This window comes from Beta vulgaris, chromosome 9 (assembly GCF_026745355.1).
Source record: "Beta vulgaris subsp. vulgaris cultivar EL10 chromosome 9, EL10.2, whole genome shotgun sequence".
Lineage (NCBI taxonomy): Eukaryota > Viridiplantae > Streptophyta > Magnoliopsida > Caryophyllales > Amaranthaceae > Beta > Beta vulgaris.
In genome coordinates this window covers 28,446,343-28,518,431 of record NC_079210.1, presented here as the reverse complement: position 1 = coordinate 28,518,431, position 72,089 = coordinate 28,446,343, and the positions used below count along the sequence as shown (strand labels likewise).

At 35.8% G+C, this 72,089-nt stretch overlaps 3 protein-coding genes across 3 annotated transcripts; 2 read left to right on the top strand and 1 right to left on the bottom strand.

Moving 5' to 3' along the window:
• Nucleotides 1–7,769: 7,769 nt before the first annotated feature.
• LOC130590192 (clathrin heavy chain 1-like) lies at nt 7,770–8,700 on the top strand. The gene is made up of 5 exons (XM_057392224.1): nt 7,770–7,805; nt 7,885–8,016; nt 8,119–8,235; nt 8,416–8,475; nt 8,621–8,700. The coding sequence occupies exons 1-5, from the start codon at nt 7,770–7,772 to the stop codon at nt 8,687–8,689; spliced, it is 414 nt and encodes a 137-aa protein (XP_057248207.1). The 3' UTR covers nt 8,690–8,700.
• An 18,383-nt stretch (nt 8,701–27,083) lies between these two features.
• LOC104883191 (protein trichome birefringence-like 39) lies at nt 27,084–37,905 on the top strand. Its single transcript, XM_010667672.4, has 5 exons — nt 27,084–27,451; nt 27,646–27,817; nt 33,247–33,419; nt 34,575–34,733; nt 37,300–37,905. The coding sequence occupies exons 1-5, from the start codon at nt 27,141–27,143 to the stop codon at nt 37,583–37,585; spliced, it is 1,101 nt and encodes a 366-aa protein (XP_010665974.2). The 5' UTR covers nt 27,084–27,140; the 3' UTR covers nt 37,586–37,905.
• A 17,194-nt stretch (nt 37,906–55,099) lies between these two features.
• LOC125493568 (uncharacterized) lies at nt 55,100–55,993 on the bottom strand. Its single transcript, XM_048637033.1, has one exon. It carries the CDS (start codon nt 55,991–55,993, stop codon nt 55,100–55,102), a length of 894 nt encoding a protein of 297 aa, XP_048492990.1.
• Nucleotides 55,994–72,089: the final 16,096 nt, after the last annotated feature.

Here is a 72,089-nt window from a genome sequence, read left to right as displayed (position 1 = left end):
CTTCTTCGGAGTCAGAGTCTCCCCATGCAGCAACCATAGCTTTCTTCATATCAGATCGAGTATAGGACTTTTGTATTCCTTGTTCCTATCTTGCTTCTTCCCTTCCTTTGCCTTTTCTTGTTCCCATTGGGGACATCCTTGATAAAGTGTCGAACTGCCACACTTATGACAAACAAGTTTGTTAGATATTTCTTATTCTTACCTTTGTATCTCCATTCTTCATGTTCTAAACATCTTTTGAATTTTCGGACCATGAGAGCGGATTCTTCTTCGTTAGTTTCGAGTCATCACTTTCATCAGCTTTTAAGGAATCGATTTTTGCTTGGACATGTCTCCATTCTCATTGTCCAATTGCAACTCTGTAGTCATAAGGGAACCAACAAGTTGTTCCAAATTGAACTTCGTAAAGTCCTTAGTTTCTGTAAGGCAGTAACCTTACCATCCATCGATCCTAGGAAGCTCCTTAGGACCTTTCGTACCTGTTCCTCAGAATTAATCACTTTCCAAGAGATGTTAGCTCATTAATAATATTAGTAAAGCGTGTAAACATGTCTTGATAGATCTTTTGATTTCATTATGAAAAGTTCATATTGATTCATCAAAAGATCTATTTTTGATCTCTTAACTTCACTCGTACCTTCATGAGTGACTTCAAGGAGATCCCAAATTTGATTTGCGATTTTGCATCCCATGACATGATTGTGTTCATGAGGTCCAAGACCACAATGAAGCAGTTTTATAGCAAGAGCATTAATTTCCATTTTTTCGAAATCTTCTTTATCGAAATCAGCTACCTCTATGACTCTCCATACCTAGTACTTGTCGGCTTTGATGAAGATCTCCATTCTATTCTTCCAGTAGGTGTAGAACTTACCATTGAATATTGGTGGCCTCTGCGCAGAGTACCTTTCTTCCAGTTTCTCTCTAGTATTCATATTTTCTAAGATCTTGAACTCAACAGGGTTTCTTGAATTTTAGAGTTCCCACTCTGATACTAATCGTTGTATAATATGAGCACTATAAGAGGGAGGGTGAATTATAGTGAGAGAATAAGCTATACTTTTTGCGGAATTAAAAGTAAACTTGGGAGCAAACAATGGGAACATGAGAGATTTTAGCGAGTAAAAACTTCCTAGGCCTAGTAGGAAGAAACAACCTCGACTACAAGGGATTTCAACACAACTTTCCACTATAATAGGCCAAAATAACTCTGTTTACAATCCTATTACTTTTCTCTCAAGCCACAACTTAAGTTACTCAACTCAAGTTTCCAACGACAGTTCCCACAACTGTCGTTCCTCTCAAACTTCACTAGAAGTTACTTTCTCTTTCTCTTTCTCTTGCTTCACTCAAAGCTTCTCACACTTACAAGAGTTCACTCAAACCCTTAACTCAAAAATACAATTTATAAGACAATGGAAGAGTAATAACTCGAATAAAGTAAGTATGAATTCTCTTAGGAAAGGCACTGACTCTTAAGATAACTAAGGATATTTAGCTAAGTCAGACACAATTTGTTCTAAGGTTTTAGGCGCCTATTTATAGACAATTAAGACAAGACAAATTTACCCACTATTTAATCCATTATCCCATGATGTCCATGACTTTAATTTATTAGTTTATTTTAATTATTCCTTGAGAAGTAATTAATCCACTACTTAACTTAATAGGAGAAGCAGTAACGTATTACATGGTTTTAAATACTTGAGGAATAATTAAACTATTTAAATTAATTAATACTTGGGAAATAATTAACCAAGCCAACTAACCACTAACTACAAAATGTGTAGCAGTAGTTTAGGCGTGATAGCAGATTTTTAGGGAGTATTTAAAGTATTTACTTTAACTAGATTTTAGGAAGATATCTTTCAAAAATAAGTTGATTAAAAACAAAAATCGGTTTTATATTTAAAACGAAAATCTTTTAAAAACCGGAATGTATATTTTATTTTGAAAACAAAATCTTTTAGTTTAAATAAAATATAAAAGATAAGATTAAATTCGGTTAGATATTTATCTTAATAAAATCAGAAAATCAATTTAAATCTTTTCCTAACAAACTCCCTAAAATAGTGGATCTTAATCAAAACTACCCTAAAACATCTAACTAACTTATTAGGCGCACAACAAGTGTTAGGCGCACTAGTTATAAGTTATTTACACTAGTGGAAAAAACTCCATGTGCTACTTGTCAAGTGCTTGGGTTGAACAATCAACCCAAGCACTTGTGAAATTTTAATATTAAAAATTCACAAGTGCTTCGGTTGATAAGTCCACCGGAGCATTGTGAATAAGTGCTCCGGTTATTCAACCGGAGCACATGTTGGATCTCGCGCGCTACATTTTGTTTATTTTTTGAAGGACCCGCTAATAATTAACACGTTGGATCAATTAATTTTTTGAAGGACGCGGCCTCCTCCTGAGACTAACTCCTCTCTACTTTCCCCTCAAAAAAAAAAAAAAACTCCTCTCTACTTTTTCGTTCATCAGAACCCTCCTCCTTAACTCCTCTCTACTTCTTCGCCTCATCTCTGTACTTCGCTCATCAAATCTGCTGCCTCACTCGAAATTCTCTGCCGCACTGAAATCAATTCAATTGCACTCGATCGGGAAATCTGCTGCCTCGCACTGAAATCAGTTCAATTGCACTGAAATCTGCTGTCTCACTAGAAATTCTCTGCCGCCTTCATCAAATCTGCTGCCTCACTCGAAATCGGGAAATCTGCCGCCTCGCTGAAGTCGCTGCTGGTGCCCGTCAATCTGCCGCGCGCACTAAAATCTCGAGGTTTCTCTCTTTCCTTGTTGTAATTTGAGTCATCAATTTGCAAATTTTTCGGTGGTTCTAGTGGTTGTTTGAGCGCAAATTCTAGCAAATTTTTCGCCAAATTGTTTGAGTGACATGAATTATTGATGGAATTTTTTGTGTTTGATGTTGTTGGATTGATCGAGTTGATTATTGTGAGGTTTATGATGGAGTAATTCAAGTTTATACACTAAGTATTGTTAATCATGAAATAAATAACAATTAAGTACTAACAAATCCCTATGAAAGAAGTTTATTCACTATCAGGCACTTATCTGCAAGAAATTGGAATAAATATGAGCAAGTGCTATGGGCCTATGGCATGTCATGTGGTCCATTTTACTTGAAATATTTCATGCAAATACAAATATATGATTGTTGATGAACTATTCATTCGTAAGATTTTTATGTCAATCTGTGATGATATAATGATATCAGAACTATATGCTTAATTATTGGTTGCTTGCATAAGCAAATGTATTATTAAACTTTTTAATGTTTTCTTCACTAAAGATGTGCAAAATTATAATAGGGTTATTTTTGTATTGAAGAAAGAAAAAAGTGCCAATGACAGGATAGTGGTAAATGGTAATACTGAAATAATACTCTATTATTAGAAATAAGTTAGACTAGACATTTCATAATTGAAAGGAATCTGCTTATCTAGTGAAAGTTGGTTCTGTACTTCTAATATGTAATTACTTATCTAACATAAGCAGAAAGATGAGATGAGAATTATGAATTATCAAAGAATTTTTATTCGGAGATGAAGCTAGCAAGATGTAATATCTCCTTCTGGACCACTTTTTTTTAATTATTTGGGGATAAACTGGCCATATTTCAATTTTTAATCATTAAGAACGCTTTAAGAATAACGGATTGAATTTTATTCATTTGTTATGCAAAAAATTAACGTATCATCATAATCATATGCCTAGATACCCATCCAAGAATTACTCATTAGGAATAAGTCTTGGATAGTCCCCGTTTTGGGACTGTTTTTGGACGTTTGATCTCATTTAGGTGGTAAATGTATGTTTTCTTTTCGTTTATATGGAAATCACGGCTACTCATTTCCCTAATATGTTCTCCGGGTATATATGTAGATAAGTAACTACCTACATTGTATACTTGGAGAACTGTAGGGAAATGCTGCCGGAATTTCCATAGATCGAGAAGCTGACATACATTTACTAGTGGGATTAGACGTTCAAGGATGGGTTAGGTTGGAGTGATAAGGACCTCTGGAAGACATGCATATATTCATGCTATATTTTTTTTTTTGAATTTGTATGTTTAATGCTTAAATGGTTGACAATGTGCTATTGTATGTGATTAATTAGTCATAAGAGGTCTGTTTGGATGTCGAGAGATCGTTCGTGGATGTATGGTAACGTTGATTCGTCAGAATTTGTGGATGGGGTACTGGAATTTTGTGATTCTGCCTTAGAACATCAAGCTCGGACGGGAGATTTAGGATTTTATTGTCCTTGTGTCAAGTGTGGCAATGTGTCCAAAGTGAGCGATATTGATTTGCTTAGGGAGCATGTAATCGTCATGGGTTTAGGCCGGAATACCATGTATGGATTTGGCATGGTGAGGAGGGAGTATATGAAGGGAATTCTTGTGCAAATGATGTCCATGAACAAGAAGACATGATCATGCATGCGAGGAAATGGAGAATGATAATGAGCACGAGGATGATGAGGATCATGTGGATGAGATGATGGAGGGTGTCGAGGATGAGTTAGGGAAACATTCTCGTGTTTTTGAGTCTTTGACAGAGGCAGCTCAAAAGCCACTGTATCCTGGTTGTAAAAAGTTCACCAAACTGTCTGCCGTGTTGACACTTTTCAACATTAAATCCAAGGGAAATTGGACCGACATTAGTTTCACTTCCCTGTTAGAAGTGTTAAGTGATATGTTTCCCGATGGCAACGAACTTCCAAAGTCGACCTATTATGCTAGAAAGCTCATGTGTCCCTTTGGCTTAGAGTATAAGAAGATACATGCTTGTCCGAATGACTGCGTGCTATATAGGAATGAATATGACAATTTGGATAAGTGTCCACGGTGCGAGATGTCACGATATAAGCGTGAAGGAGATGGAGATAAGAAAGGGCCCCAGCTAAGGTATTGTGGTATCTTCCAATAATTCCTAGATTCAAGCGTTTTTTCCATAAAGAAAGATGCAAAAAATTTGAGATGGCATGCAGATAGAAGGAAGAAAGATGGTTTGTTTGAAACATCCGGCGGATTCTCCTGATGATATTTATTATAGTTTATTAGAAGATCGTAAATTTGAGCTTGGGCTATTCACAGATGGAATGAATCCGTTCGGAAGTTTGAGCTCTTTACATAGTACATGGCCAGTACTTTTAGTTTATATAACTTGCCTCCTTGGTTGTGCATGAAACGCAAGTACATGATGTTATCACTTTTAATCTCTGGTCCTAAACAACCTGGAAAACATAATTTACCGCTTGATCGATTGATTTGAGAAAGTATGGGATGAAGGGGTTTCTGTTTTTGATGCTCATACTAATGAGATGTTCACATTGCGTGCAATGCTTTTCTGCACCATTAACGATTTCCCTGCGTACGGCAACTTATCCGGATATAAGAATAAAGGAAAGAAAGCATGTCCAATATGTATCGATGACATGGAATCCACATGGATTCCTAAGTGCAAACATGTGTACATGCCCCATCGAAAGTTTCTACGACTGCACCACCCTTTTCGTAAGAAGAAGAATGCATTTGATGGGAAGGTTGAAGAGAGAGTAGCTCGTAGACGTTGACTGGTGAAGAGGTTTATGAGCAAGTGAAGGGTGTTGAAACGATTTTGAAAACAATGCAAAGGATACAGGGTTATGGAAAAAGGAGTCTGTCTTGTGACACTTCCATATTGGAAAGATCTCCGGGTCAGTTGTCTCGACGTCATGCATGTAAAAAAATGTATGTGATGCCATTCTTGCGACACTTATGAATATTCCTGGTAAGACGAAGGTACCAAGGCCTCACGGTTGTACTTAGAACAGATAGGAGTTCGGCCAGAACTGTGCCTCGAATAGGGAAGGTAGGAAGGAAGAAATCTGAAGAAATAAATCTTAATGAAGGTTTAAAGAAGAAAAAAACCTGAACAAGGTTAGATAAGAGAACAAAAATACGGTCGATAATAGGAATTATTTGCCTCCAGCTTGCTATACGTTATCCAAGGAAGAAAAGGATTTTTTGCGAGTCTTTGTATGACATCAAAGCTCCATCGGGATACTCATCTAACATGAAAAGATTTGTATCCTTAAATGGCGAGTTGAAGTTAGGGCTCATGAAATCTCATGATTGTCATGTCATGATGCAAGTATTTTTACCGATTGCCCTTCGTGGAATACTACCAAAACATGTGCGGTATGCTATAACTGAACTGTGCTCATTTTTCAACACTATATGTAGCAAAGTGCTTGATCCGACAAGACTTGATGCTCTTCAAGCTGATGTTGTAGAGACTCTTTGCAAGTTTGAAATGTATTTTCCACCTGCATTTTTTGACATAATGGTTCATCTTATCGTCCATCTAGTTCGCGAAATCAAGTTGTGTGGTCCTGTGTTTTTGAGGTGGTGTTATCCTTTTGAAAGACGAATGGGTAATTTACAAGACAAAGTAAGGAACCCTGCACAACCTGAAGCTAGTATCATTCAAGGCACCGTGGGCGACGAAGTTGGTAATTTTGTAGCTGAGTATTTGGCTAGTGCACAACCTATCGGACTTCCTACATCTGCCATGATGGAAGACTTGGAGGCCAGGGTACGATTGGCTCAAAATTAGTCACACCTCCTAGAGATAAGCGCTTACAAGCACACCTGTATGTGTTGCATCACATTGCAGAAGTACATCCGTATTTGGGTGAACATATGGAGGTGCTACGGGCTGAAAATCCTTCTAAAGGGGATAGAGCATTGATGCAATTGCACAATAAGACATTTATTGATTGGTTTCATGATCGAGTAATATGTCAACAACAAGATGATGTATCTGAAACTATTAAGTGGTTAGCATTTGGTCCTCATGAAGCTGTCAACAAATATGAGGGTTATGATGTAAATGGATTTACATTTTGGACTGAAGGTCGCGATCAAAAGTCCTCATCAGTGCAAAATAGTGGTGTTTCTGTTTTGGCATCATCTACATTTTATGCGAGCGCTAAGGATCAGAATCCGGTGGATGCCAAATTGTTATACTATGGGCGAATTCAAGAAATATGGGAGCTTAACTATTCTTGTTTCAAGGTTGGTCTCTTCTGTTGCAAGTGGTTGGGTAATAATCGGCGTTGCGTAAGAAATGATGACCCTTGTGGTTTCACTCTTGTTGACTTGGGTCATTTGCGTGAAAGTGACGAGCCATTTATACTTGCAATACATGCTAAGCAAGTATTTTATGTAACAGACCCTGCTGATCCTAAGTGGTCTATTGTTGTACCGGGAAAAAGAAGTATCCTTGGCATTGGTGATGTTGATGATGAGGAAGAGTATGATGCTTTTGAAGACACCCCACCCTTCATCAATCCCAAAATCGATATAACTCCAGACGTCGACACAAATTATATGCGCATAGATCACACGGAAGGGATACTTGTCGACCCTTCAGAATGATGTCTTAGAAGGTATATTTATACAAGTTCGTGAATACGTATTCTATTACTTGATACGAGACATATTATTGTGGTTCCTATTCTCAAATATCTATATATTTTCTATCTTGTAATCTCTCTACGTTAGTTTGCCGTTTTCATATGATATTTTATATAATGAGTAATGTGGAAATTTAATATACTTTGAATTTGAAAACTAACTAATGTAGCCTTCTCGATTTTGCATGACAATAAGTACATGGTTTTTGCTGAAATCAGAATGTCAATAAGTTTTCTCAAATAGATTCGTGACTGTTATGGATGTTGTCTATTAGTACATGGTTTTTGCTGAAATCAGAATGTCAATGCTGTTGGTTTGTCATTGCAGAGTGTTCCTGTTCAAGCAGGGCAAACACCACTGCTGTTGCAATACTTTGGGACACTTTTAACTAGAGGAAAGCTCAATGCTTTGAATCTTTAGAACTATCTCGCCTTGTTGTGAATCAGAACAAGAAAAATCTGCTGGAGAATTGGCTAGCAGAGGACAAATTGGAGTGCACAGAAGAACTTGGAGATCTCGTGAAGGTGTACTGGCAGTTTAATGGTTTTCCTTACTAGTCAAATCCGCTATTGTGATTGTCGATTGTTATCTTAATGTCGTGCCTGCTTTTTATTTTTATTTTGCAGACTGTTGACACTGACTTTGCCTTAAAGATATATATTAAAGCTAGAGCAACACCCAAGGTTGTTGCAGCCTTTGCCGAACGCAGGGAGTTTGACAAAATCCTCATTTACTCTAAGCAGGTAAGAGAGATCCTTCATTATGCAGACATAGTGTTGCTATTGTTGATCTCTCTTCTTATTACTCTTAAATCTTTATATTAGTTTCTTTTGGGTCCTTACTGATTCTTTCTGATATTATACAGTGTATGATTATATGTGCCATAGAACCTTCTTAATACTAAATTTCTTCTCTTGATATAGGTCGGTTATACACCAGATTACTTGTTCCTGCTCCAAACTGTTCTTCGAACAGATCCACAGGTGTATATCTGACTTCAACATTCCCATTCTGTCGGCAAAAAATAGAGAAAAGCCAATGTCTTTGTACCTTTATTCGATTAACCATTGAACGATTTATTGAACAATATGTTGTAATTTGTGCATATTTTTCTACTCTACATTATAGGCTGCTGCCAATTTTGCCTTGATGATGTCCCAAATGGAGGGTGGTGTCCCGTTGATTATAACACAATAACTGATCTTTTTCTTCAGGTGTGTATGTTTTTCTACCATATGCACCGCCTGTGATATGCCCACCTATACCCAAGCTGGTGCACAGTCCTGCAGTAAATCCGTGCACCTTACTCTGCTCTGATATCCTGTAGTAAAGTTCCCCTGTAGTTTACTAGGTGTATTCAGAAATCGTGAGAATTATTCGCAGACGAATAGAATTTCTATCTTGATTCTTTCTTGAAAAATTATGGTTCAAGTAGTTTACTAGGTGGGAAAGCCAAGCTCTTCTAAGAATATTCACTTGAAAAATTGTGACAGTAAATATGTATAATCTGAAAATGTATACTGTATAGGTAAGAATGGCTATAGACTTCACCTTCCTTAAACTTACAGTGCTCACTGTGAATGAGTTGCTTTACTTGTAGTAAGATAAAGTCGAGTGAGATTGAATTCTAAGATGACTCTCTTCGTCTCCGGGTTGGTATTGGTGATGGACCATTATTTAAGATCCTGCGGGACTTCCTATAAGATTAATAGCTCATGCTTAAGCTACTTTAAACTTGTAAGGTGAAGGACAGTTCAAAGTAAACTACTCTACTTCACTAACCAGCAGAGATGACAGAAAGTATAAGGCTTGTTTCTAGCCCCTTTTGCCGTTCACTTTATAGTTCTGACTTCTTATTCTATTTTGTTTTTCAAGTCACTCTTCTCAGTGCCTGGTTCGCTTTCTGCTCGAAATTTTATCTTGAGTCTTGACTGGTTTTCTTCGTTTTTCTTCTCTCCTATATTTTGGAGCTTTCTGTTTCGAGTGGATTGCTCAGTTCTTTGTCATTAATCTGAATGTCTATCAACTCTTTGTGCAGAAGCTACTCTTATTGTAGACATTCAAGATGGGAGATTATGAGAAATGTAGAGAAAAGAGGATAGCGGAAAATAAATTGAAAATGCAAAAATTGGGAATTAATTCTACGGCATATGAAACCCAATCAAAGAAGGGAACAAAACGCAAATGCAGGAGTAAGGAGCATGATAATGGTACCGGGATTGATGAAATAGAGCGTGATCTTAGTGATGATGATGATGTCGAGTATGATCCGGAGATGGAGGAGGATAAAGGTGAGATGGAGGAGGATAAAGGTGATATGGAGGAGGATAAATGTGAGATGGAGGAGGATAAAGGTGAGATGGAGGATAAAGGTGAGAAACAAACCGATAATGCAGCCCCTATGCAAGAGGAGGATGAGATGGTGTCAGCTCCTCAAACTCAAGGCGGCTTACAAGTCCGTACCACAACAAGTGAAATTGTGAGTCACGTTCCAAAAAAGAGACGGGACGAGGTCCGACAAAAGGAATGTGAGTAACATGAAGGATCCCATGCACCTTGAATACAATCAGTTTGGTCAACCATGTGGTAAGTGGCGTATGAAGTATGGGACACAAGTTGGCATTTGCATGCGCAAACTCTCCATTTTGGCTAAATGGAGTGAGGTGTCAGAGGGTTTGAAGAAGGCGTTGTGGGAAGATACAGTGGTAAGTGTAGAAGCTTACCCAAATATTTGGCTGCATATTATGTATAACATACTTGTTAAGTAACTATTATGTTTTCCCTTTTTTTAGAATCTATTTCATATTCAACCCGATGAAGCGAAGAAGGAAGTGTTTCTTTCGGCTGTTGCGGAAAGATTTAGAGACTTCAAGACAAAGTTAGTGAGTGGATGGATCACGTTAAGAAGAAAAAAAACTACGTCTAAGAAGTTGACAAAAGGAAAGGAAAAGGAGAATGAAGGAGGAGAGGAAGCGGGAAATGAGGCGGGAAGGGAAAATAAAAAGGCTTCTGAAAAGACGGAAGTACGGACATTGTTGCCTTATCAAATATGGGATCACATCACAAAAGAGGATTGGGAAGCATTTGTTGCCCAAAAAACTACTCCGAAAGAAGTTGTAAGTTTTCATCCTTTTTTTGTTTTCATTTAAGAGAATAAAAATTGAATGGAAGTCAGACATTCTAGAGGACTGAAACTGACCATACATAGAACCAGCTATATATCCATAAAGCCAGGTTTGATATATCTAGAAACGTGCAGCATGCAGCCTCAGCTTTATATCTAGCTCTAAGATATTATTAAGGTTGTCAATTAACCAGCCACAGGGCTACATACTCTTTCTTCTCTTTCTAAAAGAGTCTACAGAAGCATAGACATTTTTTAGAAATAACAGGAGAAGTTGGATGACATGTAGGGTCATGTACAGTTTTTCAAGACTTGGAAATTCAATCATAAATCTGACCAAAAAATTAGTTACAAAATAAATTTCTTATCAGGTACGGTGATTCTATTAAAGCATCAGTGCCTTATAAGGGTATTCATGTACCTAAATCTCCCTTTCTGATCACCTTAGAATGCTATATAGATATTATTTTCCTTATGCTTTGCAACTATTTTCATAAGTTCAAAAACACCTTTAAAAAGTTCAAACAGAAAAAAAGTTGGATACAGGTACTTAATGTGGATGCTCAATTCGGGGTAGTGGATGTTATCTAATATCTCCAATTTTCAGTATCACGTTAATAGATTCTTTTAGTAGGTTGATGAGTTTTATGTCGAGATTATCATCCTAGATATTCTTCCATAAATATGAAAAATCAATTTAGGTGCTAGGTAGGCCATACCTGAAGGCTATGCAATAGATACATCAAGAACAGATGTAGAGTGAATTCTAGTGGACAGAGGTATGCAGTTGCTGCTACACTTGAGGGAGAAGTGCTTCTGTCTTGTATGAAAATTAGCTGCATAAATGTGTATTTAGTCCGTCACGTAAAGCTCCTAATAAGAGAGTGAGTATTGACTCTTGTTTGTTAACGTTGCATGCAGCCCTGGATAAGTTGGATTTTTAAGTTGGATAAGTTGTATGAAGAAACAGAAAAATTAGTTTCAGAACTAAAGAACATGATAGTTTGTCCTGGAATTCAGTGAAAAGTATCAGGAATATCAACAGAAAGATAACAGCAGCAGCAGGAGCATGAAAGAAGAATTAAAATAGTAGCTAAAAACTGGAATATTGAATAAGAAATCAGAGGTTTCAAAGCTGTAACTGAAGGCAGCAACATTGTTACAATACTTTTAATAAATTTACTTTTTAATTGTATTATATGCATTTATTGACTTAAACTTACCTTTTATTTTATTTTTAAATCTACAGGAAAGGCGTGCTAAAGCTTACGAAAGTTCAAAGCAGAAAAAGTTCTATCATCATATGGGTCCTAAAACTTATGAAGAGAAAAGAAAGGAGTGGATGCAAGAAAAAGATTTTTACCCAAGCATGACCTCATCATCAGGGGCAACTTCTGGCTCTACACTTACGACAAAGAACATTGATCGAGTTGCTGATTGGTATTGTTCACTTCATACTCGAGATGCAAGTGGGAGAAGAACCATTTCTGATCCGGGAACAAAGAAGATAGCCGAAGCAGTGGTTAGTATTTATGGTCATTTCACTTAAATTTAGCTTTTTCAGTTTCCAACTAACCGTTTTCTTATGTGTTCTTTCTTTCACTAGCTTGGGTGGAGGAACAAAGAGAGTACAGGCGAGTTTGTTCCGCAAGCGAACAAGGATGCCTTATATATGGTACTAGGTAAGGACCATGATGGATGTGTGAAAGGCAAAGGAGGGGTACGACTAGGCTTGAGAAAAGTTTATGGTGCAGAGTACTCCGCAACAAGATCAAGCTCAGTGTCTAATGCATCACAAGATATGGAAAGCAAAATGAAATCTGCAATAGAGGAGCTTAAGAAAAGGATGAAGAATCAATTCAGCGCCATCTTGGAGCACATGGGATTACCTAGTCTTGACGAGCTCGAGCTCAATGTCACTCCTGGGGACAAATTAAGCCAGCAAGATCCCGAGACACCTAGAGAGGTACTTGGTTCGATACCTAAACCTCTGCTACTTGACCCCCAGTGCCTGATATAGAGGTAAATGAAGAATTAGTTTTTTAGTTGCTTTTCCAACAAACTATATGATATATATTGTTAATGTGTGACTTAGCCAATTATGTTTTAAATAGGAGGAGACCCCTTGCAATCTTTTACTTCCCAAATCAGCAGATGGTGAGTTGGTTGTGGTTGCTTATGGTCGGGCACAACCACCGAGAGAGGGCAGACATCACATTTGCTGCCGGTAGCAGGTTCTTATTTTAGTGTGTCCGTAGACACCATTATATGTGGATTTGAAGATTTCTCATTGCCGGTCCCTAGGCCAGAGTGGAGCGTCACTGTTCTGAACGACGCGCAAGGTAGTTTTGTGATATGGCCATGTGCTTGGGTGCGATTTTCAGATAAGGTAAAATATGTGCTATATACTCCTAATGATTATTTCAACTATGTTCTTTTTGTGTAATGGTGTCTTTTCTTAAACAGGCTTTGAAGAAAAAAACAGAATCGGCCAAAAAAGTGAAGAATTTGGATGCGGACAAAGAGAGTTCGCAAGACAACCGATCAAGAGAGAATGAGGTGGACTCAAAAGCTAACAATAACAAGGCGGATTCACAACCTAAGAGTGTAGTTGTAGGTAAGATTTCATCTAAGGGCTCATCTCCTGATGTGAATCCAAAAGGAACTCCACTTGTGTGTGAAAAAGTGCTCCAGTCCCTTAGCAAGTCATGTTCTTGGCTACATGCCCGTGTTACCAACTTGTCTGATTCCTCCCCAATAAAGGTTGATTTGGATAAATCTCAATTCCACTACTTAGATGACGATTCAGCTACTTGGGTATATAAAGAGGATATTCGTGAGTTCCTATCCGGCGCGATGTTAAATGTATCTATATTACAAGTCTTCATGATGTGATCTAATAAAAATAACTACTTTTATATTTTGTTGGTTGTTGACGATTTTCAATCTAAATTAATTAAATCTTCTTTTAGTGCACTTTATGAAGATTTACTTGGATGTGATTCTGTTTCAAAAGTTAGGTGGTTATGTCCACAAGAGATTCGTGGTGACAATTGCTTGAAGAACCATGCTGAAGCGAATGAGTACGTTGAAAGGAGTATTACCGCATGTGTTCGATCTAAAGATAACTATATTATTGCCCCATATCTTGAAGAGTATGTTTTAGTTTCTAGTTGATAATGTCTTTTCATAATACTATTTTGGATAACTATTGTTGGTATACATATGATTGTCGAACTTAATTTTTTGTTGTAGTCACCATTGGATGCTCTTGGTAATATCTCCTTCAACTCACACAATATACCATTTTGATTCTATGCGTCAAGAACCACCCCGAGGCTTACTAATCAAAAGCATATTGAATAGGTATTGTTTTATTTTCATTTCCTTTTTGTTCTTTATTAACATCATAACATTGTAACTATTATAAAATGTGGTATTGTAGTGTGATGAAAAGATTACGTGAATGTGGTCCAAGAAGAGCCACACTTCCTCAATGGAAATCAGTGAAGGTAAAGGATTTTGATTGTCCTATCTTTAAGTTATTATTTTCCCTAATTTTATTGATCGTCATGTTGAGAATTATTTTTTTGAAAATAATTTTGAATTTAGTGCGCACAACAACAAGACGGAGTTGCTTGCGGCTATTACGTGATGAGGTTTATGTTCGATATACTTACTTGTTGCACAGAAGTCGATGATCTTGAGAAGGTTCGTAACATTCCGTACCCATATAAACTATGACTTAGTTTCATCCTAATTAGTCCTTAAACAACTTATTAGACTAGAATGTATTACATGCTATGGTAGAAATAGATGAATTTGACCTAAAACCACCTTTACTTGCACAAACTTGACTAGGATGACCAAATTAGACTAGTAATCGTCCTAATAGTCCTTAAACAACATATGAGACCAGAATGTAACCTAAAATTACTTGCTATGGTATGAAATGGATGAATTTGACCCAAAATAGCCGAAAACGGCCTTGAAACGGCCTTTGGTTGGACAAACTTGACTAGGATGATCAAATTAGACTAGTAATCGTCCTAATAGTCCTTAAACAACATATGAGACCAGAATGCAACCTAAAATTACATGATATAGTACGAAATGGATGAATTTGACCCAAAATAGCCGAAAACGGCCTTGAATCGGCCTTTAGTTGGACAAACTTGACTAGGATGATCAAATTAGACTACTAATCGTCCTAATAGTCCTTAAACAACATATGAGACCATAATGCAACCTAAAATTACATGATATAGTACGAATGGATGAATTTGACCCAAAATAGCCGAAAACGGCCTTGAATCGGCCTTTAGTTGGACAAACTTGACTAGGATGATCAAATTAGACTACTAATCGTCCTAATAGTCCTTAAACAACATATGAGACCATAATGCAACCTAAAATTACATGATATAGTACGAAATGGATGAATTTGACCCAAAATAGCCTAAAACGGCCTTGAAACGACCTTTACTTGCACAAACTTGACTAGGATGATCAAATTAGACTACTAATCGTCCTAATAGTCCTTAAACAACATATGAGACCATAATGCAACCTAAAATTACATGATATAGTACGAAATGGTGAATTTGACCCAAAATAGCCGAAAACGGCCTTGAATCGGCCTTTAGTTGGACAAACTTGACTAGGATGATCAAATTAGACTACTAATCGTCCTAATAGTCCTTAAACAACATATGAGACCATAATGCAACCTAAAATTACATGGCATAGAACGAAATGGATGAATTTGACCCAAAATAGCCTAAAACGGCCTTGAAACGACCTTTACTTGCACAAACTTGACTAGGATGATCAAATTAGACTACTAATCGTCCTAATAGTCCTTAAACAACATATGAGACCATAATGCAACCTAAAATTACATGATATAGTACGAAATGGATGAATTTGACCCAAAATAGCCTAAAACGGCCTTGAAACGACCTTTACTTGCACAAACTTGACTAGGATGATCAAATTAGACTACTAATCGTCCTAATAGTCCTTAAACAACATATGAGACCATAATGCAACCTAAAATTACATGATATAGTACGAAATGGATGAATTTGACCCAAAACAGTCGAAAACGGCCTTGAAACGGCCATTACTTGCACAAACTTGACTAGGATGATCAAATTAGACTAGTAATCGTCCTAATAGTCCTTAAACAACATATGAGACCATAATGCAACCTAAAATTACATGATATAGTACGAAATGGATGAATTTGACCCAAAATAGCCTAAAACGGCCTTGAAACGACCTTTACTTGCACAAACTTGACTAGGATGATCAAATTAGACTAGTAATCGTCCTAATAGTCCTTAAACAACATATGAGACCAGAATGCAACCTAAAATTACATGATATAGTAAGAAATGGATGAATTTGACCCAAAATAGCCTAAAACGGCCTTGAAACGATCTTTACTTGCACAAACTTGACTAGGATGATCAAATTAGACTACTAATCGTCCTAATAGTCCTTAAACAACATATAAGACCATAATGCAACCTAAAATTACATGGTATAGTACGAAATGGATGAATTTGACCCAAAACAGTCGAAAACGGTCTTGAAACGGCCTTTACTTGCACAAACTTGACTAGGATGATCAAATTAGACTAGTAATCGTCCTAATAGTCCTTAAACAACATATGAGACCAGAATGTAACCTAAAATTACTTGCTATGGTACGAAATGGATGAATTTGACCCAAAACAGCCTAAAACGCCCTTGAAACGGCCTTTACTTGCACAAACTTGACTAGGATGATCAAAATAGACTAGTAATCGTCCTAATAGTCCTTAAACAACATATGAGACCAGAATGCAACCTAAAATTACATGATATAGTACGAAATGGATGAATTTGACCCAAAATAGCCTACAACGGCCTTGAAACGATCTTTACTTGCACAAACTTGACTAGGATGATCAAATTAGACTACTAATCGTCCTAATAGTCCTTAAACAACATATGAGACCATAATGCAACCTAAAATTACATGATATAGTACGAAATGGATGAATTTGACCCAAAACAGTCGAAAACGGCCTTGAAACGGCCTTTACTTGCACAAACTTGACTAGGATGATCAAATTAGACTAGTAATCGTCCTAATAGTCCTTAAACAACATATGAGACCAGAATGTAACCTAAAATTACTTGCTATGATACGAAATGGATGAATTTTGACCCAAAACAGCCTAAAACGCCCTTGAAACGGCCTTTACTTGCACAAACTTGACTAGGATGATCAAATTAGACTAGTAATCGTCCTAATAGTCCTTAAACAACATATGAGACCAGAATGCAACCTAAAATTACATGATATAGTACGAAATGGATGAATTTGACCCAAAATAGCCTAATACGGCCTTGAAACGATCTTTACTTGCACAAACTTGACTAGGATGATCAAATTAGACTACTAATCATCCTAATAGTCCTTAAACAATATATGAGACCATAATGCAACCTAAAATTACCTGATATAGTACGAAATGGATGAATTTGACCCAAAACAGTCGAAAACAGCCTTGAAACGGCCTTTACTTGCACAAACTTGACTAGGATGATCAAATTAGACTAGTAATCGTCCTAATAGTCCTTAAACAACATATGAGACCAGAATGTAACCTAAAATTACTTGCTATGGTACGAAATGGATGAATTTGACCCAAAACAGCCTAAAACGCCCTTGAAACGGCCTTTACTTGCACAAACTTGACTAGGATGATCAAATTAGACTAGTAATCGTCCTAATAGTCCTTAAACAACATATGAGACCAGAATGCAACCTAAAATTACATGATATAGTACGAAATGGATGAATTTGACCCAAAATAGCCGAAAACGGCCTTGAAACGGCCTTTAGTTGCACAAACTTGACTAGGATGATCAAATTTCAGGATTAGATACTTCACAAGCCAAGCCACACTTGGATCCACATGAGACCAGGAAACTCTACCAGTTCGATGTTCACAAAAGTAATCCACGTCAATAACCTATAGCCTTCAATCTTCACATAAGACAACCAGCAAAAAGAAAAAGTTCAAACTTGTAACAGCAAATAAAGAATACCTGGGTAAACTCATGAAGTATGTCTCTGTGTCTTGCCAGTTTTTGAGTAACTGATGTAGCCGGAGTAGCAGATGCAGCGAATCTGCTCATTGAATCATTTATGTCTACTAGCTTCTCAAGTAAAGACTGTATTTCCATTTTCATAGACTTCCATGACCTGCTCGAGCTCACTGTTGGGATCCAGTATCCATGTAACCTAATTCCATGACACTATGCTCAGAAAACAGAGGAGCCCCCATGAATTCTACATTAGAGTTGATCTAAAAACACGAATAAACAGCATGCACATGTGCATCTTAATCCTTAGTCCTAACATAGCAGCAGTAAAACCATAAGGAAGTCGAATATCAGAAAAGATTCTGATCCCAACACCCCCGCCCCCATAGAAAAGAGAAAAGGAAAAACATCTTGTGAATCTTTCACAAACAGCCATTGTAATCGTCTTTGACTACTTAGGGGTAAAATTGCATCCTTTGCGCCTCCTAAACCCTGGCAACAAGGTCAATGGGTTGCTATTTTCTTATGAAACCCTGGATCATCCCTGTATTCCCAAGCTCCAACAAGTTGTCCTTTCCACTATTTGGAGTAAGCCCTCCATCAAGCATATCTATTTCATACTGATTTGGTAGATCTAAATATGTTAATGTTTTACCATATGCAACTTGACTAGAATGTGACCAAAAATTTCATGCTATTGTTTATATTATATATATGTATATATATAATTGTATTTATTTGATCTTATTAATTATTAGGTTTACAATACACCAAGGGAGGAGTCATTTACTGTTGAGGAAATCAATGAAGTTCGAGACAAGTTTGCTTCCTTCATTACCGATTGTTGTCTATGAATTTAATTTCTAAATACGTTGTAAACGCGTACTTTAAATCTATGGTAATGTTGTGTAACTCAATTATACACTTTATATATATATAATAATAGTACGTATTTTAATTTTGAATGTTTCTTTGTTGGATTTTGAATTTCATGTGCACTTTTTTGTATCATTTGTACATATAATGTTGGTGATATAAGAAGGGCAAGAGGAGGTTAAGTATGGTGGTGAAAATGAGGCTGCAGGCGCTCTATTGTAAATTGTAATACTTTTAGGAAGCTAATAATACTAGCGCTGGTTTTTTTTTTTAAAAAAAATTACAACAAGTGCTTCGGTTGATTCAAAACAATCGGAGCACATGAAGCACAAGTGCTTCGGTTGTCTCTTATCAACCGGAGCACTTGCTCAAGTCTAAGCAATAAAACAGCATCATGTGCTCCGGTTGTTAGTGCAACCGGAGCACTTGTAAACTTAAGTGCTCCGGTTTTTAACCGGAGCACTTGAAAAATGCTCAAGTGCTCGTATGGGGTCTGCTATGGGTGAAATACGGAGCACTTGTAGCGTTTTTAACCGGAGCACTTGATGTTTTTTCCACTAGTGTTAGGTGTTCCTAAAGTAGTTTATAAGTCTTGTTCCTAAACCTTGTTCCTAACAGTGTCGGGGATGTTCCTTTCATGGGAACAGAACCAAGTTCCCTTGAGAATTCACCGGAAACTAAATTGAGCTTTCACTCAACCTTAACTTGAAGATAATAAATACACCCTAATGTATTCTAATCTTCACTCCATGCTTGATACTTCATCACTCGAACATCTTCACTTTGATCTTTGATTAATTCTCCGTTTTAATCTTCATTCAAGTATTCTCTTTGTTCGAGAATGAATTACCTAGCAACAACATAAAATAAAATACACTATGTCTTTTGTGGTTAAGTCATCTTCAAAACTCAAGGGTCAACATTTATCATGATCTTCCGTTTTCTTAAAATTCAATCTTTCTAAGGAGCAAGTTTTTCTTCTCACACTCAACATTTCGGCTGAAAGACACCACAGACTTTCCATATTCAATTTTTATCCTGAAGCAGCATCATTGATAGAAATAACATCTAGCTCATTATCCACTTTCTCCTGAGTTGCTCTTGCGTCACACTTTCTTTGAACTGATTTAATCGTAGTAAAGGACGATCCTACATTTAGTCCTATGTTTATATGTCCGCATTCGTGTAGTGCACGGTCTAATCAAAGGTATCACTTAATTCAAAAAAAAAAGCAATAAGTCTACATGCAAGGTTGAGTTTCTCCTAAAAAGTGCATCTAAAGTGGTCATTGTAGAGTTAGAGTTGCCATGCATGTCTACCTCTTCCCACCTTCATCCATGTTGTTCAACTAATCTTTTCTATCAATCTTACCTTACCATATTCAATCAATTTCAAAAACATACTTTTTCAAAATTAATCTACACCCTTTTCTATTTTACTCTTTTTCAAAAATATTTACTAATCATCATCATACAACGACATTTCAATAAAAAATATTTCAAAATTAATCCATCATCTTTTCCTAAATAAAAGATAAAAAAGGGGTTCCTTTCAAAAACGAATTTCGAAGATTCTAAACTCGGTCTTAACACCTTCAATCCAATCCAATCGATCCAATTCACTTGCATGCATTTTATGCCCATATGCATTAAAATCCATTTTACATTCATTTAGGCCCATGTGCATTTCGGTCCATACATTCGCTGTGCATTAAAATCCATTTTGCATTCATTTATTCCCATATGCATTAAAATCTAGGCTCATTTGCATCTATGCATGAAACCTAGTCTATGTCAAGCCCAGTCCAAGTCTAATCTAACTCTTGTCCAATCCAATGTCAAGCCCATGTGCACTTTCAAGTCTAAATTCAAACCAGTATAGGACTAAGTCCAAAATTAGGTCCATATATATAAGGCCCAACTCATTTCGAGAGTCAATCCAATCCAATTCCAAACCCACATAAGACGAAGTCCAAACCATTAAGCATAGTGAAATTAGGTCCATATATATAAGGCCCAACTCATTTCCAAAGTCAATCCAATCCAATTCTAAACCCACATAAGACGAAGTCCAAACCATTAAGCCTAGTGAAGCTAGCATCCCCTTTAGATCATAATGGCACCCTTTGACTTAGCTAAGCTAGTCACCCTTAAGACCATAACGGCACCCCTTGACTTAGCTTAGCTAGTCACCCTATAAAACCATAACGGCACCCTTTAAGTCCATTGCAACACCTTGACTTAGCGAAGCTAGTCACTGTTAAGACCATACCATCAACCTTTTAAGTCCATACTAACACCCTATAAGACCACAACGATACCCTTTAAGTCCATAACGGCACCTTGACCTAGCAAAGCTAGTCATCCGTTTAAGTCCATAACGACACCATGTAAGACTATAATGAGACCCTTTACGTCCATAACGGCACCCTGTAAGTCCATAACGACACCTTCACCTAGCGAAGCTAGTCATTCCTAAGACCATAAAGGCACCCTCCGAGTTTATAGAAGCTACTCCTACCTTACATCTATAACAGCCCAAATCCTTGAGTCTAGCGAAGCTAGTCTACCCTAAGTCAATAATGGCCAAAAATCATCAAGTATGGTGAAGCCAATCACCCATAAGTCCATAAAAGCAATCCCTTAAGTCTAGGAAACTAGCATAAAAGTCCAGTTGTTAAGTCCATTTTGCTTGCATAGTCCAGTCTTCTTTACATATGTATATGCTTATAGTTAGGCCCATGTCGCCATCATAACCATAATCATACCCATTTCTGATCATGTCCCATGTCCACTTGCATCCTTTTTTTTTCATCTCTCATTTTTCATTTCTCATTTCCCATTTCCATTCCCATCTCTCCATCCCTCATTTCTATGTATCATTTCGAAAGCATCATTTCTTAAAATTTATGAGGTCCATTCGATTTCTGCTTAGGACGGATCGTGAGATTATAACTTGGGAACGCCTGACAAAGAGGATACAAGGTCAACCTACTCCCAGACTCGTTAAACGCATTCTCACATTTTCAGACGAACCTATGACTCGTCTGAATCATCAACTAAAATGGGAGACGTTAATGAACAACTCAGTGCCATTATAGCCCAACATCAACTGATGAACTCTCGTCATGCGAAACAAGACAAAGAGATTAAATCATTAAGAGAGAAACTGACTGAGGAAGATGACACTCCTCCGCCACCACCACCTCTTGATAAGACCGAGACCAAACTAAGGTTTGAGAAACTCGAGCAATTGATCCAGTTAGTTCCTGCACTTGAGAGTCAGGCTCATGGCCATGACATCATTGATCCTGAACTGAGGGATAAGCTCCCTAAAAAGGTAAAATTGGGTGACCTCCCAAAATTCAAGGGGGTCAAAGACCCAAATGAACATCTGAGCGCTTTTAACATTTCTATGGCTCTCAAAGGCATGAGCAAGGACCTGTTTGCTTATGTCTTTCCTTTAACCTTGGATGCACATCCATCCAAGTGGTTGAGATCACTAAATAAAATTAAGCTGAATGTATAGGACTATAGCAGAGAAGAGTTCCACAACCAATACATATACAATACTCAGCTTCCCATTGGCCTTCGCAAGCGGAAATTAACTAAACATAATTCCAATAAAGAGTGTGTCACCATCCTTAACAGATGGAGGAAAAAAGCTGCACAAATGACAAATAGGCCATCCCAGGAGAATAAAGTCCGACTTGTGATTCGTAACCTGCAGCCTAAGTATGGGGATCATATCAAGTTCCAACCCATAGAGTCTTTCACAAAGCTCTATAAGGTAGGCATGTTGATTGAAGAAGAGATACATGCCAACAAGAACAAGGGTTCCAACAACAAGTCTTTCAAGGAGAGTAACAATAGCAACCCTTCTAGCTCTAATGTCAAATCCCTAACTAAGGACAAAAGAGTTTATCAAGGACATTCATTCCATTGGGCATAACTATAGAAGAAGCCTTCACCAGTCCTCATGCAAAAGGAGCGCTTTAGCCTATTGGACATGCTACGGACCCTCCTTCTGAGAAAAGGTCTAGCAAATGGACTCCTAATGCCTACTGTAAGTACCATTAAGGGAATGGGCATACGACATCACAATGCTGGACTTTGAAGTATTATCTGCAGGATATGGTTGAAGATGGTAGATTACCAGTTCCGCCTGCAACAAAAGTCAGCAATTGCGGCAACCCGTTGGAAAGTGCCTAAATAAGGTCGGGCTATAGTCATTTAACGATAGTTTTCTAGGGTGAGTCGGAGAGTCCCTCCCCTAGCTCTTTCATTTCCTTTCCTGTCAAGTCTATGTCATTTACGATTTTATTTTTAATAAGACTTGTTTTCTTTATTTTTAATTAATAAAATAACTGCATTTTCATTTTCATTGGTCTTTTCCATCATTTTATTTATGCTTCTATTTCAATGATGAAACTTAAATCACGTAATGAACTTGATTAATAATAATAAAAAGAGATATGAAAAAAAAATTATAAAAAATAAAAAATGGACATACATTAGATCAGGAATTATTCCTCTCTCCCTTCCATTAACCTTCATAGGTTATCCACATACAACCAAGGGAAGGCAAAAAACCTTTAAACCATCATCTCCATGAGCCTAACAATCCCTTCAACATCAAAGCTTCAAAAATATCCTTCAAGCATTCCAAAACCCTAAAACAAACTTGTCTGCAAGCCTCACTACATTACAAAAGTATCACAGGCAGAAACAAAAAGAGTGAAAAATATCAAAGTGCGAAAAAAGCAAAATGTAAAAAAAAAAACGCACAAAATAAAAAGAAAATGACAAAAATAAAGAGCCAAAGGCAAATAATCAGTCAAGCTAGGCATCTTGCACACAACCTCACCCCTCATTCAAATCCTTCAAATCCAAATCCATGATCCTCCATTCGCCAAATCAACTAAACCTTCATCTAAGCCTCAAGCCTTAAAACTTTCAACCTTTCATCAACCCTACCATCTTCTTCAAGGTATGTCCAAGCCCGCTAGGCTAAAACCTGAAAGGGCAGTCTAGGCAAAAGTTAAGGCACAAAAAATAATATAACAAAAAAAATCAGATCAAGAACTACGAATGGTCTGAGTCCTCAAGGATACGTATGAATTCTCATCTCGAGGTCCGACCGTTTCAATAAAATAAAATAAATCAATTTCTAATGATTTGATTTTCTAAAGTTACTGAGCATAATCTCTTTCTAGATCCCGATATAGATTCGAGTCTGCACCTAGCCTCGTCAAAGCCTTTTCCCACCTTCATTCATTTAAGTCACAAATTTAAACTTTTTATTCTTTAATCCAAACCCCCCTTTTCCTTGAAGGACTCTCCGATAATTTCATGGTCTCTGGCGATATCTGACTTTGCCTATATCAACTCCCCAAAGAAGAATCCCCAACGAACAACTTTCAATGTTCGAGACGGATTAACTACATTTCAGTATCAGATTAACTGCATTTCAATCAAGGCTCATAATGCCTAATTCAAGACAAGCTCACCTAAAGTGGGGGCTTCCTATGTGTGGTGGTGCCTCCAAGTCGAATTAAACTCCCAAAGAGTTGTAATCTGCAGATCTCGTTTACAGACCCTGGTCATTTACTAACAACGATTTTAAAAAATCATTCTATCAATTTCTGATCATTCTATCATTCAACATATCTTCTAACCTTGCAAAATCCTAACCTTGCAAAATGCTGACATTGCATTACATCCTTGCAAAATTCTGACCTTGCATTGCATTACATACATTCTAGTCTTGCATAACTCTAACCTTGCATGACGTATCAACACTTGCAAAATCCTAACCTTGCAATGCATCCTTGCAAAATCCTGACCTTGCATTGCATTCTTGCAAAATCCTGACCTTGCATTGCATTACATACATTCTAGTCTTGCATAACTCTAACCTTGCATGACATATCAACACTTAGCTTTGCATAACATTAATCCTTGCATTGTGTCTCATGCATTCTTAGAGAGTCTAAGTTTGCATCTTTGCATCATTATGTGCTTATCTGAGTTGTTTGCACCTATCTGCTAACATTTTTTTCTACAGGTAATCAGATTGCTTATAGTTAATGTCCTGCATACTAACTTTGTTTTGCAGAGACATGTGTGTAAAGATCAGTTCTAAAGTGCAGAGCATTTAGTATCGTTCTTCGTTCCGACATCGTATACTTTGAGTTTTGATTTCCTAAAAATCAGTCAAAGTGGGGGCTTTTGTAGACACATAATCGTGTCTCCCCATTTAAGGATCCAATGATGAAACATACAACGATATTAGTTGGCGCGACTCAACGGAAGAGCAATATAAAGAACCACTCCAAAATTGTGTTTCGAAATGATATTCTAAAACTCAATTAATTATTCATGATAATTAATTCTATTTTAGCCCAATTCCTTAAAAAGCCAAATTAATTGATTTATTTAAATAAATAAATATTTTCAAAAGATATTTTTTTATAATATTTTATCCCGTAAAATCAGATATCCCTAGTCAAAAGATAAAAGAAATCTTTTAAATCGTGTTTCAAATAAAGTTGACAAAGGCTCGTCAGGAACCAGGCTGGTGTACCAAGCGCACCAACATGCGCCTGGCGCACGGCTGTGCGTCACGTGCAGGTCTTCGCACCTGTGTCAAGTGCACTAATCCGCACTTGACACGTGGATTCCCGACTCATTCAGAGCTTTGTGTCAAGCACAGTTCTCTACACGAGACGTGGAGTTTCTTCTTATCTTTTGAAAACGCGTGCCACGTGTACGCTTTTTACTGGGCATGCTGTGTCATGCGCTTGATACGTCAAAATCACACTAGGCGCGTGAGGCGCAATGTCGTTCTGCCTATAAATACTCCGTGATTTCTTGAATCAAGGACGACTTTTCATTATTATTTTACAAAATAAAAAAATCCTTACAAATACACATCGACTCTCAAATACTCTCAATAGTTTCAATCAATTCTTAATCACAGCGCATTCTTGGGTCCATGATTGCTCCGCCCAAAGATCGTTCCTCTCTAAACCGCATATATATAAACCTGAGGATCCTTAAATAAATTCTCTATTTTTATATTGAAGTTACTAGATGGGGGTCTCAGTGAAATATAAATACTAGTTGCCTCATCAATGAGCAGGTATTGAATTCTTACCTAACAAATCAGAGCATCTCTCTCTAGACTTTCTCACTCTACCTTGATCATCAACTGACTTAAGCGTTGGAGAGGCGATCCCGGAACCACCTCTGGGACAGTCTAACCTTGTCTTTTGCAGGATTTCGGTGTACGGACAATTGACTCAGGACAACGATATATGACTCGATACCTAGTCAGCAAACCTTGACATACTTAATTTCTGGACAAAAACAGTTTACAAAAACCATTTCAAAATCTAAATTGAAATTGATCATACCTCTCTGATCTAGTAGTGAATGTACAATAACTCGATCTTGATACTATTTGAGAGTTTCTTGTTAGAAATTGCCTATTTCCAAATTAAAATTAGGCAATGGTAAGTCCAATATTTAAAACAGAATTAGTCCAATAGTGATTAGGTTAATTTCTTTAGGTGACTAGTTTAATCCATTTAGTGACCAGGTCTACTTTTACATTAAAATTAGACCATCTCTCTTTTAATAATTTTTGACTATTTGATAAGTGATAACTAGTTGATAAAGAAGATAACAACATGATACTTCCTCTATTTTCTTTTAGAAGTTACACTTTTCAAATCACGGACTCCTAGGTAATTTTTGGAGAGGAGAGAGATAGAGAGAATGAAAGACAAAAGGGTCCTATGTGAACATGTGATAGGAGAGAGATAGAGGGAAGTTATTATCCAAAATAAAAGTGTAACATCTAATTTAAAACTTCTTAAAATAGAAAGTGTAACATCTAAAAAAAACGGAGGAAGTATAAAAAAATGACCCAACCCGAAGTTTAACCAAAGTCGAAATTGACGCTCAACAACGAATGAACCTCATGCTTCAAAATGATCAAATCAAGGTCATAAGCGATTCAATCGGAGAGAACTAACTTGACCCAAGTGTGCACGAAACCTAATCTGACTACTGCAAACCCGACTAAAACATGTTCACAAGCACTCAAACCCAAGAAATGGATCGACTTGTAAATGGGCCAACTTAGACTTGTTTATCACCCGACAATTTGGTGATTTAAGTGTGACTGGAGCTAGATGAACCAAACCTGTCTAGCACTTGACCCAGCAGAAACATGATCCGTCCGGGTCGGACCTGGTGGGTCAATCCAAAATCCCTTGGATAACCCGTTTTGACACCATTACAAGGGAGTACTATTAAATCAATCGAAATTAGAAATAAAAACTTTTTCATGTCCCCACCTTTTTTGTTTCTGTAGTCGTACTAAGGTAGTGACTAAGATTGGTCACTCTACACTTATACAGTCCACACTCCACGGACCACAATAGTACATCTCCATCCCTATATAAACCAAACCGGTACTCCTACAAACAATTATCATACCTATATCTTGCTTTTTTATTAGGACATAGTCTTCAAGATGGATTCTATGTTAAATTTCCTGTTTTTACCCTCTCTGTTTCTGCTACTTCTTCTACTTCCACATCAACCAACTCAAGCACAAAATTTTTTCTACCAATCAACCAATAATCTCACTTTTTCTGCAACTGAATCTTCAGCAGTTCAGAGAAAATGCAACATTTTTCAAGGAAAATGGGTGTTTGATACTTCTTCTCCACATTATGATGCTTCACACTGCCCGTTTATTGACCTTGAATTCAACTGCGATAGTAGACCTGACAAGTTGTTTCAAAAGTATAGGTGGCAACCCTTTAATTGTAATTTACCAAGGTACCGTTGTTTAATTTCTCCCCTCTTCTCTCGTATCATAAGCAATTTTTTTTGTCAGAAATATGCAAATAGTGCATTTATCGATCGATGATATGTTTTGTAGTCTTGGAGGAATTAATGCGCAAATGTGTATCAGTTTCTCAATTCGGATTTACCTAAAGCTTATTTCGCTGAAAAATGTGATTCATTTGCAGGTTTAATGGGCTATATTTTTTAAAGAAATGGAGGGGAAAGAAGATAATGTTTGTGGGTGACTCACTGAGTTTGAACCAGTTTGAATCGTTGGCTTGTATGATCCATTCTTGGGTTCCCAACGCTAAGACTGCATTCTATAGGGACGATGTTTTACGTTCCCTGACTTTTCAGGTACTTGTTCTTTACCCATTTTCCCCCTTATTTATTACCTCTGCAATATGGTTATCAACTGTTAAGTGTTAAGGTAAATTGATTCAATACTTTTGTACGTTGAAATATCTACTGTTGAGATTGATTTATGTACTGACTACTACTGCCATAAAAGAAAATCGCTTGAAATAAATCAAAAGGTATTTAGGCTATCCTCATTCCACAGTCCACACCTTACTTTTACGGAATTGAAATTATTTGTACAGTTATAAATTGAGTTATACATTTTATTTTTCAGCTCTTTAGTGCATTTCTTTGTTTATACTGTTTTTTGGGGTGGGGGTCATAGAAGAAAACTTTAGGTCTGCACTTTTGATATGCATATCACTTTTACCAAACTTTTTCGTATTTGCATCTCTAAATTCGTGAAAGTGATACAAGAAGATCAATTTAACAATCTTTAGGCTTGATATAAGATGATGATTTCAATGTGTCTCTTATTACATGCATATGTGCATTTGTCATTGCCCTTTCGTTTCTTCCCCTTCCAACTTTTGCAAACAAAGTGTGCATAACTTTAATCCTTGCCAGTTTGATTTTTGACATTTTAATGTGTATATGTGTTATTCTTGCATTATTGATACAAGCATCCTCATTGCCAAAAAATGAAGAAGATACAATTATTAGCAAGCACCCCACGCCTCGCATTTTTTTATATTATTTTCTTTTGACGATGCCTGTCTTAACTTGTCTTTATAATTTTAATTTTATCCATATAACAAGGAAATTCATAACATGAACTATGAAGTATATAAAGTCCTAGATCATATACTCTATTATACTCTCTCTATGCCCACATATAACATCCCAGTAGTTTATATCTCTATTACAATCAATTAACTAGTCTAAATCTTATTACAATCAAAACGCAATTTAACAATTGTAAGCACGACACGAAGATTGAGCAAGAAAACAATGCAAAGTGTCGAAGTAAGAAACCTAGCTAAACATTCCACAACTCTTCCCGTATTTTACGATACCCTTACAAAATGAACTTTTGTTTTGTTTTGTTTTTGGTGACTGGTGGGAAAGAACTAAGGAACAATTTTTTCCTTCAATAGTGGAGAGGGGGGCCTGCAACGCTGGTCTTACTTTAAGGAATTCACTTTATATTTCTAATAATGTGGTTTTCCCCTCCACGTTTTTCTGGGTGAGCTTTTGCTTTCATACTTGTACGACAAAATGTGAGTATCTATCTTTGCCACCGAATTTGCATTATTAAATAATTTTGCGGATTAATTTGAGAGGAGAAACTTCAGTCTTAACTTCAAAATCGAAGTTAGAGATAAGCTCAATTGTGTTAAGGTGTTTATCAATTTTGCTGGTGCTGGGCTGCTGGCCAGTTTTGTGTATTAATGGCAATTATCTATAGTTTAGAGCACTAATTCTCTCATGCTTAAGCATTGTGCAATGTGTACAGTGACGGACTCAACATAATTTAGGAAAATGAGCTATAGGGTATTAGGTAGGGCCGTAGGGGTGTTCATAAAAAAGGGAAACCGAAATACTGTACCGAAATACCGAAAAACCGGTCTAAATGGGTGGTTATCGTACCGACAAAAAAAGTTTGAACGGTACGGTTACCGAACCGAAAAAATTAGCTGTTAAACGGTATGGTTACAGTTTTGATTTTTGAGTAAACGGTTAACCGAAATACCGAAATCTTTTTTTCTCTATTTAATTGTTGTGAAACATTTTCAAACAATTACATTAATTCTAATATTTGTTGCTAAGTTACAACAATTAGAGGAAGTATATAATTATTTAGAAACTCTAGTACTAATATAAACATTGTAATTAGGAAATGAAGTAAATTCTTAATGTTAGTTATGTTTTCCAATTGATCTATTATCCACTTTATAATACATTTTACATAAGAGTATATATAATATTAAAATATATGCACAAAAAAATTGAAAATATATATGTCGGTTACGGTTCGCAAAAAGAGCGTATCGAAACTTCCGGTTACCGAACGGTTAACCACCCATGAACACCCTACTATTAGGACTTGTAAACTCGTAATGTCAGATTGTTGAATCGACAATCAACAACTTTTCAAATGGCCGTTTTTGGACTGCCTATCTCATGCCTAAATTATGGCCTTATGGTTCGACCTAATTAGTATATTTTACAATTATGTTTTAGGCCATATTGGCTTAATCTAGCCGCACATTTTCGACTTTTTTTTTTTTAATCTTGTGTTGGCCCAATGGAGACTGTTGTGTCATTTTTCCAGAATTATATTTCGATCAGAAATCACAATGGACAAATTCAACTACTGGCAATGAAGACAATGTGGAAGAAAGTGAGAGTGTCAAATACTCAGACTTTAAAATGAATGCTTGACTTTAGGTCAATGGACCACACAATATAGGAGTACACGTTGCTAGTATAGGTGTTTAGAGCTTTAGAAATGATGGCATAAATCCAATCGAAGAACTAAGAACTTTCACGTATAAAATCTCAACAAAATTGTTCTATACGTGCACGGCAAAATTGTTGTCAAATAAATGACCACTCAAATAAATGACCATCAATCATTCACCGCATTTGTTTTGATCTCCATCGTTAAAACTTGAAGGCAACAGGTCTGAAAGGAAATTGATTTGTCAACAAGTTCTATTTACCTTTCAAGCAAATATGGTCTACCATGCTTTGTATGTATTGTAGTCTTTCATTATTGTGCAAAAAAAAAAGAGTTAAGGGTCTACCACTCGTCAAGTGTAACTTGCCATGCTCGGGCGGGTTGGGCTGCCTATATTGGGTCTAAATTATGACCATATGGTTCGATCTAAATAGTATATTTTGCAATTATGTTTTTAGGCCGTGTTGACTTGATTTAGCCTCACCCAATTCTTAAAGTTTTAAATATTTTTTGATTGAAATTTTGTATCGAGAAATGTCCCTCTATTCTAAGCCAATGTATTATTGCCGCTTAGCTTATCAATCCCGAATATGATTGGCTCTGTGTGACGTTCTTTTAATTAAGCCGGTTAAAAGATTGTTTTATATAAGTTTGGTTATGCATAATTTGAATTGGGGCATATCGAGTATTGAATTATTTTGTTTGTTCTAAGATTCATTCATGTCAAATTCGAGTATGGTCAATTTACTCTTAATTTGTTCATGGTATCTCAGTTTTAGCTATAGTGCTATATTACTATTAATTATGTGGCTCAATCTGATCCTAGTAGGATTCTTAATTCAGATTTAATTCGAGATTGAGATAACACTTAGCGGGTTTGTATGAGTTTTGCTCATAAGTCATGATATGTCATGAACCTAATAACTTGTTTTGTCACATTTGAAAGATTATCTTTTTTTTTTTGGCTTTTTTCGTGGTGTGGGAGAAATGGAAGAGACCAAACCCAATTATTGAAGATAAATTGTTGTGGCATTGTTAGACATGTCATATAGGGGGACTGTGATTGCGTTGGTGATCATACAATTCCCAATAGTAATGATTTTCTTAGAAAAAAAACCGCATTTGACTTCCAAGATGTATAACTAACCAATCCATACAATTAAATTTAGTAATGATATTCCAAAAAACATAGTACTACTTGATTTTATCAAAGATTAAATTTGGTAAGGAGTTGAAGACTTGGAAGTGTGAGGGCATCTCCAGTGAAACGTATATAAAAGTACCTCATTACGAGAAGCAATGCTCAAAACTCAATAGTCAAAAAGAAAGTGAAGATTTTCTAAAGTCTGTTTTTAATGAGTGCTTACAATATTCTAGATTGTCTGGAGCAATTAGCGGTGGAATATCTTTTGGCTGCTAAATATGTTAAAAATCAACTATGCCAATGAGCCTTCTTTTTGTTCAAGGAAACAACATATACTAAACGAAGTGAGGTATAACTTGAAATGTCGTTTAAGGCGTTATAACTTGAAATAATAACTTGAAATAAAGCAGCTCAATCCACACTAGGGATGGCAAATGGGCGGGGCGGATGCGGATACCCCTAAATCCACACCCACCTCCACCTAAAATTTCCATACCCATTACCTACCCGCCAACCATGGCGGGTACAAGTTTCCATATCCACCTCCGCCCACGTGGGTATAAGGTTATACCCACACCCGCTCCACCACCCAAGTGGATATCCATTACCCACTTATACCCGCCATCACCTAGGTGGATTTTCCACCCGCCCACCTGATTTATTTTCTATATATAATCTATATATAAATTAGTTATTACAAACATCCATTTCAAAGAAAACAAAATACACATTCTTAGTATTCATATTTCTTAATTATTTTTTACAATTTTTTAGATTTATGAACATAATTCTTTATTTTATAAAGGGTAAATTAGTAAATATTATACGGGGCGGATGGATATGGGGCAGGGCGGGCGGATATTGGGCGGGGCGGGTGGATTTGGGACGGATGTGACCTCATATCCACCACCTACCCACCACCCATGGCGGATTTGACTTTTCGTATCCATACCCACCCACTACCTACCAAAGTCATATCCATACCCGCCCCAACTGGGGCGGATGCGGTGCGAAACCCGTCAAATTATACCCACCTGCCATCCCTAATCCACACACTAACAATTTTATTCGACTTTTATTAGTTATGTGAATTTATTTAAATGTCGTTTAAGGCGTTATAACTTGAAATAGTTATGTGAATTTATTTAAATGTCGTTTAAGGCGTTATAACTTGAAATAAAGCAGCTTTGAAATAATACAATCATAGGATGGTCACTCAACATAGCTTTTAGCTAACAAGAATTTCGGCAATAAGACTCTTTCAAAGAACATATCCTTCCTGCTCATGACTCATGAGTCAGAAATAAATATCTGTGACCTCATAGGTCAGATAGGAATGGGATAGATTAGTCGGGGCCTCAAAGACAGACAAACTACAATGATTTACTTTTCCAATATATATAATATATATGATATGTGTACTATATATTTCATCAGTTCATTCGTTTCAAAATAGATCACACGTTTTGATTTTTACACTATTCACACATTTTTTTGTATTATGATTTTAGATACTGAAAAATATAATCATGTGGAATATCGTTAGATTCATTTCGATATATACTTTTATAATATCAACTTTTTATAATTTTTATACGTAACAAATTAGAGATATTGATAGTTAAAGTTGAGCATTGATAAAACATCTCAGTAGCTTTATTAATCATTGGATAAGCAACTTCATCCACTCGGTATAATATTACCCAAATAACCCTTTTATTTTGTTGGTTATATCTCCTTAATTTTTGGATTTGTGATCTTTTCCCTTGAACTCTTAATTAAGCATGTAATTATGCAATGCTATGCTTTATAAGTTTATGTTGACCAAAAAAACAAACAAAAGTTAGAAAATCTAACTTTGATCAATATGATGGACAGGAATTCGGAGTGACTCTAATGTTGTATCGTACACCATTTTTAGTAGACCTTGTTAGTGAGAAAGTTGGGCGTGTGTTGAAGCTTGATTCCATCAATGGTAACGTGTGGAAAGGAATGGACATGCTCATTTTCAATACATGGCACTGGTGGACTCACACCGGCCGAGCTCAGCCGTATGTTTTTCCTCCCCACTACAATGTTTAACATTATTATTTATTTTTATTGAAAATTACTCTCTGAGTATTACTTTTGTCATCCATATGTCACTTTTGTTGGAGATCATTTTTGGCAAACTTACAGTAATTTCTTGTAAAATGTTGACAATTATGTCAACAAAGTATCTCATCCTCTTTAAAATAGAATAGATATGACAATAATAACACTCGAGTGCATATATCATACACTCAGGGTGTATCATGTAATTATACATAGTACATCCAATGCTATTTTTTGCTCTTTTGAAATTTCAAATGAGCACTGAGAAAAAAGAAGCATTGGGTGTAAGATAAGTCTATACATATGGTACACCGAGTGAATGATAAAAATTTTGCTCATGACAATGTTATCAGGATCGAAATTCTACTTTGCATCGTAGGTGTTAGTAAGATCGAATCAGTGGGATCAAATTGTAGTATCGTAAGATCCTATAAATTGAGTAAAATATAAATAATTATACTAGAATATGGTGATAACCTCATGTTAAAAATTTACACATATTAATAATGACCTGTTTCATTAGCATATTGTGATAGTTTTTCAATACTACAAAATTGAAGTAATATGCAACCAAAATATAATAGCATAAAGGTAATAAGTGAAATTAATTTATGATTTTTTAACGGTTGGATCAGATCGTAGAGTTGTAGGATCGTACCATCGTATTAAAATCCTACAATGTTATTTTGTGGTTGGGTAGAATTGAAAGATTCTGCAAAATTAAGATCCTACGTAGGATCGGGATGGGTGAGGTCATTCCGTATTGTATAATAGTAAAATCGTAAGATATGGATCGGGTATCAAAAAAATTATGTATTTTGAAATTTTAAAGTATCAGTATATAATGATATAATATATGCCATCGTTGTAATTGACGATTTGACGTTAGTAGTATTTTTTAATTGAAGTAATTGAACATTCATGTGAATATAATTCGTAGGTTATATCATACTTTTTGTAAGAAAAGGCGGGTTACCATCATCATTGCGCTTTCCAATTTCTTTAATAAAGCATGTTTTGCAATGATGACTTTGAAGTGAGCACCGGACAAAATTGATTTAATTTGATTGAAAAGACAAAATATGTTTATCTAACTGAAGGTTATGGCGCAGGTGGGACTATATACAAGATGGGAACAAATTATATAGAGATATGAATCGTGTGATGGCATATTATAAAGGCCTAACAACTTGGGCCAGATGGGTTGATCTCAATGTCAATCCTGCCAAGACTAAAGTCTACTTCGTTGGCATTTCTCCTTCCCATGATTTGTAAGTTTCTCCCACATTAATTTCTTCCGTTTTCACCATAATCCAACTTTTTCCTCTACTAAATGTTATAATATTTGATTGAACCATAGATTAAAGCAGGCTTCTAACCACTTCGATTCATAATTTCGTTATATTGGTTCGTAACAACATTTGACGCACCCATAGTAAATAAATATAAAAAAAAGGTCATATGGCACATTGGTTCGTAACAATATTTTCTTGAATGGAGTACATTATAAGAGATTTCGGTATGAAATTATTTGTTGTACAGCCTATATCTATATCTAACTAGTCAAAGTTAAAGAAGCTTTTCCCCAAATAGTTCAATGTACACCCTATATCTCATAATAAGTACTCCCTCCGTCCCAAAATATAGTTTCCATTTCTATTTTGGGAGTCAAAATTTAAAATCTTTGACCAAATATTCTCATTAATGTATACAAGAAAACATATTCATGTGGGGTCTTGTTGGATTCGTCTCAACGTGTACATTGATAATATCAATTGTTTATATTTTTTTACTAATATGAAATAGAAGATATAATAGGTCAAAGATACGTCTCGGAGACTGTGCAAAAAAAATGGGAACTATATTTTGGGACGGAGGGAGTAATTTATTCTACTATTTTAAAAGTTTTAAGATACTTTATTTTTTTGCATTTCATTCGTAACCATATACGTTTGATAATTTTTTTTATTCACCATTCAGCCTCGTATTTTTCAAAATTCACGATAAATCCCTCGATTTCTTCAAAAATTCACCATATATCCTTAATGACTAATGATTATTAACTTTTTAGTCATTAAACCCTAATTGAGGGATATATGTACACATGTGAATTATCAAAAATTTGAGGTATATATGGTGAATTTTGAAAAAAATTGAGGATATATAATGAATAAAAAAAAATTATTGGGGATATATGGTGAAAGTTCTTTTTTACTAAAGTCTGAACCACATCTCAATTACACTACAATACTCAATATCCTCTATGATACTATGACCTCTAATTGTTTCGTCTTTTCTCAATCTAAAGTTGTTTATTCAAATTAATTTAAATGCTTTCATTTTTGGCATGTTCACACTGTTACTATATTATCTCTTTTATATTTTTTATCGCACACTTTTATCTTTATGAATAAAAAGTTACCTAACTTTATCTCTCTCGTGATAAAAGATAACCCACCAACTCTTATTACATCTATTTTTTAATAAAATAAAATTTTATAATTACAAAACAACATATTACCTTAAACTACGTGTATCAAAAAGTGTTCAAATTTTTGTGGGAGAGATGATTTTTTTATTTTAAGAAATTAAGTTACTATTTATAATCCATTCAAATTCTGTCTTAAAAACTAATATGAACCCGATGCACACTAAATTAGTGTGCACCCGATCCATATCACGTGAGTTTATGATATAGTGTATGTTAAAATGATATAGTGTATGTTAAAATGATATAGTGTATATTAAAATGATATAGTGTATATGTTAAAATGATGTAGTGTATGTTAAAATGATATAGTGTATGTTACAGTGATATAGTGTATGTTACAGTGATATAGTGTATATTACAGTGACATAGTGTATGTTAAAGTGATATAATGTATGTTATAATGATATAGTGTATGTTAAAATGATATAGTGTATGTTAAAGTGATATAGTGTATGTTAAAATGATATAGTGTGTGTTACAATAATATAGTGTATGTTAAAGTGATTTAGTGTGTGTTAAAATGATATATTGTATGTTACAATGATATAGTGTATGTTACAATGATATAGTGTATGTTAAAGTGATATAATTTATGTTAAAGTGATATAGGGTCACGTGCCTGGATCTGGTCCACACTATTTTTAGTGTGAACCGGGTCCACGCAAGTCAAATTGTTTCTCCATATATTATAGATAGTCCAAATGCCCCATCTTATACTCTCCTCAGTCTTGTCCCAAATACAAGTGATTAATATATTTTGAGATGATTAGTATATACTTTTAATATGAATGATTTCTTCAACATCTAAACACCTACCCACCTCGGCTCTTATAGAGTTGTACTGTTATAGGTAGGTAACTATAGTCTATCTTGTATAACGGATGCGTTATAAAATCATTTGCTAATCTTTACTTCTATATTAGAAGGTGCTCCTAGATAAGAAACGATGTCATATGACGGTTTTCTTAAATAAATTTTACTCATTATAATTCACATACAATAAAAAAAATTAGAAAGTGCATAGTATATATAGGTTTTAATTTGATCCCATAAACATAAGTTATATTAAAGTCTTGACCACTCGATCAAGTAATATTGAGTGTTATCATCTCAAACTATAATATTAATAAATAAAAATTTTCCTTACCCAAAACATAATCCGTAGCTAATAACTAGTTTTGATTTTTACAAGCCGTGTATCAAAATTGTAGGTGAATCAATCATCAGCAAATCAACAGATCAATTATCCTGATATCCTTTAATCATTAAAATCATCTTTTCCCTTACTAAAAGAAACAAACTGATAATGACGATTTTTGGCGGTAATTCTTGTGATGGTAATGCAGTGGAAGTGATTGGAATGAACCAAAAAGATCATGTTCAAGGGAGACACAGCCACTTTCCGGCACAAGATATCCGGCTGGTTTACCAGAAGCATGGGCTGTGCTAGAGAAAGTAATAAGTAGAATAAGGAAGCCAGTGTATTGGCTTGATATTACAATGCTCTCACAATACAGAATTGATGGCCACCCTTGGATATATGGCGGCCATGGTAAGGATTGTAGTCATTGGTGTTTGCCTGGATTGCCTGATACTTGGAACCAACTTGTGTATGCTTCTCTCTTCCAATGAGTTTTTCACTTTAAAGAGTAAAATTAGCAAGAAATTAATTCCATTAAAGATAGAACATGCACTACTAATTAAAGATAGTGCTATAATTAGTGGAGTTAGGTAGGGTTTGTGTGATTTATTTTCTTTCGTTTTTCGCTTTAGTATTTGGATTTTGATCTTATGATTCTTTTCTTGTAAGAAGTGGGGTGCATAAGATGGACTTTTGCTTCAAGTGTAAATGTGTCCATCTTTGGTGGAAGAGGTGCACTATTTTTTAAGTGATTGCTAGTTACATGGATTATAAAAATATGAAATTATATTATATTTCTTAATTTTGCAAACAGCCGCGCAGTTAATTTCTTCACAATGTGAAGGTCTTAAAGTGTGTTTTCTTTACTTTAAAACAATGAGATTAGCTTTCTACAAGTTCATTTATATTTAGATAAGCAGTCAAGTTCATATAAGTTCATATAGTTCAGATAAGGTCCAATCAACTCTAATAATAGTTTCTGTCATATTCAATAATCTATTCATCTATATAATATTAAACGTGCCAAATGTAAACAAATAACTTTCGCGAGCATGTGTTTGTATCCGACTAGTTATTAGCATGTCTAACCAGTGTTATAGAACAAAGCCCCTTATATCTTGTATGTAAAAGGTAAGTTAAGTTCTTGTTTCATTATATATATCTTTATTGTCGAGTTAATAAAGCACATTATGTTTACAGTTTTTAAAGTTCACTAACTCTGGGTCACCATCTTTTCCTGATTTTGAGTATGTGAAGATTATTACCCAATTTCATAGGAAATATATTTCACCTTTTACATACTTTTCCTAGATTTTGTAGTTATAGGAACTCATGTCTAAAACTACTTTCTAGAAACAACTAACATCTACATCAAGAGATCTCAGTTCCTTTCACATTACCTGCAAAATAAGCAAGTTCTTGGTTTTTGGTACCCAAATATATGTTGGGTCTTTTCTTATTAGTAGGAGCAACATAAAATATCCATATTCATGATGCACGCACATATCTACCACTACTAACAAAGAACATCATGTACCGACATAAGAAATATTTCAAATATTCATGATGCATAATAAAACTATCATTTGGCAAATGAATGATAATATGAGCGCGATATAACATGCCGAAAAATAATGGATTATCCTTAAGATGAGAAACCAAGTTCCAGAGACACAAATATGCATTGCTCCATATAACTTGTTCCTTCAACTATTTCTAGTATATGATTCTTTGATATTTTAGATAAATTGGAAATCTGAATTTTGTCTTTAGAAAACAATGTTAAAGCTATCCTAAATTTCTATAAAAACATCAAAGCCAAATAAAACAAGCTTACTAAGAATACTATAAGGAACAAGTTCCAATGTAATATATGCGTATAAAGAATATCTCAAGGAAGAGATACTTACATCAAAGGGGTTGTTCATAATCCTTGAGTGACTTTTAATTGTGTATGAAAAGTCAGCCTTCAGTTGTTCCTTTGAATGACATCGGGTGTAGTTCCTTTCTCGTACGTGTTCTTTCTTCTTGTAGGAACTTAACTCAGCAGGGTTTCCTGCTTATCAATGAGTTCCGACTCTGATACCAATTGTTATTTCACTAGGAACACTACAAGAGGGGGGAGGGGTGAATTGTAGTGTGGAACTTATTGCCCAAATAATACAGAATTTAAAATATAAGCAATAAGGAACTGAAAATGCAAGAGAGATTTTTACGTGGAAACTTCTTGTCTCAACACAAGAAGAAAAACTACGACCTACTCAGGATTTGAACTCTTCACTATAATAGGAAATCTCCTATGATTCAACCTATTACATACTCAAGTTGCACTCGGAACTCCAACTCTCTCACAATCTCCACTCTATACTCTAGACTTAACTCTAAGTCTTTCAAGAGCTCCCACAACTTTATTCAAACCCTTTACCCCTAGATAGAGTTCACCTTAAGCCTACCCATACTCAAGTTCCTAACTTGAACTTACTCAAGTTCCTAACTCGACTTGATACAAGAATTTACTCAAACCCTTTACCAAGTTCCCATTACAAGAGTTCACTCAAACTCTTTAACCCCGAACTCAAATACAGACACTTGATAATTTGGTTTAACTCTAGTATATAGAAACTGAATAACTGTAAAGGAACATGACACTCGTAGGAACTTGGAACTCACAAGAACTGACTCAAACAAGGAATAGAAAATATATTTCTTTTGTAACCCTATTCCTTAAGCCAGACTTATGGAATAACATAAGTCTAACACTATGGAAAGACACTAGTCAGACAATTTGAAACTCAATTGAACTTGTATATTTATAGCAGTCTTTTAGAATGAATGTGGGATTAATCATTAATCATGTTTTAGTGGTTAAACCATTATCCCATGATGTTCCTTACCCAGAGGAACACGTTCCACAACTAATGCATATTATTTAAGAAATCTAGGCTTTTTATTTTCCAAAAACTGAAAAAATAAAATAAAATTAATTAAATTAGATTCCTACAGAAACCGATTTTATTAAAAACTTATCTTTTATTTTAAAACTAAAACTTATCTTTTATTTTAAAACTAAAACTTATCTTTTATTTCAAAACTAAAACTTATCCTAAAACAACTAATGCATATTATTTATAAATAATTAACCAAGTAGAGATTTATTTAAGAAACAAACTCTAAATTAATTCTTATAGATAATATGCATCGGATTTACTGACTCTTAAATACTTTTGACTCTAAGTTCCACAAGTTCCTTTGCCCTTACAAGTTCCTTTAGACCTTGTTCCATTACCTTTCACGTTTCCACATACTTACATGAATCCTAGAAAATAAACACATATTTTCTGCCTTCATGCTCCACGCTGCTCCAACTCAAGCACCGCATGTTGATAGCTCCACCTTTGGAACTTCAGTGTGCTAGTTCCTTTAAGAAACTTCACACTCATAGTTCATGCTCAGGAACTTCTTGTTTCAACTCTGAAACATTATATTGCTGCTCCCACTCAGGAACTGCTCCATAACTTCATATTCAATGTTCCTCATAGGATGTACCTAGGAACCGCTCTAGTTGTGTTCCTTATAAGAACTCTTTTAGGAACTTCACTTGTTGGAAAACCATCATGATGTGATATATTCAACCTTTTATGACTTATTTCATGTTAATGTAATATGCACATCTCAAACACACATGCTAGTTAGATAATCATCATTTGTTTACAATCATCAAAATGCTACATGACTTAACAAATGCGTTTTCAATTATTTGGAAAAATTGATGTTGAATTGCATATATTCTTAATGATGTTATTAAGCCTGTTGATGAATCTGATTTGGATGCTTTTGAGTCAAAGTTTGCTAAGGATGATAGAACTTGTAAGGGTATGCTGCTGCACCATTTGTCGAATGATTTGCTGGATATTTTTATGTTGTTTGATCATGTAAAGAGCATTTGGCATTCATTAGAAAAGAAATATGGAACTGATGATGCTGGAACCAAACATTATCGTGTTAGTAAGTGGTTATGATTCCAAGTTGATGATGAAAAACCTATAATTGATCAAATCCATGCATATGAGAATATATGTCTTGCTATGGTTGTCGAGTGGACTGTGAATTTATGATATTATCCTTGCTATTGTGCTGATTGAAAAAGTGCCTCCTTCTTGGACAAACTTTCGTAACCAGCTAATGCATAATAAGACAGACCTAACCTTACAGGAACTGATAGGTCATCTTAAGACCGAGGAGAGAATCGAATGAAGGACAAAGGTTAATCTGTTGTTTGTGATTAATCTGTTTTTCCTGTTTCCTCTAAGACAAATATGGTACTCCCTCAGTCTCATAATACTCTTTACACTTTCCTTTTTTATTCTGTCCCAAAATACTATTTACACTTCTATGTTGGGATATGACCCACCATCATTTTAATCATTCTACCTTTTAACTATTGACTCACACTCTCTCTTTTCCAAATAAAATAATAATACCACTCTTATTACCTACCAACTCTAACCATGGCTCACATTCTCTCTCCTTAAAATAAAATAATACTACTTTTACTAACTACTAACTCCTATCACATCTACTTTTCAATAAGATAACAATTGATAACCAAACAACAACTTATCATCTAAAACTATGTGCCTTGATAAGTGTCAAGAGTATTTTGGGACGGAGGGAGTGGAACCTAATATTTCATTGAAAAATAAGGGCACTCTAACAATTTTCATAGACCTCAAGGAGATGTTCAAAATTACATATTTAAGGAAAATTGTAACAACTGTGGGAAACCTGGTCATAAGGCTAAGTTCTGCAGAAGCAAGAAGCAGAATCAAGCCAACCTTACCGAAGCTACTAATAGCATTGTTGTTATCGTGTCAGAAGCAAATTTAAATAATAATGTTGTTGAGTGAATTTTTGATACTGGGCAACTAGGCACATCTGCACCAACAAAGACATGTTCACAAGCTATGGTAAGATTGATGGTGAAAATGTCTTCATAGGTAACTCGGCATCTTCCATTGTTCAAGGCAAATGGAAGATTGTTCCAACTCTTTCTTCTGGAAAATTGCTTACTTTTACTAATGTTTTGCATGTTCTTGAAATGCATATAAACTTAATTTTCGGAAGCCTACTCATGAATGTTGGACTACTCAAACTCTCTTTTGATTATGATAGACTTGTTCTTACTCGTAATGGGGAGTTTGTAGGGAAGGGATTTTGTAATGGGGGCTATTTACTCTTGATACAAAAGTTGAAATTATGAATAAAAGTGCTAGTACTTCTTCCGCTTATATTGTTGTGTCTATTAATTTATGGCATGCTAGATTGGCTCATGTTAACATTGCTTCAATCAAAAGACTTAAACATTTGAATTTGATTCCAAGTTTTTCTAAAACTGAATTTCAAAATGTAAAGTGTGTGTTGAAGCCAAGTTTGCAAAGAAACCATTTAAATCAATAGATAGGCAAACCGAAGTACTATAACTTGTTCATAGTGATTTACAAGATTTTAAAAATCATGAGAGCAGGGGTGGGAAAAGATATTACATTACTTTTGTTGGTGACTATTCTCGTTTCACAATGGTTTATCTTCTCAGATCAAAAGATGAAGCAGAAGTAATTTTTCTCAAATATAAAGCAGAGGTAGAAATCAATTGGAAAAGACGATCAAGAGACTTATGAGTGATAGGGGTGGTGAGTATGACCTTAACACTCTTAAGGCCTTCTGTGAGCAAAATGGAATAGTCCATGAAGTAACTACCCCGTACACTCCCGAACAAAACGGTATTGCTGAAAAGAAGAACATAACTCTAAAGAATATGATGAACTCTATGCTTATTAGCTTTGGAATTCCTGATAACACGTGGGGCAAGCTATTCATTCTGCTTATCATGTTCTAAATAGAGTACCTCATAAGAAACTTGATAAGACCCCTTATGAACTGTGGAAAGGTCGAACACGAAACCTAAAATACTTGAAAGTGTGGGGGTGCTTAGCAAAAGTTGGAATACCCAGTTTTAAGAGAGATAAGATAGGCCTAAGACTGTTGATTATGTCTACATGTTATGCCTATCAGTGCTGCTTATCGGTTTCTACTTAAAGGTGCTAGCAATTCTTATGCAGGTGACACTATTGTTGAATCAAGGAATGTTGAATTTTTTTGAAAATATATTTTCCTTGAATTCATCTCGTTGTTGAAATGATTTACCATCCTCTAGTATTGCATCTGTTTTTGTTTGTTACTTCTTCTTTAACTAATGATGACTCTATTTGGGGACCAAGGAGAAGCAAAACGGCACGAAAGGAAAATAGTTTTGGATCTGACTTCAAAACTGCTTTCTTGTCTGAACCACTCTTTATTGACGATAATTTTGTAAGTGTGTTCATTTTGGAAAATAATTCCAAATCCTATGATGAGGCCATGAGGTCAATTGATGCAATTTTTTTGGAAAGAGGCAATCAATAGTGAACTGGAAACAATTCTCAACAATAATACTTGGGAATCGGTTGATTTGCCTAGAGGTTGCAAGCCCATTATTTGTAAATGGGTCTTTAAGAAGACATTAAAACCCGATGGATCCATTGACAAGTATAAGGCCAGAATAGTAGTGAGGAGTTTTACTCAAAAATAGGGAATTGACTATTTTGATACTTACTCCCTCGTCACTGAAATGACAACTATTAGAACTTTAATTATGTTACTTGCATCCATGATCTCATTGTATATCAAATGGACGTAATAACTTCTTTTCTGAATGGGATTTGGAAGAAAAGATTTATATGGTTCAACCAGAAGGTTGTGCAATTTCGGGTCAAGAAAACAAAGTTTGTAAAGTGGTCAAGACATTGTATGGACTCAAGCAAGCTCCAAAATAATGGCATGACAAGTTTGCAAGACTATGACAAGAAATGGTTTCATGTTAATGAAGGAGATTCATGTATTTATTTTAAGCATGATTCAAATGGTTGTGTGACTATTTGTCTTTACGTGGATGATATGCTTATTTTCGGTACTAGTCGTGATTGAGTAAATGAGACAAATAAATTTTTAAGCTCCAAATTTGAAAGGAAAGATATGGGTGAGGCAGATGTGTTTTTGGGAGTCAAAATTATAAGAAATCAAATTACATATGTCTTAGGCAGTCTCATCATGTTGAAAAACTCTTGAAAAGGTTTGACTCATTTATCGTCGATCCAGTTAGAACCACTTATGATCGAAGTATCTTCTTAAAGAAAAAAAAAAGATGATCCTATTTGTCAATCTGAATATGCTAAAATCATTGGTAGTGTGATGTTTCTTATGAATTACAATAGACCTGACATTGCTTATTCTGTAAGCACACTAAGCACATACACTCAAAACCCAAACAAAGATCATTGGGATGCTTTAAGGCGATTGCTCAGGTATCTAAAAGGTACTATGGATTGGAGCTTGCATTACTCCAAATGTCCACGAGTACTAGAAGGTTTTTGGATGCCAACTAATTATCTGACAACAATGAAGTAAACTCTACTAGTGGCTATGTTTTCACCTTAGAGGGTGGAGCTGTATCTTGGAAATCTTACAAGCGATCTTATCCTGCTATGTTTACTATGAAATCTGAATATATTGCTCTTGAATTGGCAGGTCATGAGGCTGAATGGTTAAGAAATTTGCTTGCATATATTCCAAAGTGGGGGGAAGCCATATGCTTCTATTGCTCTCCACTATGATTCACAAGCTGCCATAGCTGTTGCAAACAACCACGCCTACAATGGGAAAAAGAGATACATTCGTTTGAGGCATAAGATTGTCAAAGATTTGTTGTCAAATGGATTGCTATCACTGTATTATGTTAGATATGAAAAGAACATCGCGAGTCCGCTTACCAAAGGCCTCATGTGTAGAAAACTAGTTTTGGAAACATCGGAAGGGATGAGATTAAGGTCCATTGGATGAATTATTGTAACTAATGAACTCCTACTCACTATGAGTTCAAGGGAGAACATTATGAATAATTCAAAAGCACAAACTTTTTATTTCCCATTCCTAGATGTTTATGATATAACGTGCTTGCTACAAATTAAAGTTTAGGGTGAGCCAAGGCTCTTAATGAACCCATATCCATATGTTTGGAGGTATGATGTAGCTCACATTGAATTGGATTTACCTACTTACGTGTGGAACTGTTGCCGCTTCCAATGAGAATTGTATGGGCTTATTCTCATGAGCACCTATAAGCATCCAGGTCTGAATGTATGACCTGTATAAGGCGTCACTGTTATTCACGGAGAATCAAAATATTTTACATGTTCAATTGTATGCTTTAAGTGATGTGTCTTTTCCTCCCTATTAAGTTCAAGACTCAAGTCACTTGATAGGAAAAATATCCTAGCGTAAAAGCACTAAGTGCTAATTCAAGTCGCAAGACATTGACACTAATACAATTGTTTTGTTTTGCCCAAAGCCACTTTAATTCCCTTTCTTTTCTCATTTTTTGAACCTGTGGGGGATTGATGGAAGTTCAACAATTCCTATAAAAGAAAAACCTCATAGTAAGGAGTGGAAACAAAGTAAAAGGCTCTTGTCCCACATTGAAAAAAAAATAGCTATGTTTCACCTTGTTTATTAATAGGTATTCACTAGCACTCTTTGTTTGATAGAGTGCTAGAAGTATGGATATACCACAAAGGCGCGCGCGCACCGACCTAGCCAGACTCTTGGTGAGCGCGACGCGGGCTGTGGGTCTGTGGTCCGTTTTAGATATCCTTTTATTTTTGATGCAAATTGCAAGTATCTTAACTTACCTTTATTAGCGAATTCTGTAACTGTTGGCAGCAAGATTTTCGGATCCTAATTGATCTCATTCCTTAGAATCATCCTTTCCGTTTTTTCTAAGTCAAGCCTATTTCAGGGCAACATTTTGGTCTCCATACGAGGTGTGTAAGTGTACATATATCTAGGAGTCGTACTAATCCTTGAGGACGATCGCTTATTTTCTACTGCAGCGGTAGTGCAAAATCGTCTTTTAGGACAACGGTATTCCACGTCACGACAAACTGTTCTTTGCTCTCGCTTCAACATATAAGTTTTTATTTTATTGTTATAATTGCAGCAGGGCTAATGTATGTGGTATTGGGCATAATATATAATGATGATGTAATTTCATAAGATCGAACAATGGTTGGGAAGAAGGATTAGTTGGATGAAATAAATTATAGTAGATTAGTAGAGATGGTGAAGGAATATGTCCTTAGACATCCCGAAAATTACTAAATATAAATATGAATTATATTATGAAGATAATAAAGTTATTTATTTTAGTAAGCATATTTTCTTGATAGAAAATAAATATGATTATTAGGAAAATATTGATTGGGCCTATAAGTAACATAGATTAATCCTATGAGGTTACACATTGTAGTACAACTTGGACAAAGCAATCCATTTAGGATTCGAGTTGGGCCGGTCCTAAGGGGAATATGAGGAGAATTAGTTCTCCTAACTAGCCTATGTCTCTTCTATTATATATAGGACGTAATATTAGGATTTAGGTGATCACTTCATTTCAAAGTTTCTTTTCACAAGAGAGAGCAATTGAAACCCTAAACTATTCTCTTGACCCGACGCCTATACCACCTAAAAGCAAGAAAATTCTTTTTTTTCGTTCTAGTAAATGTTGGTGTTCAACTGGTGCTTATGTACTGATTAAAAGAGTAACACTTGGGGCTATTGGATCTTCAAAGCTTGCAGACAAAAAGAAAATCATGCTATAAAGGTTTAATATTTAATCCCTACTGAATGGTTCATGTGTTTGAGTATGTTTGCGATCCTATGATAGATATTAGGAAATTGTTTCCTGAAATTTCGCTATATGCATCTATATGTTCCTATAGATGGTCATTGTGGGTTTACTTCCACCGTGAGATCTCCCCTGATAAGGAAGGATGCTACCCCTTTTATAGAGTTAGTAGGTAGTTATTCTCTTATTGTTAATGGTACATAGTGTACTTTTTGTTTTTCTCAGCTAAGTTGATGTTGCTCACCAAGCATTCTTTTCCACATGTACTCATTCATCTACTAAGTAATAAGTGAAATAATAATCTGTTAGGAATTACCTTGACTTAGTATTATTCGCTTGTAACTACTTTCGAGATTCTACGAACTTTTTTATATTACCTATAGTAAAATTTGATAATAATGATTAGCCCCCGATTTGCTAACTGAAAACACGTCGAAGATTAGAAAAATAGTTTGTAAGTCTGACTCTACGTCCATTGTCATCTTTGGCGTCATCTACTAATGTCCTCATATGATTGATATCTCTGATGCTAAAGTCGTTGAGGATTTACGCATAGGTTTCAAAATTATGAGTCATGACGCCTGACGTTGAGGTCGAGTTCGGTTGCCTGGCTCATGATGTCAGAGTTATTACGTTGCAATCATGACGTCCGGATCCTGTAGTCGGAGTCCTGATATCGAGATTTTGACGTTAGGGTTCTAACGTTTGGGTTTGATGCTTGGTTGCGTAGTTCTGTCGTTTGAGTCCATTATTATTGTGTTAGGGCCATCACGAGATATCACAGAGCGTTGTTCTGTCGACAAGGTTGTTTATGATGTCAAAGCGTGGAGTTTTAAATGGGAAGACCATTCGAGATGTCTGATTGTGTGTGTCGTTAAGCTATTGCCATGATGTCTTATAGTAAATGTCATTATATTGTGGTATATTAGAGTCATTGCATATCTTTCGTTATGAGTTATGCAAATGACTGTGTGTGTATGTATGTTCGTATGTGTGTTTGTATCTAGGGCCCTTATGTTTGTATGAATGTGGTGACGTCTCTATATATCTAACTTGCTTAGTATGCAAAACAACAAAAGATAAGGCGGCTGTTTGCATCAGCAATGAACTTTAGTTAGTATAATAATAAAACACATATCATACATTAAATCTAATTGAAAATCAGATGAGATATAAATGTGAGTTATATGATGTAAATAAAAATTATTATACGAAGAGAATAAGAGTAGAATGCAGTTAATAAATAGGATTGAAGTTTAATAATATCTCGCTTAAAGGTTACCCTCGTGCTCCAAACCAAGAGATGAGACCTAGCGCTCGTCATCGAAAGTTTGACGTCTGACACATGTACTTGGATACCTACCACGTGGATTTCAATGTCTGACACATGCACATTGTGCCGTTGACATCAGATATCTGAACTTTGACTATATTAACGTCAGACACCTAAACCTAGACTTTAGGAACCTAAAGTGTGACATCTAACACATCTGACACCTACACGTTGACATCATTCACATTGGGCACTTTAACTTTGACGTCTGACAACTGACGATTGGTTGCTGATAGTTGACGGTTAACGTCTGACAGCTGACAGTTGACGGTTGATAGTTGACGGATGACAACTAACTCTTCAACGTTTTAGGTTAAGAGACATGTATACAACTTACTCATGTCTCATGCTCGGGTATTTCCCTCGAGATAAAATTTTAATAGTGTTGTAACTATATATATGCAATTGATTTGCTAAAGAAAGTTCGATCTTGTGATGCGTAAGTATAGACACATAATCGTGTTTTCCCATTTAGTACCCTATGATGACTAGTTACCTGCTCCAATTGGTCTGGATCGAGGAAATAATAAAGACCGAGTTTGAAATTAAATGTTTTAAGCCTAAATCCATTTTCTAACTAACCAAAGGCACTTGATTTATGGTCTTAAGCTAAACGTCTTCATCCTTAGTATTGTATTTGTTTTCGAAGAAAGTATGCCCCACTTTTTAATAGTTAATCGTTTATTTTCTATAATATATTTCACCATTTAAGAGTTGTTAGTGCTACTGATTCTCTTTTATTGTTCCTCAGCGAAAGCGTTAAGGCTATTGAGATTTGGAATTGAAGATATTGTATTTATTAGAATTGTATAAATAGGTTTAGAATTTTATTTCTCGCTTTAGGGTTGTCCTATTTCAAAGAAAATTATGCCGGATTTTCTGTAGAAAATTATAAGGATAAAGTATGAGAATCAGGGCGTTGTTGTAATAGTTAATTTGAATAGAATTGAGAATTCAGTTCCACACTCTCTGATGTAGTTCGGTGAGTGTGATGGTAATAGTTCGGTTATCTCGACCAACATCTCTTCTCTGTGCTTAATCCTCTGTAAGTTGGTCTGAAAAAATCAAGTTGTTACAAGCGATTATGGTCTGGCTCATGTTGGGGTAGAGCTATTATGGTCCGGCTCTAGGGTATTGATGATGATGGGTAGAGCTATTATGGTCTGGCTCACGAGGGGATAGAGCTATTTGGTCCCGCTCCAGGGTGTTGATAATGTGTATAATTATTATGGTCCGGCTCACGACAGGATAGAGCTATTATGGTCCCGCTTTAGGGTGTTGATAATGTATAGAGCTATTATGGTCCCACTTCAGGGTGTTGATATGGGTAGAGCTATTATGGTCCCGCGCACGATAGGATAGAGCTATTATGGTCCCGCTTTAGGTTGTTGATAATGTGTAGAGCTATTATGGTCCGGCTCACGACAGGATAAAGCTATTATAGTCCGTCTCACGATGGGATAGAGCTATTATGGTCCCGCTCTAGGGTATTGATAATGTGTAGAGTTATTATGGTCCGGCTCATGACGGGATAGAGTTATTATGGTCCCCTCCGGGGTGTTGATAATGTGTGGGCTCCACTTGGCTAAGAATCCCCCAAGCGCACTGTACAAGGTTGTGTACCAGACGTACAGGCCTGTGCTTGGCATGGTATGTTGCGCTGGACGCAGTTTGCTGCATGGGATGTCGTTGTCGGTGGGCTAGACGCACCATGTATGTAGCACTTGTCTTCTGTTCCAGACGTTGGCAGAGTATAACTCGTATAGAGCCGTTTAATGTTGGGTACCTACAAATACAAATAACACATAAATATACAAACAATTGCGCGGACATGCATGTGTCTTGTGATTTGGGTGCTAATGTATGGAAAGGAAAAGACTTGAGCTATAAAGAGTGATCTCTAATACTCTAGACTTAAAGGTGTTATTGTGTGTGCATACGTGTGTGTATGTGTGTGCGACTTGATGATTGATGCTAGGATACTATTGCTAAGGACGAAGGATGCAATTCTTGACATAATGCTTAGATGATGCAGATATATAATGTAAATGCAGAAATGTGACACTAATGCCTAGATATGACACTAATGCAAATGTTATGGCTCTAATGCAAATAATATGGCACTAATGCAGATGATATGATTTGATCGTTCCATTAGAAGCTCAAATTTTCGTTTAGAAAACTGTTTTTGTAAGAGGAGAAATAGGAAGCCCACAAGGATGATCAACGTAGGTTATTTTTGATTCAAAGTGCATTGTAATTGTTACGGGCCTAAGTGAACCTATAAAATATTTAGGATCTCGTATAGTTCTAGAGCCCACAATCTTCTGTATGGACTCATAATAATGTCGTTATCAAGGTGCACATGGAGCCCAATGATAATCTATTCAGTTACTAGATTGTGTTTGGTTTGAAATACGTTATAGAACGAGCTTTTGTAGCGCTTGAGTTGTATATGCTTCGAGTTTTGTATGTCAAGGCCTAGATGAGCCCATAAAGTAGGTTCAATCTTGTATTTGTTTGTGTTTTAAAACCAAAGATTTCATGTATGGACTCGTAATGAAGTCCTTATTACGATAGTCCTAGACTTTGAGCCTTTGATTCTGTATGAACCAATGATAAAACCCCCAGTAAGATGGAGTTAATGAAATATTCAGCTTGATTGCTTGGTTTTGAAATATCTCATCACGCTTAGTGGAAGTCTCGACCAAAGACTCCATATAGGGTTCCTAAGGTGAGAAAACAAGAAAGGTCAAAGAAAGTAACACTCAACGATAAAGCATGGTCATAGCGCTAAGTGTTGAAAGGTTATGCTAAGGTTGGTTTAGAAGCGAGAATGTCGCTTAGAAAAAGGAAGCGATTAGAATAAGAAAAGGTAGAGTCATGATGAATTAACTCAGATAATGAGGTTGCCTACTAATGTAAGTTCAAATCCCAGTCTAGTTCTAAGAGTAGGGATGGGCATTGAATATTCATGATTATTTGGGCGATCGTGCTTTTCTCATGAGCCTAAGCGAGCCTTAAAAAAATATGTTTTGAATTAAAATGGTCAGGTCTCAAAAGAGGTTGCCTACGTATCCATAATGAAATCAGGCCAGTAGTAGCTCTTAACATTTTAATGGTGGCCAAGCGTTTTGCTTTGGAGCCATTTGCAATGAATTAGGCACTTAATTAAGCATTAATTTGGAAGAGGTATTTGTCAAGGGTGGATAGTGATGTAGGTTTGGTTTGGTTTAAAGCGGTCGAACCTCATGCTGAGGTTTCGTACGTATCTTTAGCATAATCAAGCCATTTATAGTCCAGTCTAATGAATGATAAGGTGCCCTGACTTTTGCCTAAGCCGCCCTTATGGGTTTTCGACCTAGCGGGGTTTGGTTTGTCTTTTACGGCTTATTGGGATGCAATATGCATGGTCATGAGAATGTTTATCAGAGGCATGATTTAGCTTGTAATATGTATTTTGCAATTTTTGTATCAATTTTTTATTGGCTTTTTATTTTTTTCTTTGATTTCTTTTGTTATTGCTTTTTTTTTTTTTACTTCCCTTTACGTCGAATTGTTGCCAAGTATACTTCCCATGATGTAGATTGAAATGGAGGGATAGTTGTAGTGAAAGGAGGAACGCCTCTTTTATATATGTCAATTTGTTCATTCTTAGAACTAGAAATTCATTTCTTTTAAGGCGACAATCGTGATTTCCAGTAATAATGCTCATTAATGTAGGGTTAAAAAATTAATACTCATTTATTAATTGAAAATTATGAGTACATGAAATAGTTGCGGAAAATCCTACTCCCTCCGTCCCAGAATACTCTTGACACTTATCAAGGCACTTACTTTTAGACGATAAGTTGTTGTTTGGTTATCAATTGTTATTTTATTGAAAAGTAGATGTGATAGGAGTTAGTAAAAGTAGTATTATTTTATTTTAAGGAGAGAGAATGTGGGTCATGGTTAGAGTTGTAGGTAATAAGAGTGATTAAAATAATAGTAGGTCATATCCCAAAGTAGAAATGTAAAGAGTATTATGAGACAAATAAAAAAGGAAAGTCTAAAGACTATTGTGAGGCGGAGGGAGTATATTAGACAGGTAAACATAAGAGAGATGAAATAGAAAATGAAATCCTAAGTCTAGACTTCTACGTCACGTGACGAGACAACTTCGGTTCTTCGATCTTCATGAGTTCTCTTTCTAAATGAAAAGAGAAAAAGTGTATTTCTAACCGAGTCGAAATGCATTCATGAGTGATTGAGCTCAGTGATGTGTCTACTTCTATGGCGTTGAGGTCATTATCTTTGGCATTTTTCAGCAGTACAGAGTGTAAGACTCTCTTCGTCTATCATATTATGGATAACATCTTTTAACTTTTTGCCAAAAGCAGTCTTATGTACATTTCCTTTATTGTATTTGCAATAGGCATCCTTATCCCATGTTAGTCCTTTTTTTATGAGCATCTAGAGTGGGTCCAATAGGAGAAATTGCACATATAGCATGAAGGCGGTTAAAAGCAAAAGAATATGGCCATCTTGACTTCATAGATGGTCAAAATGAACAATAGATTTCCTTATCTTGACTTCTTAGATGGTCATAATGAACAATAGATTGAGTTCGGGGTGAGGGTACATATATGGCCATAATGAACCATGTTTACCCATTGCTAGCCTTTGCTAAATATTGATTCATCACAAATTTTATGCAAAAGAATAATCATATAACGTTTTAAGTATCCTAAAAATATCTAGTCTAGTTTGGTTTAGGAAATAAATAAAAAGACTAATTATTTAATGATAAGTTATTATGCAACCAAATTACAAGGTTCCTAGCATATTATCCAAATTATCTGAATTAATTAGAAAGTTCGTTAGGTCTTGATTAACAATAAATACAAGGTGATAAATATTGCAATCAGGCAGGGAAAATAATATGTTCATAAAAGAAATAAAAAATACGAAAATAAACTATTGCAGGGAGTTAGTACTATATATACAATACTTACCACGCAGGAATACATTAATAATCTACATCACGAATAGAATGTTAGTAGCTTTAATAAAAAAATAAAAAAACAAAGAAAATAAACTAATTAAGGTATGTGAATCTAGTTCACCCTCATAAATTATACCACCATCTAGGATCGTTGATTTGTACTGATCTTGGAAAATTGAATATTGAAACAAGCCTTAAAAAATAGTGTTGTGTTTGTTTGACGTGCATGAGTTTGAAAATTAGTAGGATGATGATGCTTTGGTAATTTTGTTTGTGTCGTTGATTTTTGTAGATTGATGGTGATGATTGATTAAGGAGGTCCTGATGCGCAGTTGATGATGATGAATTAAGAGTAATGGCGCTGAAATGAGAGTCAGCCGAGGGAGTATCAAGGAGTTGTGAGATTATGGATCTTAGGTGTGCTTGTTATCTGAGAGTTAGGCCGGGGATTTGAGCGTGAATAGATTTGTGCCGTGAGATTTTTTGAGAGTAAAACGGTGTATATTTGTTTTGGGAGGCGATGTGTTAGTTGTTGCTATTAGGCCGTGGAATATGAGTGCATTGGTTAGGGTAATATATTTTTTTTTGAGGGGAAAGAGAAGTGCATTAATCAAGGGACAAAGAGTTCATGAGTACATAAGAAACAACATTATTGGGACAATGTCGTTTCCAACATTGCTCAACTCCAAATGACACTACTCTAGCTAAATTATGGGTAACAAAATTCCCATCTCTTTTGACATGAGTAAAGCGAATGGACATAAAAGCGTTACACATAGAGAGAACATCACCAAGTATGGCATCCAAATCAGAAATATATAATGCAGCCTTTGAGAGTCTTGAAGAGACCCCTACGAGTCTAACTCAAAGATAACGTGGGATAAACCATGCGAGATAGCCAATCTTGCAGCCATATGGACCACCTTACATTCGGCTACCTCCAAAGGCCAAAAAGCACGACATCTTCTAACGATCGAAAAAAGCACATGTCCATTCGCATCACGAGCCACAACTCCTAATCCCACCCACCCATCATTGCTAATAGATGCATCCACATTCAGCTTGATCACATCAAAGGGGGGCGCACTCCACCGACAAGAACTGCTCCCTAGATGCCTCGACTGGCTCCCATAAATTCGCACAACATATTAATTAAATTCGTCAACTTGCCTTTGGACACGTTAGCTTACCACAGTAACATGTTAGCTTTGATTCTCAAACACCTTCTTGTTTCACATCGCCCATACATTCCACATAATATAGCTGCCTTTTTGAACAATTTTTGAGTCAAGAGCGCTCCATCTAAAAAGGGTTTAACACATTCCTTCATCTTTTATTCCTTGTAGCAAAATTTGGCAACCAAACTCTTCCCAGAAAAACGCCACACTCGAGCAAAAAAACAGCATATGCTGTTGAGATTCGATGTGGTCTAAGCAGCACGGACAGCTAGGATCCTCAACTAGATGTCGCCTATAAAGAACCTCCCTCACCGGAAGCGAATTGGTACAAACATGCCATAGAAAATGACGTACCTTTGGTGACACCTCCAAGCTCCACAAGATACTCCAAGCTCGATGAAAATCCTCCAAATTTCCTCCTTTCCCTAGCATGTATGTCGTTTTCACCGAATTAGCCCCATCTTTAGAGTAAACTCATGTCAACTCATCTTGCAAATCTCTTGAACTCAACGGTATAGACAGGATGCAACTTTGGTCTCTGTCATTGAAATGTTGTTCCACCATCTCTACTCTCCACTCCTTTCTAGCTTCATCAATTAGATCACCTACTACATTGAAGCCATCCACACGACTACTTTGAATAAAATCTTCCCTCTTCATCACCAACTCAAGGATCCTCCCATAAATCAATATGCTTTCCCTTCCCCACTCTCTAGAGTAAACCCTCCATCACCAAGCTCTTGGTCCCCAAATATTGTGCCACCCATAGCTATTAGAGAACCCTAGCCTTGCTGAAAGAATGTCATCATGGGGGTAATATTTCATACTCATAACACGATTCACAAGAGAGTGTTTGTAATGTAGCAAGCGCCAAACTTGTTTACCCAACAAAGCATCATTGAAAACTGCCAGATCCTTAAACCCCATCCCACCCATACACTTGGGTTTACACATGTTTTCCCAGCTCAACAAGTGCATGTTTCTCTCTTCACCTCTCCCTTCCCACCAAAATCGAGCCATCGCCGAGTGGATTTCCTGAATAACATCAGCAGGAATTTTATAAACACCCATCAGATAAGTAGGAAGGGCTTGAATTACAGCTTTGATAAGAATCTCCTTTCCCGCTCTGGATAGTAGCTTCTCTTTCCATCCCCTCAACTTCTTCCACATTCTATCTAAAATTTCCAGAAACATCACTTTTTTAGATCTTCCACAAATGGTAGGGATACCGAGGTACTTCTGGTGTCTGTCAACATGCCTCATATGGAGAATATCAATCAACTCTTCTTTTTTTCTCACAGTGAACCTCTTTACTGAAGGATACCTCTGACTTTTCATATTTAATTTTCTGCTCGGATCTGCTTCATACTGGTTGAGAATATCAACTATTGTTAAGCATTCCTGACGGGTGGCTCTTGTAAAGAGAAGACTATCATTTGCAAATAGATGGTGAGAGATTTCTGGACCATTATGACTAGGTTTTACCCCATGAAGTGCCCTGGTAGTAACCTTTTTTTGGATCAACTGAGAAAACGTCAGCAGCCATGATAAATAAAAAGAGAGAGAAAGGATCACCCTAGCATAACCCTCTGGAGGGCGACACTGAACCACTCTCTCTTCCATTAACAATGAATTGAAAGAATAAGATACTGAAGTAACACAGCCCATCACCAAATTAACGTCAGCCCCATTCTAGTCTGTCATATGCCTAACTCATATCTAACTTCATTGCGATCAAGCCTTTCCTGCTATTGTTTCTCTTCTTCATAGTGTGAAAATTTTCCATTGCAATAACGGAGTTATCTGAAATCATCTTGCCCGACACAAAAGCACTATGATTCTCCGTTTAATACAGGAAGGAATTGTTTAAGCCTCAAAACAATAGCTTTAGAAGCTATTTTATACAATACATTACAAAAACTTATAGGCCTAAACTCAGAGACAATAGTAGGGGATTTAACTTTGGGAATAAGAGAAATATTAGTACAATTAACATTCCCTGGGCAAGAATAGTTACGTAAAATATTGCTAACAAAGTTAAATACACTACTACAGAATGGGTGATTTGTGTCAGATGCGAAGCGCCTATTTGCGTCGGACATGGGTGATCAAGATACAGGATTTGCGTTGGACAACGATGCGACGCAGTTGATAAGCTATTTGCGTCGGACCCTGCTCTACCTGCGACGCAAATCGTCTATCATCTACGTTGCACAAACATCAACATGCGACGTAGATGAACACAACAACCCAACAAGTCAGACCCATTTGCGTCGCACTTTGTCTTACATCGGACGCAAATGGGGTAATTTTTGTTAAAAAAACAATCATTTCCGAAAAGTCTTTTCATAAATAGTTTTACTAAACCAACTTCGTAAAACATTTTAAAATAACTTTATAATAGCTTATGTTTGAAAAACCTTTTAAAAATAATTTTAAGAAAGCCCAATTTATGAAAACCCTTTTCTAGCCCAATTTCATTAATAGAATTAATTAATTATATTGATTAGATTTATTAATAAAAATATCTTTTACGAAAATAAACTTTTTTCCAAGTTGTTTTAAAATATATTTTATCTAACTATTTTCTAAAATCTTTTATAATAAAAATCCTTTAAATACCTAATTGTTTAGAAAAGTCTATTACAACTCAACTACCTACATTAATGCATCTGCATGCAATATCACTGACGGTTCTACGGTGGGTGAGAAAAGAAAGCTTGTTGATCATATGATTGTGGAGGATAGTTGTAATCTGGATGACTTGGGTTCCAAGAAATATAAATTTAATGACTCTTCTGAAATTGGCAATAATTATGTTATTGGTGAGGCGGAGGTTGGTTGTTACCAACCCCGCCGGGCGTTATGAAAATCTTGTGTTGGAATTGTCAGGGATTGGGTAACCCTTGGACAGTTTGTCAGCTGAGAAGACTTAATGCTTCTAATACCCCCGACATTCTCCTTATGCCGGAAACTAAGGTTACCAAAAATTTTGTTGAGCTGAAAAAGGAGAGTCTTGGATTTTTCGGGGCCTTTGGAGTGTCGTGTGTTGGGAGAGTAGGAGGTTTATTCATGTTTTGGAAGGAAGAAACGATTTCTTTTAGGATGGTTTCTTTTTCTCAAAAATTATATTTATGGTGATGTGGTGAGTTGTGGGGATGTGCGATGGAGGTTTGTGGGCATTTATGGATGGCTGGAAGAGGAGAATAAACATGAAACTTGGGCTTTGATAAAAGGGTTGTGTGATGAATATGATGAGCCTATAGTTTTTGGGGGCGATTTTAATGAAATATTGAGTTAGCTCGAGAAGGAAGGGGGTGCTTTGAGAGAGCGGATAGCTATGGAGGGGTTTCATAATGTGATGGATGACTGCAGTCTTGGAAAGTTGCGTTTTGTGGGTCAGTAGCAAACTTGGGAGAGAGGGAGGAGTCAGAAATCTCGTATTAGACAAACTCCTCTATATACAAACTTAAATCTCGGACTTTATCCCATAATACATAATTCGAATCATAAATTTCCTCTCAACTCGATTCTGACTTCCAACACAATCCTGCAACAAAGTTTGCCTCTGCCACCCACCAAGTGACAGATCACAAAAATGACAACACTATCAGCAAAGCTAAGTACACACTGCATAATAAAAAATACAAGTTTATGTGTATTTTGAAAACTAACACATAGTTATAATAAAAATAATCACATTCAACTCAGTTACTATAGTTTCACAAAATCAAATCGTTTGGCATGAACGCAGATGGAGAGGGGTACCACGCAGTACCAGCTGTCTCCAAACTATTGAGGGCCATCACCCCACCTTTTACTGTTCTTCTTGCAAGACTTGACCGAACATGTCCTATAATGCTAGGAATTCGCCCTTCTTGGAAGGCAACAGTTAGGGACTCTACCCACCCTAATTCGGGTGCATGTTCACGCCTCACTTTCATATTTATAATTTAAGATATTTAATGATTCATAATTTAATCCTGAATACTTAAAATCATTATCAACGTATCCTTAATACTCATAACTCTTATCAACTCCTTTCAATTACCCTTACTTTGATAGTTGAGAAGATTTAGGGTTCCCATACTTGAAACTAGTTTTTAACGTAATAACTTTAATTGAACTTAACCAATTATGTCTTAGAGGCTTAAATAATACCTAGACATACATTTTATCGAGAGATTACTAATTATCCATTACTACACAAGTCCATGTACTAAACACATTCCATTTAGAAGCATAATCATAATGACTAAGTGTATAAGTGTTGTTTAGGTCAAATAAAACATCTCCAATGAACCTTAACATGCTATATCTATGTTATATACTCAATATACACATAATAAAAAAACACATCATAAGTAAATTCATTTCATAAACATGTTTTACACTACAAAGAAATAATCATTTGACCATAGGTAGGAAAATCTCTAGGTTACAATCCAAACTAAGTGTGTACCTTCACTTAGGTTGCGTAGTACACTTAACACTTCTTATCCCAAGTGGTTTACTCTTCCTACATGTTGAACCCTAGTTTTGATGATGACAAAGAAACAAAGATGCAAACTAAGTAGTGAACTAATGAGTTTCTATGAGTGTATGATGTTTAAGGTATTAATGAAAGGAACTGGGAGAATACGAAGTCAAGGAAGAAGTCAAGAGATGATTTCAAAGGCTAAGTAAAGAAGTTTCTATAAGTTTATACTGGAGCAAGCATTGGATCAAGAAGAATAAAAGCTAGGCGTTTTATTTTCTAGTTCCAGTGTAAAGGAACAAAGTAAGGATGGTAAGGAACAGTGACAATTTTATTTGAGAATGAGAGTTTGTTCCTTTCTAAGGAACAAACTAAGTGGCACTAAACGAATCTTTTAAAGGAACTTAGTTTATAAAAGGAACTAGACTTAGGCGTGCAAAAGTATAACGGTTAATTGTGCAAGTGAGTAAGTCATGCCTAAATTATAGGAAATTAGTTTTATCTAATTTCAAATGATAAAATCGGTTTTAAAAAGAAAATCCATTTTAAGAAAAAGATTTTGTTTTCGGAAAAATAAAGAAAATAAATATACGGTTTTTAGAAAGAATTTGTTTAAAAGATATTATTTTCTTAAAGATTAAAAATTCAGTTTTAAAGATAAAAAATTTTTTTACAAAACTGATTTTCGGATAAAGCTCAAGGAAGTCCTATTACTTAGGAGTAGTGGCTAAAATATATCCACGTTCATATTGAGATCATGGGATCATGGGACATGATGAGAAACGTGTTCCTTATGGGAAGGAACATCATGGGTTAATGGACTTAACATGTAATCAAGTTTTAATCCCACGTTCTTTGTGATTATCACTATAAATATTGAAGTCTAGATAAGTTCCAAATTATGTCTGACTAATTAGTGAAATTAGATAAAACAGTGGCTCAGGAACTTGAGTTTAGGAACTCAAGGTGTGGCTCGAGTTAGAATTAGGTTGTAACAAAGTTGTTTGGCCTAATTAGTGAAAGAGTTGAGTTTAAAATCCCTAGTGGTCGAGGTTGTTTTTCTTGTTGGGCCCAAGAAGTTTTTCCTCGTAAAAATCCCTTGTGTTCCTCTAGCTTGTTTATTCGTTTAAGTTTTAATTTCCGCAAAAAGTTACGTTTATTTCTACACCTACAATTCACCCCCCCTCTTTTAGTGTTCCTAGGGAAATAACAATTGGTATCAGAGCTAGAACTCACGTAAGATAGGAAACCCTATTGAGAAAAAGATCCAAGGAACAATGAATACCACCGAGAAACTTGAAGAAGGTTATTCCACTCAAAGGCCTCCTATGTTCAATGGGAAGTACTACAACTATTGGAAGAACCGCATGGAGATATTCATCAAGCTGAAAACTATCAGGTATGGAGAGTCATTAAGTTGGTGATTTCGAAGTCACAACTACAAATGACAAAAATGAGGTAACTCTTAAAACCCCTCTCTGATTATGACAAATATTTTGAAAAAATGGAAGTAATGCCATGGCTATTAAACTTTGCATTGTGGACTTGGACCCCATGAAGCATGGATGCAAATCCGCAAAGCAAATAGATTTACTAGAAGTAACCCATGAAGGAGCTAATGAAGTTAAAAGATCGAAAATTGATTTACTTATGAATCAATATGAACTGTTATGCATGAAATCAAAGAAAGCATCCGAGACATGTTTACTCGTTTTACTAACATTATAATGAGTTGGCTTCTCTTGGAAAGTTTATTTCATCTGAGGAACAGGTTCGAAAGGTTCTTAGGAGTCTTCCTAAGGACAGATGGATGGCTAAAGTCACTCTCTTCAAGAAACAAAAGACTTCACTAAGTTCAACTTAGAACAGTGGCAGGGTCACTTATGACTCATGAGCTTCACCTTGATACTGAATATGGTGAAAGCTCCAAATCAAAATCAATTGCTCTCAAAGCAGATGATGAAGATGATTCGGATTGAAGAAGAAGAAGCAGCCCTCATGGTTCGAAAATTTCGAAAGATGTACAGGAACATGAAGAATGGAAACTTCAAAGGTAAAACTAAGAAATTTTCTAACAAAGCTGCTTGTCATAAATGTGGTAGTACAGTCACTTCATCAAGAATGTCCTCTTTGGGAAAAGACAAAACCAAAGAAAGGAACAAGGAACGCTTTGCTGAAAGGAACAAAGAATCAAAGCACCTTTCTCTAAGGCAAATGTGCGCAAAGCTATGATAGCTGCTTGGGGAGATTCAGAGACGGAAGAAGAAGAGGAACAACCAACTGAAGAAACAGCAAACCTTTGCCTCATGGCAAACACTGACGAAAAAGAAGATGAAGAAAAAGTTGAGGTAAGTCAACATGGCTTGAGTCAGACTAGATGGTAAAACTAGGCTGAAATATATGATCTTCTTTATGATGCAATTCTTGAATGTAGAGATGAACGTGAAAAACGTAAACAAACGGAACAAGCCTTAAAGGTTGCAAGGAACACATAGAATGGCTTAAGAAAATGAGAACAGATGTGAAACAGATTCTTTGATTTATTTGATAAAAACTTAAAATCAAAGAATAGTTTGAAAAATGAAAATTATCTAATTAATTTAGAGATTTCACACTTGAAGGAATTTGTCCCTGTTCTGAGTTCCTTTGATATAAGATCAACCCCTTTGAAAGGATACAGATCTGAGATTGAAAAATGAATAAAGAGAAAAATATTTTAAAGGAACAGATCTGTAATCTTAAAAAGGAACTGGTTGTCGCAAGGAACAGAGGCAAAATCATGAAAGTTCCTAAGTGGATTGAGAAACCACAGACCAAAGGAAGGAAGGTCTTGGTTTTGAAAACTACAAGAAAAGGAACAAGACAAAGAAATATGTTGATCTACCTAGTGACAAGTTCTGTATGTATTGTGGCAAGGTAGGTCATTACATAAATCAATGTCAATTAAAATCTGAGATGATTGGGAAAAATGTGACAATAAGTAAGAAAAAATGGGTTGTCAAAACAAATCCTAGTCAAGAACAGGAACCCACGAAAGATGGGGTTCCTACAACTAACACTTAGTTGATTTTTGCAGGTTGGAGTGAGGGGGAACAACACATGGTATCTCGATAGTGGTTGTTCCAAGCACATGACAGGAGACAAAACAAGTTTCTCTCACTCACAACCTATGAAGGTGGATGTAACATTTGGTGATAATAAGAAAGGTAACATATGCATGGGTAAGGTGGTAAGTCACCATACACTCCATTGAAAATGTATTTTTAGTTGAAGGTCTAAAACATAATCTATTAAGCATTTCTCAATTCTGTGACAAAGGAAATACTGTAAAATTTGATAAGAAAAATGCTTGATCATCAACATTAAAACTAAGAAGGTTATTTGGAAGGAACAAGGAAAGGGAACACATACATTGTGGATCTGACCTTGTTCCTCAAATCAATTTAACTTGTCTTAGTGTTATTGAAGATGATTCACTTCTTTGGCACAAGCGTCTAGGACATGCTAGCTTTTCATTACTTGAGAAACTTAGATCAAAAATCTTGTTTTAGGATTACCATCCATAAAATTTCATATTGATCAAGTTTGTGATGCATGTGCTCGAGGTAAGCAAGTAAGATCCTCTTTCAAATCTAAAACGATTGTAAGTACCACTAAACCATTAGAATTAATTCATATGGACTTATGTGGACCCATGAGAATTCAAAGCAGAAGTGGAAAGAGGTATGTACTTGGGTTATTTTTCTCACTAGTAAAGACAAAACTTATGATGAGTTCCTTGTCTTTGCTAAAAGAGTTCAAAACTTAGTGGCATAAAATAATGCACATTAGATCAGATCATGGCAAGAATTCGAAAATTATAAATTTGATGACCTAAGCAGAGATAATGGCCTAGATCATAATTTTTCTGCCCCCAGAACACCACAACAAAATGGTGTTGTAGAAAGGAAAAATAGAACTTTGGAGGAAATGTCTAGAACCATGTTAATTGCTAGTGAACTTCCAAGGAACTTTTGGGCTGAAGCTGTTAATACTGCTTGTCACATAATTAATCGTGCCATGATGAGACCTATCATTAATAAAACTCCTTATGAACTTTATTTGGAAAGAAACCAAATCTCACCTATTTTAGAACATTTGGCAAATGTTATGTGCATAATAATGGAAAATAATCTTGGAAAATTTGATGCAAGGAGTGATGAAGCAAATTTTTAGGATACTCCTCACATAGTAAAGCTTATAGAGTATATAACAGAGAACTATGTGTGTTGAAGAAAGCATTCATTAATCTTTGATGAATCTGACAAACATAATCCAAGCATACAGGTTGATGACTATGAGATAGGGTTAGACAACCAAGTAAAGGAAGCAGATTCACAAGAAGAAGAAGAAGTGAAAGAGGAAAGGAACGAGGAATTGAAAATAATGATCAATGATGTTCCTGTTCCTCAAGGAGGAGAAGATGTCCTGTTCCTCAAAATGAAGGAACTGAGTCCACCGAGGCTAACGAGGAACAACTGAGCAGAGTTCCTCATCTACTCAAGGAACTCATGAGGAACAACATGTTCCTATAAGAGAGTTTCAACCAAAACCTTGGAGATTACAAAATCACATCCATGGAACTCATAATCAGCGACATATCCAAAGGTACGCAAACTAGATCTCAGTTAAGGAACTTTTGTGCATTTCATGCGTTCCTATCAATGATGGAACCAAGAAATCATGAAGAAGCCTTAACTGACTCTGATTGGATTACTGCAATGCAAGCTGAATTAAATGAGTTTGAAAGAAACAAGGTATGGCATCTAGTTCCTCATCTAAACAACAAAAGTAATTGGCTTAAAATGGGTGTTTAGAAACAAACTAGATGAATATGGAACCATTGTAAGAAACAAAGCTAGACTTGTAGTAAAAGGTTATAATCAACAAGAAGGAATTGATTATGAAGAAACCTTTGCTCCTGTAGCTAGATTAGAAGCCATTAGAATTTTAATTGCATTTGCTGCTTACATGGGATTTAAATATATCAAATGGATGTTAAGTGTGCATTTTTAAATGGCTATCTAAACGAAGATGTATATGTTGAACAACCCCCTGGTTTGAAAATAATAATCTCCCAAATCATGTCTACAAGCTTGATAAAGCTCTTTATGGGTTAAAACAAGCACCTAGATCATGGTATGAGAGATTATCAAAGTTCCTTTTAGAAAACAATTTAAAAGAGGAAAGGTTGATAAAACCTTGTTCCTAAAATCTAAAGGAACTGATATTTTGCTTGTTCAAATATATGTTGATGACATCATATTCGGAGCTACTAATGAAACATTGTGCAAAGAATTCTCAAGTCTCATGAGCAATGAATTTGAAATGAGTATGATGGGTGAGTTAAATTTCTTTCTTGGACTACAAATCAAACAAACTGAAAAGGATAATTGTTCACCAACAAAAATACATAAAGGAACTATTAAAGAAATATGGCCTCGAAAATTCAAAGATAAATCACACTCCTATGGGAACTTCAACTAGATTAGATGAAGACTCCATAGGAACAAGTGTTGATCAAACAAAATATAGAGGAATGATTGGTTCACTTTTGTATCTAACTGCTAGTCGTCCAGACATAGCTTTCAGTGTTGGTTTGTGTGCTAGATTTCAAGCAAATCCAAAGGAGTCTCACCTACTACTGCTGTAAGAGAATTCTTAGATATCTTAAAGGAACAGATGATCTTGGACTCTACTATCCAAGAAGTGATACATTCGAATAAAAGGATATGCAGATGCAGATTATGCTGGAGATCTTGTAAATAGGAAAAGCACCTCAGGTATGGCACAATTCCTTTGTCATAGTTTAGTTTCTTGGAGTACCAAGAAACAAAACACAGTTGCTTTATCCACTGCTGAAGCAGAATATGTAGCAGCTGCTGCATGTTGCTCTCAAATGCTTTGGATAAAACAACAACTTGTGACTATGGAATAAACTTTGAATGTGTTCCTATTTATTGTGACAATACAAGTGCTATAGTATTTAAAGATCCAGTGCATCATTCTAGAGTAAAGCATATACATATCATACATCACTTTTTAAGAGAAAATGTTGAAAAAGGTTTGATTAAACTTGAGTTTTGTCAAACTGAATCAGATTGCTGATATATAACTAAGCCTTTGCAAAGGATAGATATGAAAATTAAGGCTTGAGTTAGGTTAATAAAAATTAAGTGATTGTTCCTATGTCATTCCCCCATGTTTGAATCAATTTGAGTGACTTTGTGTGCTAAAAATAATTGTGTTTAATTGCCTAAGACCATTGCAAATTGGAATGTTGCAAAACATAAACATGAATTCAAAGAAATTAAACAACTCACAAATGTCACATAATACTCCCCTTACTGTTCCTAAGGTAAGAAACATGCATGATATGAAGGACATTGATATGTAGCATTAGTTGTTCCTATAGCACAAGTTCCTTAGCATTTATTTTCTTTCAAAAATTAAAATCATAAAAATCCGAAAAATCCCAAAATAAAAGGGAATCAGTTTAATTAAATCTTGTTCTATTTATCATCTTTTCGTTTTCTTTTTCTTTTTATTTTTATTTGCTTTATTTTTTCCCGCGTGTCATAATTACTATTACATGCAAAACTCCTTCTTCAATTCATCTAAGAAACCGTGTTCCTCCAACCTCTTCATCTTCACCATAGCCGAAACCTCATCACACCTCTTGATACTCCATAAAAACCTCCAAACCTTCTAAACATGGCAAAAACTTCAAAAATTCCCTTTTCCACATCAAAAACACCACACTTCAAAAATGGAAATCTTCATCTCCAACCAAAACCCTTGAAACCGACATAATTCAAGAAAACCCCATAGAGGAACAACAATTAGAATCTCCAGAAGGAGTATGCGTAGAAGAAATTAATTGGGGAAGATGATGAAGAAGAAACCCCGGAACAACTCAGGGGGAAGAACTGTTTCTTCAAGATTTCTTCTCAAGAAACGGGTCGAACGAAGTGAATCTAGGTATGTTTTGGGTTTTTGCGTATTTAGAATGGGCAAATAAAGTTGAATTTCAGAATTAACTCCATTCTAAAGGAACAAGGCATGGAATTCTTGTTTGAATTCGCCTTTAAAAGCTCTTGTTCCTTAGCTATGGATGAATTTGTGCAAATTTTGTAAACTAATGGTCTTGCACAACGAGGTTAGAGGAAGAAAATAAGGTTTAATCAAGCCACATTTGGCAAAGTTGGGAAGTTCCTTGCAAAGGAACTGATTTGTATTTAAACGGAAAGGAACTGTTTCTTTCCGAATTTTCCTCAAGACAAAATTTAGAATATTTTGGAGGAAACTGCGGCAAAACAAACTAACCATAACCCTCTCTCCCCTTCACAAAGTATTATTAACTTGGTTGGAGAGCACTCATTCCTCGAACTGAAAAGAGGAATGAAGTGGGCTCTTGGATATGTGTTACATGTTTTGCTTGGACCACCACATCAAATCAACTTCCCTTCCCTCTTCATTCAACATCTTAACTCACTGTATTGAAAACAATTGTGTGATTGGTACGGTGCCTTGATAACTTCTTTACTTCATCACTTTGAAGTAAGACTTACTGGTTGGACCACATAGGAGTCAAACAAGGGAACATTTAATGAAAGACTCTAATGGACTTGGTCTGTCTGTCCAAGAAGGAGTCTCATCAAGGAGAATGCTTCCAGTTCCTCAAGAAAAAAAACTGCCTAAGCTGATTTAGAAGAAGATAATGATGTTATCTTGGAGAACCTGTTCCTAACCGAGGAACCAAAACCTAAGAGGCGCAAACACATTGCACAAGCCTAAACTTCTGTTCCTAGAGGTGAGGAAGAGCATCGCTTAAAAATTGCTCCATGTTCTGTTCCTTCCAACAGGACTCTCCATTAGTCCTTTCGGAATGAGGAACAGGAACCCTCAACTCTCAAGGAACCATCCACCACCACATTCCAAATCTCTGTTCCTTTCACAAAACTGCCTCCATTTCACCTCATCCTTCTCTGTTCCTTCCAGTTTTGAGCAGTTGAAGGATGAAATAAAAGGCCAAACCTTTTGCTTCCACCTCCACAACTCTTCCACCACACCACCATTCTTCCTCCATTTATCACCCTTCACCTTCTGTTTCCATTCCGGAACAGATGACCTACATCAACACCCCAGTTCCTTCACAAAATCCCATCTGCCTCAGTTCCAAGGGTAAGGAACAGGAAACTCCGGATGATGTACTGGGTAATGATGTTTGTCTTCCTGCTCAACACATGATAAATTTTAAATCATCTTCATTGGACTTTGGATGCTAAAACTGATACAATGTAGTCTTATGAAGACTTGAGTGATACGTGTTGCGCACAAAAGAAGATGGACTCTATGGCCGTCCTTGGAGGAGTTGAAGGAACAGTTGGACTCAACCATGGGGTGGTGATGAAGAAATTAGAGGATGTGGTTGAAGAAGAAGTTGTAGAGGAACACCATTCCCTTCCCTTCTTAGTTTTTTTTTGTTGTTGTTTTGTTTCCTTTTTAAGGAACACAATTTTGTTTAATCCTTTTTCTTTTCTTTCTTTGTTTTGTTATGGAACAAGTGCTATATAATCAATGACTTTTGCTATTATGTCTATGTTTCTCAATGATTTGCATAATTTCTTCCTTGGAATGGCTAGTATTATGTGATTGATGTTTGAGCAAGTTTACTCTTTGATATTCTAACTTAACCACAATGGTGCTTGTATATTGGTCTTAAGGTGTTAAATCAATTCATCAATACATGCAGAGTCTTTCTTTTTGAGGATGACAAAGGGGGAAAATGATTTAAGGAACAAACTGTACATAACTTGAAAAAAATTTGAAAAATGAAAAAATTAAAAATTGGATAAGGTAAATGAAAAATCAAAAATAGGTTAAGGTAAATGAAAAATCAAAATTCAGTTACTCATAATTGTGTTTTATTTTTCATTTTCTTCTTTATGTTTTTCATTATCATTCACTTATATTATTTGTTATTTCCTTAGTTTGTACCTTTGTTGTCATCATCAAAAAGGGGGAAATTGTTGAACCCTAGTTTTGATGATGACAAAGAAACAAAGACAAACTAAGTAGTGAACTAATGAGTTTATTAAGTGTATGTGTTTAAGGTATCAATGAAAGGAACTGGGAGAATACGAAGTCAAGAAGAAGTCAAGAGAGGATTTCAAAGGCTAAGTAAAGAAGTTTCTATAGTTGATACTGGAGCAAGCATTGGATCAAGAAGAATAAAGCTAGGCGTTTTATTTTCTAGTTCCAATGTAAAGGAACAAAGAAGAATGGTAAGGAACAGTGGCAATTTATTTGAGAATGAGAGTTTGTTCCTTTTAAGGAACAAACTAAGTGGCACTAAACGAATTTTAAAGGAACTTAGTTATAAAAGGAACTAGACTTAGGCGTGCAAATATAACGGTTAAATGTGAATTGAGTAAGTCATGCCTAAATTATAGGAAATTAGTTTTCTAATTTCAAATGATAAAATCAGTTTTAAAAAGAAAATCTTGTTTAGAAAAAGATTTTTTTTCGGAAAAATAAGAAAATAAAATCCGGTTTTAGAAAGAATTTGTTTAAAAGATATTATTTTCTTAAAGATTAAAATTCAGTTTTAAAGATAAAAATTGTTTTTATAAAACTGATTTTCGGATAAAGCTCAAGGAACTCCTATTGCTTAGGAGTAGTGGCTAAAATATATCCACGTTCATATTGAGATCATGGGATCATGGGACATGATGAGAAACGTGTTCCTTAGGGGAAGGAACGTCATGGGTTAATGGACTTAACATGTAATCAAGTTTTAATCCCACGTTCTTTGTGATTATCACTATAAATATTGAAGTCTAGATAAGTTCCAAATTGTGTCTGACTAAGTAATTAAGTGAGATTAATTAATTAAGTGTCAGTGCCTTCATTCTCTCATCATAGCCATTTGTTCTTTGCTTTCTTACTCTAATTCCACTAATCTTATTTCGATAAATTGTATTTTGGTTTTTGGGGTAAGGGAACTTTGAGTGAAGAGAAAGGTTTTGAGTGAAGCTTGTATGAGTGAGAAAACTGTGACTGAAGTTGAGAGGAACTACTGTTAAAGGAACAGTGGCTCAGGAACTTGAGTTTAGGAACTCAAGGTGTGGCTCGAGTTAGAATTAGTTTGTAACAAAGTTGTTTGGCCTAATTAGTGAAAGAGTTGAGTTTAAAATCCCTAGTGGTTGAGGTTGTTTCTTCTTGTTGGGCCCAAAAAGTTTTTCCTCGTAAAAATCCCTTGTGTTCCTCTAGCTTGTTTATTCGTTTAAGTTTTAATTTCCGCAAAAAGTTACGTTTATTTCTACACCTACAATTCACCCCCCCCCCTCTTGTAGTGTTCCTAGGGAAATAACACTACAGTTTCCCTTAAATATGTAAAGTGTTAGGGATAAGTTTACATAAGTTTTAGAACATAAATAACAAAGCTAAGTACAAGAGAGACGCAAAGATGTACTTACAATAATCTGTTTGATGTTCCTATGAAGTTTTCTACAATTTCTCAAAGCTTGAAAACTCTACTAAAAGCTTGAAACACTAAGTAATTATGTATAGAAGAGTTGTATGTGAATAGAAATAGGTGTTGCAGAAGAAGAATAAGGAGAAAAGGACGAAAAACCATGGCACCCTTTTATAGGGCCCGTTCTGGCGGTACCCATGGGGGAGGGAAAACCCAAACTTTGGTTACATCCAATTTGAATAGATTTTGAGCATGTATTCTATCTCCAAAGGCCTTTCAACTGGAAGTTCATTGCTATGTGATAAAACGCTCTCTATGCAATTTTCATAATCTTAAGGAATAGGCTCTCAAGGGATTTATAACTTATCTATTAGTTCTCAAAGCTTTCTTAACCACTAATAATAATAGTGCTTATCCTCTTTGACCTTTCTTAACCATTAAGAATGATAGTGCTTATCCACAAGCTTTCTTAACCACTAGAATGTTAGTTCTTATCCACTTAATTTCTTAATCACTAAGAATGATGGTTCTTATCCACTTTTTTCCTAGTATGATGTTGGAGAGAATTCTAACTACTTACAGCACCAAAGCCTGATGAAGATTTAATATAGCTAATAAAATATTTGAACCTGCTTAAAATTCAGGCTATTAGACCTTTTGGCTTCTTGATGACAATTGTACGTGAGGAGGTGGTGAGGGCTGCGTGGAATGCTGCAGAGGGTGGTAGAATTTGTGAAAAATTAGGGGTTGTCGCGCGGGAGTTGCCGAGATAGAGTAAAAAGGCTTTCGAATCTCTTAGAAAGAAAATAGAAGCAGTGGAGAAAAAGTTGCATGAACCCCAGTGTGAAGCTATTTCGAATGACAGATGTGAGAGATGTGTGACTTTGGAAAAGGAGTTGGATGAATTACATGCTAAGAACGAGTCTTACTGGTATATGAGATCAAGAGTGGAAAAAGTGAAGGATGGGGATAGAAATACTTCCTACTTTCATTATAAAGCTTCTCAAAGAAAAAAACGAAACCTCATTCATGGTATTTTTGATGGTGGAGAGAGGTGCCAAACGGAAGGAGATGAGATTGAGTGTGCGGTGGAGCGCTATTTTCAGGCGATCTTTAATTCTTCTGAGCCTTCTTCAAAGGACTTTCCAGGAGGTATTGCAGCATGTGAAGGTGTCTGTGACACAGGATGATAACGATATTTATTTGAAGCCTTACTCAAAAAAAGATATTTTTGCAGCTTTGAGTGATATGCAACCTTGTAAGGCCCCGGGGCCTGATGGTATGCATGCTATCTTGTACCAAAGATTCTGGGACATAATTAGTGATGAGGTATCACTAGTAGAAAAAGGACAATTTGCATCGCCCCATTTGCGTTGCATGAAAGGCAAAACGACGCAATAAAGTAATTTGCCTCGCACGTTAAGAGGAGTGCGACGCATAACATGGGTATATAAGTACCAGTACGAGCTATATGCATCGCATGAGCCTTGGGTACTACATTGCAAAAGACCAATTTGTGTCGCACCTTATTCAACGTGCGACACAAATACCGAGCCTAATTTGCGTCGCACCTTATTTAACGTGCGACGCAAATACCAAGGCCACGAGGCCCACTTTCTTTTTAATTCAAAAACCCTAGAGCCCAGATTTCATTTTGATAGACTTTTCATCTCGCACGCCACGTCACTCATCTCCTCTCTCTCTCTCCCCCTCTCCCTCTCCCTAACTTAACCCTAATTCCTCGCATAAACTCTCAGCCTTTTCATCATCTCTCTCTCTCTCCCTCCCTCTCCCTCTCCCTCTCCCTCACTCAACCGTAATTCCTCGCATCAACTCTCAGTCGTTTCATCATCATCTCTCTAGTTTCTCTTCAAATCGAACCATCTGCTTCTTCACCATTTTTCGGCGAGCGAATCTTCAGCGCTGAAGACCCGATAACACCAACAACGACGATTTTTCATCGTTTTTTTCCCCGACGAGTCCTTCGAATTCCTCACTGCTAAGATGGTACTTTTCATCGATTTTTTCCCCAAATTGAAGGAAGATTTTCTCGCTATTGTTATCTCAAATGCAAGAACGAAAATTCAAGAAGAATAAGATTTGAAGAAAGAACGAAGTTCACTCTAATTTTGGTGATTTAGGTTTTTTTTAAATATATTTAATGCAATTTCATTATTGTATGTTAGATCTGATTTTGTTTTCTTTAGGTTATTTTTTAAATTTCGTTTTTTATATGCTAGATCTGAATATTTAAGTTTTTAATTTTCTTTTTAAAATTTTTATTTTTGTATAGATTATGGTTGATAGCTTTTGTTGATTTTGTTTTTTCTGTTTTTATTAGTTTTGTGGAATTTAGTTTTTAGCGAAGGAAGTTGATTCAACTCTATATACACACTTCACATCTTGCTGTGCTTTATTCTTTATTAGTTTTGCTGAATTTCGTTTTTAGCGAACGAAGTTCTCCATTGTAAAGCAACTATTATATGTTGCTATTGTTGAACTTTGATTTTGATTTTGTTTTGGGGGATGGTAAAACCCAGAGGATTTTTCCCAAAGGGAGGGAGTGGATATTAGTTTGATTGAGAAATACGAGGCATGACCTCTCGGCTCATTCAACCAATAGCTGCGTCGAGTTTCAAGCTAAGTCTTACATCTCACTTTGGGCTAATTTGAACCCCCCATAATGTAAGGTTTGTTGTGTATGTTTGCATAAAAAGGAAAAG

What these genes read in the sequence shown, in the direction of transcription:
- LOC130590192 (XM_057392224.1), top strand. Translation starts at nt 7,770, where the DNA reads ATGGTTTTTGCTGAAATCAGAATGTCAATGCTGTTG. An exon ending in TCAGAATGTCAATGCTGTTG is followed by an intron (nt 7,806 to 7,884) that starts GTTTGTCATTGC and finishes ACTTTTAACTAG; the next exon opens with AGGAAAGCTCAATGCTTTGA. An exon ending in TTCTTCGAACAGATCCACAG is followed by an intron (nt 8,476 to 8,620) that starts GTGTATATCTGA and finishes TCTACATTATAG; the next exon opens with GCTGCTGCCAATTTTGCCTT.
- LOC104883191 (XM_010667672.4), top strand. Translation starts at nt 27,141, where the DNA reads ATGGATTCTATGTTAAATTTCCTGTTTTTACCCTCTCTGTTTCTGCTA. An exon ending in TACGTTCCCTGACTTTTCAG is followed by an intron (nt 27,818 to 33,246) that starts GTACTTGTTCTT and finishes TATGATGGACAG; the next exon opens with GAATTCGGAGTGACTCTAAT. An exon ending in CACACCGGCCGAGCTCAGCC is followed by an intron (nt 33,420 to 34,574) that starts GTATGTTTTTCC and finishes GTTATGGCGCAG; the next exon opens with GTGGGACTATATACAAGATG.
- LOC125493568 (XM_048637033.1), bottom strand. Translation starts at nt 55,993, where the DNA reads ATGGAAGAGAGAGTGGTTCAGTGTCGCCCTCCAGAGGGTTATGCTAGG.